Source organism: Rhinolophus sinicus, linkage group LG07 (genome assembly GCF_036562045.2).
Source record: "Rhinolophus sinicus isolate RSC01 linkage group LG07, ASM3656204v1, whole genome shotgun sequence".
Lineage (NCBI taxonomy): Eukaryota > Metazoa > Chordata > Mammalia > Chiroptera > Rhinolophidae > Rhinolophus > Rhinolophus sinicus.
The window spans coordinates 59,974,542-60,046,630 of record NC_133757.1 but is presented as its reverse complement, the minus strand read 5'-3'; the positions used below and the strand labels follow the sequence as shown (position 1 = coordinate 60,046,630).

Sequence of the window (72,089 nt, the reverse complement as noted above, 5' to 3'; positions counted from 1 at the left end):
CAACCATATACTGCCTCCAAAAGAGACATCTCAACTACATGGACAAATATAGACTCAAAGTGAAAGGGTGGAAACTAACACTCCAAGCAAATGGTATTCAGAGAAAAGCAGGTGTATTCATACTGATATCAGATGAAATGGACTGCAGGATAAAAAAGGTAACAAGAGACAAAGATGGATATTTGATAATGATAAAAGGGACTATATAACAAGAAGACACAACAGTCATCAATATTTATGCCCCCAATCAGTAAGCACCGAAATATACCAAGCAACTACTAACAGAACTAAAGGGAGAAATTGACCAACCCACAATTATACTAGGGGACTTAAATACATCATTGACAGCTATGGATAGATCACCCAAACAGAAAATAAAGCAAGAAATATCAGCCTTAAGTGACACATTAGATGAACTGGATATAGCTGACATTTATAGAGCACTTCATCCTAAAACATCAGACTATACATTTTTTTCTAGTGTACATGGAACATTCTGAAGGATAGACCATATATTGGGACATAAAACTAGTCTAAGCAAATTTAAGAAGACTGAAAGCATGCCAAGCATATTCTCTGATCACAAGGCTTTGAAAGTGAATATCAACTGTAAAAAGAAAGCAGGAAAAACCATAAATATGTGGAGATTAAACAACATACTTTTAAAGAACGACTGGGTCAAATAAGAAATAAGAGGAGAGATCAAAATGAGAATGAAAATACATCCTACCAAAATTTGGGGGATGCAGCAAAAGCAGTTTTAAGAGGGAAATTTATATCATTACAGGTCTATCTCAAGAAACAAGAAAAATCCCAGATAAATAACCTCACGTTACACCTTAAAGAACTAGAAAAAGAAGAACAAATGAAACCCAAAGTCAGCGGAAGAAAGAAATAATAAAAATCAGAGCAGAACTAAACTAAATTGCAACAAAAAGAATAAAATACCTAGAAATAAACTTAACCAAAGATGACAAAGACCTATATACTGAAAGCTATATGACATTTTTAAAAGAAATTGAAGAAGACACAAAGAAATGGAAAGACATTCTGTGCTCATGGATTGGAAGAATCAACATAGTTAAAATAACCATGTTACCATTAAAGCAATGTGCAGATTTAATGCAATCCCCATCAAAATCCCAATCGCATATTTTAAAGACATAGAACAAAAAATCATCAGATTTGTATGGAACCACAAAAGACCCTTAATAGCCAAAGCAATCCTAAGTAAAAAGAACATTGCTGGAGGTATCACACTCCCTGACTTTAGCTTGTACTACAGGGCAACAGTAATGAAAACAGCATGGTATTGGCAGAAAAACAGACACACATACCAATAGAATAGAATTAAGAACCCAGAAATAAAACCACATAAATATGGACAGTTAATTTTTGACAAAAAAGCCAAAAACATACAAAGGAGACGAGACATCTCTTCAATAATTGGTGCTGGGAGAATTGGATAGCCACATGCAAAAGAATTAAACTAAACTGCTATCTATAATTGTGTACAAAAACTAACTCGGAATGGATAAAAGACCTAAACATAAGACCTGAAACAATATTGAAGGAAACATAGGTACTAAACTTATGGACCTTGGGTTCAAAGAGCAGTTTACAAATTCGACCCCAAAGGCAAGGGAAGTAAAAGCTAAAATAAATGAATGGGACTATATCAAACAAAAAAGCTTCTGCACAGCAAAAAAGAAACCATCGACAAAATAAAGAGACAACCAACAAAATGGGAGAAGATTTTTGCAAACAACACCTCTGATAAGGGGCTAAAATCCAAAATATATAAGAACTCATACAACTCAACAACAACGAAAAAACAAACAATCCAATTGAAAAATGGGCAGAGTTTTGAATAGACATTTCTCCAAAGAAGCCATACAAATGGGCAACAGACGTGTAAAAAAATGTTCAACGCACCAACCACCTGAGCCACTGAGGAAAAAAAAAAAAAAAAAAAAAAAAAGTTCAACATCACTAATCATCAGAGAAATGCAAATAAAAACCACAATGAGATATCACCTCACCCCAGTTAGAATGGCTATCATCAACAAGACAAATAGTAACAAGTGTTGGAGGGGCTGTGGAGGGGCAGTGTGGAGGTTCCTCAAAAAATTACAAATAGAATTACCATATGACCCAGCAATCCCTCTGCTGGATATCTACCCAAGAAAATCTGAAAACATTTATCCGTAAAGATATACATGCTCCAATGTTCATTGCCACTTTATTTATGATTGCCAAGGCATGGAAACAACCAAAGTGTCCTTCGATAGATGAATCAATAAAGCAGTTGTGGTACATATTCACAATGGAATACTATTATGCCATAAAAAAGATGAAATAGTACCATTTGCAACAACATGGATGGATCTTGAGATTATTATGCTGAGTGAAATAAGTCAGACAGAAAAAGTGGAGAACCATATGATTTCACTGGTATGTAGTATATAAAACTGAAAACAGCAAACAAACAAGACAAACAAATGAAGAAATAAAAACTCCTAGACACAGACAATAGTTTAGTGGTTACCAGAGGATAAGGGGGGAGGGGGTGGTAGTTGAGGGTAAAGGAATCAAATATATGGTGATGGAAGAAGAACTGACTCTGGGTGGTGAACACACAGTGTGATACATAGATGATGTAATATAGAATTGTATACCTGAAATCTATGTAACTTGACTTACAATTGTCACCCCAATAAACTTTAATTAAAAAAAAAAGAGTAGAGCAGCCAAAGGAGGGCAATCAGAAGCTGTGTTTTTTGTTTGTTTGTTTGTTTGTTTGTTTTTTGCAGAAAAATGTGGGAGTGGGAAGCTAAAGTTTCTGATCTCAGGGCCACAAACATTTCACTTCTTGTGGTCAATGATTTAGGGTCTGAAAAACTCAGAGCTGACTCTCAGGATGGCCCCAACCACATTTTCATTGGTTGTGTGTGTGTGCGTGTGTGTGTGTGTCTGTGTGTGTGTGTGTGTGTGTGTGTGTGTGTATCTGTGCTTGAGGAGAGGAAGGTAGGGCAATACACTTCAATGACTGTCAGGTAAAGAGCCAAGGAAAAAGTGAGGTTTTAGCAGTATGTATGTATGTATGTATGTATGTATGTATGTATTTATTTATTTATTTTTATTAGTTTCATGTGCACAAAGACAAAGCAAAACTTAGACGTTTATCATTTATATCCCTCACACTGTGTGAACCCCCCTCACCCCACCCACTATCCCTCTGTACATTCCCCAAATTAATTTTCAAAACCCCATGACCATCTTGTGGTTACCGACTATTTTCTAAACCTCTCACCTTCCCCTTATCCCCAACCCCCCGCCCCTCTAGCAACCCTCAGTTTTTCCTCCATGTTTCCAAAACTGTCTCTGATTAGTTCATTCACTTATTCTTTTCTTAAATTCCGCATATAAGTGAGATCATATGGTATTTGTCTTTCTCTGTCTGACTTATTTCACTTAACATAATGTTCTCTAGGTCCATCCATGTTGTTGCAAATGGTAAGATTTCTTTCTTCTTTATGGCTGCGTAATACTCCATTGTATAAATGTGCCACAGCTTCTTAATCCAGTCATCTACCGATGGGCATTTCGGTTGTTTCCATGTCTTGGCTATTGTGTATAGTGCTGCAATAAACATATGAGTGCATAAAGATTTTTGAATTGGAGCTTTGGATTTCTCCGGATAGATACCTAGGAGTGGGATTGCTGGATCATAAGGTAGTTCCATTTTCAGATTTTTGAGATACCTCCATACTGTTAAGTTTTTTGCTCAGTGTAGGAGGTCTGAGATGGACATTCACACTGTTTGGCACTCTGAGAAAAGATGCTTTGCCTGGAAGCTGATGTCTTGTTGTATTATCCCCATATAGGGAAAATGCTCTGCTATTCATTATCTTTTATGGAATCATTTTTCCACTTTCTCTTTGATTCCAACAGGAATGGCTGTGTAATCTTATTAATTTAGAATGAAAATGCCAAGTTTTATACATTCTAGATAAGCAGGGATGAATTTTTTAAGCCTTATTGGTAAATCACTGCAGCCACTAGGTTCAAATTTTCAAAAATTTCCCAAATTTAATCTAGTACCCACCTGGCACTACATATTGGAAAATTTTCAATAATTTAAGTCTAGTTGCTGCAGTGATTTACCTACACTATTTAATTTGATTTGATTTCCAATTTTTTTAAAGAAAACAATTATTATGATTTTTAAAAATTAACATCTTGATTATGGGAATGACTACTTATTGGTTCTTAATGTCTTTACATCTCCTTTTGACGTTTGAATGTGTATATAAGAGTGCTCAGATGTTTAGAAAGGGCAAGGCTTTAACAAGTTAAGAGTTGATGTTCTGAATGCTTTGAATTTGGTGAGTCACAAAATAAATCACCTTGTTTTGCTGAAGTAATTCAAATTTGGATGCTGTAAACATGGTGCTAATTATTCCTTTCAATTACCTTTAAGGAGAAAAAAAAACATTGCTTTAAAGATTATATAGGATATGGACTGCACTTGGGAAAAATAGCAATTCCTGATGAGCGGATTTTTTTTCTTAAGCAACAAAAAAGTTTCTCTTTCAAACTTGTTAAATTGATCATTTTGTTTCAAATCCATGTAAAGTGGTAAAAATATTTTTTAGTATCATGGGTAACCTCTTGCATGAGGAAAGCAATAGATTGAATGTTGCATTTGTAAAAGAAACTATGTGAGTTTTTATCATGTACTTTTTATTTGATTGGACAAAATATGCTCTCTTAAATATGTAATTTTAAAATTACAAAGGCCATATACTCTACTATAAAATATAACATGCAGTTTATGTTGTCATTGAGAAACTTTAATTATTAAGTGTTATGGACTGAATATTTGTGCCCCCCCCCAATACACATGTTGAAATTCTAGGATGTGATATGATGGTATTAGGATGTGGGGCCTTTGGGAGGTGCATTTTTGTTCTCCACAGAAACAGAACTAATAGATGGTGATGATAGATAGATGACAGATGATAGATAGATAGATAGATAGATAGATAGATAGATAGATGATAAATAGATAGATAGATAGATAGATAGATAGATAGATAGACAGACAGATGATAGATACATAGATACATAGATACATAGATAGATACAAATGGAAATTTATTGTGGGAATTAGCTCATACAATTATGGAGGTTGAAATATGCTATGATATGCCATCTGCAATCTGGAGAAATGAGAAAGCAGGTGGTATAATTCAGGCCAAGTCTGAAGGCTTGAAAACCAGGAGAGCCGATGGTGTAAGTCCCAGTCCCAGGGCTAAGGCCTGAGATGTAGGGAGGAGGGAGGAGGATGCCACTAGTGTAAGTCCTGGAGTCTAAAGGCCTAAAAACAAGGAGCTCCAATGTGTGAAAGCAGGAGCATATGGATGTCTTGGCTCAAGAGGGAGAATGTTCCTTTCCTCCACCATTTTTCTGTTCAGGCCCTCTATGGGTTAGATGATGCAAGCCTATATTGGCGACAGCAGCTCTTCCTTACTCAGTCTGCTGATTCAAATGCCAATATCTTTCAGAGCAGCCTCACAAACACACCCAGAAATAACGTTTTAGCAAATAGCTGGGCATCCCTTAGCACAGTCAAGTTGCCACATACCATTAAACATCACAGGAGGTGACAGATGATGAAGATGAAGTGCTTATACATGGGATTCGTGCCCTTGTAAAAGAGGCCTACAGAGCGCTCTTGCCCCTTCCTCCCCTTGAGAACATAGCAAGAAGTTATTGCCATCTGTGAACCAGGAAGCGGGCCCTCAACAGGCACTAAATCTTTCAATACCTTTATTTTGAACTTCCCAGCCTCCAGAACAAGCCATCCAAGTGGACAAAGACACTAAGTGTTCTTGTTTCTTTGACAAAACTTTATTAGGTGCTTCAGCTATTTTTTTAAGTCTTTTGGCACAAAGACAATCAGAATTTTTTCTTCATGCATGAAATCAGTTTTCATATTCTTTGATGTGTTGACTCTCCTTTGTGATAGTTTGCTAGAAAGAAACTTTTTTTTGATGCTGTGCTCTTGGGAAAGTTATTTATTTCTTCATTTAAAAAGTGGTTCTGGAAATCTTCCCTCCTGCTCCATTATTCCCTCAATAGGAGGGCCTATGATTATACTTGTTGGCTAATATTTAACATCCACTTCCTTAAGCATCATTAGTGCACATGCAAGCTTATTTTAGTACTTGATATTTCCAGTTTATGCTATATTTTTCTCTGTAATTTTAATATTCTGGATTTATGATCCTCGTGAGTTGTACTATGCAAAAATATATCTGATACTCATTTCATACATCAGCTTCACAGAACTCTTCTCAGTATTACTGGTGATTATATATCTGGCAGTCAGACTTTTCATAACTGTATTTTAAAAGGTCTGTTTGAACATCATAGTTAATAGTAAGAAACTTGAAGCTTCCCCACTGAGATCAGGTACAAGGCAAGGATGTCCTCTCTCACCACTCCTTTTTAATATTGCAATGCAAGTTCTGGCAAATTCATTCAGATGAAAAAAGGAAATATAAAATAATTATATATATATATAGATAGATCCAAGTTGAGAAGGAAGAAATAAAACTGTCTGTTCACAGATGAAATAATTGCCTATGTATAAAACCCAAAAGAATCAACAACAACAACCAAAAACAAACAAACAAAAAAAACGAAACCTCCTGGAATTAATAAATGATTATGGCATGGTTGTAGGATAAAAGGTCAATATACAAAAGTCAATTGTTACCTATTTACTAGCAATGAACATGTGGAATTTGAAATTAAAAACACAATACGTTTACATTAACACTCCCCAAAATGAAATATTTAGGTGTAGACCTAACATAATGTATACAAGATCTATAATGAGGAAAATCACAAACCCTGATGAATGAAATCAAAGAACAAAGTGAATTGATAGGAAGATTCAATATTGTCAAGATGTCAAATGTTCCCAACCTGATCTATAGATTCGATGTAATCCCAACCATAATACTAGCAAGTTATGTTGTGGATTTCAATGCAGTGATGCTAAAGTTTATGTGGAGATGAAATGACCCAGAATACCCAATACAATATTGAAGAAGAACAATGTCGGATGACTGACAGTACCTAACTTGAAGACTTACTGTAACATGATAGTGTTTAAGATAATGTGATACTGGCAAAAGAATAGACAAGTAGATCAATGGAATACAGTAAAGAGCTTCGAAATAGTCCCATATAAATACAGTCAACTGATCTTTGACAAAAGAACAAAGGCATTACAATGAAGCAAAGATATTTTTTCAACAAATGGTGTTAGAAAATTGGACATTCACATGTCTAGAAAAAAATAAATCTAGACACAGATCTTATACCTTTAACAAAAACCAATTCAAAATGCATCACAGACCTAAATGTAAACAGCAAAACTGTAAAACACCTAAATGATAACATAGGAGAAAATTTAGATGACCTTGGGTGTGGCAATGGCTTTTTAGATACAACACCAAAGGCACAATTCAGGAAAGATATATTTGATAAACTGGACTTCATTAAAATGAAAAACTTTTGCTCTGTGAAAAACAATGTCAAGAGAATGAGAAGATAAGCCACAAACTGGGAGAAAATATGTTTCCAAAGACAACTCTGATAAAGGTCTGCTATCCAAAATATAGTAAAAACTGTTTAAACTCATCAATAAGGAAACAAAGAATCCAATTTAAAAATGAGCCAAGGACCTTAACAAACGCCTCATCTAATATGATATACAAATGGTAAATAAACATCTAAAAACATGTTCAACATTATATGTCATCAGGTAAATTCAAATTAAAACAACAATGAGAAACCACTATGCACCTGTTAGAATGGTCTGAGTCCAAAACACTGACATGAAATGCTAGTGAGGGTGTGGAGCTACAGGAACTCTCATTCACTACTGGTGGGAATGCAAAATGGTACCCACCACTTTGGAAAATAGTTTGGTAGTTTCTTATAAAACTAAACATACTCTTACTATAATAGGTAGCAATCATGCTCCATGGCATTTATCCAAAGAAGTTGAAAACTTATACCCACACAAAAACCTGCACATGGATGTTTATAGTAGTTTCATTCATAATTACCAAAAATTTAGAAGCAACTAAGAAGTCCTGCAGTAGATGAATGGGTAAATAAACTTTGGCGTATCTACATAATGGAATATTATTCAGTGTGAAAAATAAATAAGCTATCAATCCAGGAAAAAGTATGGATGGATTTTAAATGCATATTGTTAAGTAAAAGAAGTCAAGCTGGAAAGGCCACATGCTGTATGATTCCAACTATATGACATTCTAGAAAATGCAAAACTGTAGAGATAATAAAGAGATCAGTGTTTGCCAGGGGTTGGGTGAGGGAGGGATAACTGTATAGAGCACAGAGATTTTTTAAGACAGTGAAACTTTTCTGTATAATACTATAATGATAGATAAAGATCATTATACTTTTGTCCAAAACCATAAAATATACACCAAGAGTAAGCTGTAATGTAAACTATGGACTGTGGTTGGTAATGATGTGTCATTGTAGGCTCACCAATTGTAATAAGTGAACCACTCTGGTGGGATGGTGATAATGGGGGAGGCTGTGCATACATAGGGGCCGGGGGTACATGTGAAATCTCTGTAGGTCTTTTCCTCAATTTTCCTTTGAACATAAAACTGATCTAAAAATAATGTTATAAAAAAATTCTGTATTCATGTCTTTTGGTATTTTTGGAAGAGAGAATTGCTGTCCTCCCCACATTCCTAAGTATGTTTGCATTCAGTGGATGTACTCAAATGATAGTAGATAGGCAACTTAAATATAAGCTGTTTATCCCCTTAACGCCTCTTATTTCTCTCCTTTGGTCAGATGTACATCGTTCTACCCCCATTTCTCTGCAGAAAACTCAATTTAAAAAAAGAGAAGGGAATCAGTATACTTCAAAGATGATATATTTTCTCCTTAATTCAGTCATATGACAAACTTCTATTGTATATCTACTATGTACCAGGCTCTTTGCTAGGTTTTTAGGAGGATCTTGTATAAAATAAACTGTCATCGCTCTTCTCAAAGAGGGTAAAAAAAGGGAGGTGGATATTAGAAGAGGGAAATTTGGAAATAAAATGTAAAAAACAATAGAGGAGAATTTAAAAGGTCAACGTTTGTTCTTTTAAAAGATTCACAAGATAGAACACAGGCAAAACTGAACAAGAAAAATTAGAAAACATAAATAAATACCAAATGACAGGGGGTGATCATTTAGACACATTGGCGATTTAAACATATTAAATAACAATTAGAGGAGAGGATACCGGATAGCATGTATATAACAAGCTGCTCACACTCATTTGCGATCTGAAAAATGCAAATTAAAATAATGAGATATCTCTTTAAGCCTTATAGATTGGCAAAATTAGAAAGCTGGATGATGACAAGTGTCAACAGGGTTAAGAACTCTGGGGGCAAGAACGCTGATTCTCTGAGAATGAAAGTCGACAAGGTCCTCCAACCAGCAGAGTAAGCTGACAGGACCTGATCAAATTCAGTGTTACACATGCTCCATGATTCAGCGTTTCCACAGCATTGGCGTGATAATATTATTATATGTGTCAACTCGTCTGGGCTATGGGATGCCCAGATATTTGGTCAAACATTCTGGGTGTGTTTGGAAGGGAGTTTTGGGAGGAGATTAACATTTAAATTGATAAACTGAAGAGGGCCAATTGTCCTCCACAATGTGGATGGGCCTCATCCAATTAGTTGAAGGCCTGAATAGAATAAAAAGACTAACCTTTCTCTGAGCAAGAGAAATTTGTTTTTGCCTGACAGCCTTCAAACTGGAATATCAGCCGTTGTCTACCTTTGGACTAGAAGTGAGTGTTCGTTCTTCCTGGGCCTTGAGCCTGCTGCTGTTTCAGTCAGAAGGACACCATCAGCTCTCCTAGGTTTCCAGTTTGTGATTCACCCTGTGGCTCTTGGAACTTACCAGCTTCCATATATCATGTAAACCAGTTCCTATACTAGATTTACACACACACACAGACACACACACACACACACACTCACACACACCCTATTCGTTCTGTTTTTCAGAAGAACCTTGACTAATCCACAGGCCAAAATCTTTATTTACCAGTCCATAAGAGGATATTGATAAGGGTGTTCATTTTATTAATATTTGTGGAGGTAGAGAATGGCTAGGTAAAATATGGTGCAATTCACATCATTGGAGGGCTATACTATAGTTGAAGTAATGGACGAAATATAGCAAAATGGATGGATAGTGAAGAAAGAGTGCTTAATGAAAAAAGTTAGAAACAGAATGAGATATATTACACAATATCATTAGTGTAAATTGAAAATGCATGCGTGTAAAACAATAGTATACATCTTGCAAAATGAATGCCTATTTTGTAAGGATACAGTTTTCATATAAACAGAAAAATATATGTTAAACATATTAGAATTTTGCTTAATGTGGGAGAGGGAAATGGAAACAGATTATGTGGTGATGAGAAGAAATAGATAAATAATTGAATTAAGAAAACAAACAAGAGGAGAGGTTTGCATAAGCCAATGGAAATAATGTACCAAGAGCTAATTAGTATGATTAACTCAACTCTGCACTTTAAGGGGGATAAAGAAAATCTGATATCATCAAATATCTAATTAGATTATTTACACAGGACATCTAAAAAAAAATCAAGTATCCCAGGATGAGAGACTTACAAATTCTTAGAGTTGGAAGGGTCCCTCGAGGCCACTGTGCCTTGTGACACTGAATCACCTCTCAAACCTCTCTAGGAAGTGGCTTTGCAACCTGTGCCAGAGCATTCAGGTTGGGTGGTGAAGACTTCAGAGCCACCTACAGCAGGGACACTTCTGTCTTTGTGTAACTGTGGCTACTAGAAAGAAAGATCTTCAGAATGTGATGGAAAATCTGTCTCCTCAAGGTTCCTGGCTGACTCTAAGCCTTAGGCCTCATAACTTCTTGCTTTTCTTTTTCCTGATTTCCTTTTCCTCATTATAGTCTCAGTGTAATACCATAGATGTAAAAGGTTTTCTTTGCATTTAAATTTTCATTGTCATGATGGAACTCAGTTGGGAATGCTTGGATAAAAGATCTTTCTCAATCTCTCAACCTCACTGTACAGAAAACATATTTCTGTAGCTCACAAAAGCTCTGTGAAGCACAGAATTGCCTTTAATTCCTTCCTAATTAGACTGGAAGTGTAGTTAAGAACCCCATAGATGAAGACAATTGGGGACCTGCTTAGAAATAATTGTTAGATAAAATATAAAAGTTCGATCTTAAATTTGTAATCATGATGTATAAAATATGTTTTATCCTGAAGGGTCATGGTAAGTGGTCAGGAATGAAACATCAGATGAAAATGAAGTTGGATGGATATGTATTCAGAATTAGATCAGCAAATCTGAGATTTAATTCCTCACAGAAATCATTGCATTCTTTATCGGTGGTGTCCATTCTTTTCAAAGTAAGGATAACGTAGCCTTGCTCTTAAAAAAGAGTCAATAGATAAAATATGATGCAGTAATTAAAGAGCAAAATACCAGATAGCTCAAACACCCGTAAAATATGGTTATGCAATGGCAGACTGGGTGTTTCAAATTAATTCTTTTACTAACAACAAATAAAAAGGCTGTAAAAATACAGAAAGATCTGTCTTAATAGCATCAAAAACCAAACAAGGTACTGAAGATTACTGGACCAAGTCCCTGGCTGAAAACAGGAGCACAAAATGTAGTAAAGAATGGACAGCTTCCTAGGAATGAGGAGGTAGGCCACCGGGAGGTGGAGCTCTGCAAGCACGCTGGAGACAGAGTAGTGGAGCCAGGGATGCAACCTGACAAGGATCAAAGAGACACTTCACAAGCAGGCACACAGGCACATTCACACACACACACTCTCTGAAATTCTGAACCCCATCTGTGCATCCCTGACAAGCAGCTTAGAGTTGAAACAGAGCCTTTAGTTGACATTTGGGGCTGACAAGATGGAAGCTCAGATCCACCAAAGACAGAAGCCAAGAGTAACACCCTGTACTTCAGAGGTTCTTAACCTTCTTTTTTCTCAGGGACTCCTTTGACAGTCTTAGAGTAAGATTTATATGCATGTAATAAAATAATCAGGAAGAGAAAAAAAACAGTTAGACTAAAATGAGTTATCAAAGTGTTTTTACAACAAAATTTACTCTTGTTATTGTATTATTGTATATTTCTGATTTTTGATGAATATACGCAGTCTAGTAATCACCACGACAAACAAGATATAAAACAGTTCTAACTCTTCAAAAAATTCTCCATGTCTCTTTGTTGTCAACACCTTCTCCAACCCACAGCCCTGGCAACTATTCATCTATTTTATTCCCCTGTAATTCTGCCTTTTCTATAATGTCATATAAATGGAATCATATAATATGAAGTCTTTTGAGTCAGTCTTTCTTCACTCAGTATCATGCAATTGAGACTAATCTAAATTGTGTGTATATCAATAGTTCACTCTTTTTTTTATTTCTATGTAGTATTCCACTGTTTTGATGTACCCTAATTTGTTTATCCATTCACCCCTTGAAGATCATTTTGTTTTTTCCAGACATTTTGTGATTAGGAGAAAAGATACTATAAACATTTAAGTACTTCTCTAGGGTAAATAAGGATTGCTGTTTCTATTTATTTGTTTATTGAAAAAACCTACATTTTATGGTAATCTTGAAGAAATGCAGAATTATTTCTTTCAAATCCTAAAGAAATGCTCTCTTAAAAAATGGAACTACTTTATTCCTTTCTTTGTGTTTTAGTCAATGGGAGGAGTGGTTTATAAATTAGCAAAGTCACTGATTGCTTATAATGGCTCTATTCATAATAATTTCATTAGCACTTAAAGAAAAATTCTCAGTCTTCATTATGAAGAATAAATGTTTCTCGTGTTCACCTGTTATTTCACCTTGTGAATGTGTTACCATTTGAATAGTGTGATTGTCTTGTGGGTGTTCTAGTTGGTCATCATGCCATGACTAAATTGGGCCTCAAGATCTTATTTAAGCTATTGGGCTGACCACTCTTTCTTGAGAGCATTTCCTTGTATAGTGGCCAAAGTGAAGGCAGCCTAATGTCAAGGGAAGATTCCAGGCTTGCTTTAGAGAACCTGTATGAGATCTAGCTTTGTCACCAACTAGCTTTGTAAACTGACCCACCACTTTGTCTCTGTGGGTGTCAAGTTTCAAAACTCCCACTAAAGTAAGGTGAGTAAGATGCTCAGGGCACAAAAACCTGGGAGGCATTCACTCTCAGGGCAGGCCCTGCATCTGTATGATCCGGAGAGCAAGTGCCCCTCACATTTTGCACCCTATGTGCCTCACTTGCCCAATCCCAGTCCAGATTGTGTATGCTCGTCTGTACAATGAGGAGTTAGACTCTACCACCATTCCTACTGCGATCACTTCATGTCCCTATCTAAACCTTAGGCCAGCACAGAACCAAAGTAAGACATAATTAATCCATTGAGTTTGGTCAATAGCTCAGCTCAATACTTCAGACCAAAATATCATCTTTTTCTGTAACAGGCAGGTAGATTTTGTTTGCTCTCCACTTCAGATAGGCTGTATGGACATTGCTTAAACACCTTATGACTTAAGTATATCCACAGCCTTCAGCCTGCTGACTCCAGTACTTTTCTCTGACGCCCTGCCCCATGATGATACATTCACTTGTGTAGTCTAAACATTCTCAAAATGTGTGTGCACGTATGTGTGTTGGGGAGAGGAATGGACCCTAAGTGGAGCAGTAGCTGCACCTAGAAGAGTGATATTTATTTAATTATGAATTTCAAATAACAAGAAAAAAGGGTATCAAAATATTTTAACAGCTAATCTATGATATGATACTATATCTGTTTCTTTTTCAAATTTAGACAATCAATAATAAGGTAATATGATCAAACAGTGAGTCTTAAAACTAAGAAAATTTTAAAGCAGTGATGAGCATAAATTATATTTCAAGAAATTTGCAATCACTATAATGCGTATCTTCAGGACAGCTCCTAGAGGAAAAATTGCTGGGTCCAAGGGTAAATGTGCATATGTAATTTTCCTAGGTATTGCTAAATTCCCCTCCAAAGAGATGATATTCTTTTGCATTCTCACCAGCAATGTATGAGAGTGCCAGTCTCCAGAAAACATCATCATGTAGAATATTGACAAACTATGTGCTTTTTGTCATCCACATGTAGGAGAAATAGTGTCTCTTTATAATTTTAATTTATATTTCTCATACTGTGTAAACAAACTTCAACACTTTTTCATAAGTTTACAAATCATTTAATTCCTTTTTCTGTGATCTTTATGCTTATTTCCTTAATCTCTTCTTCTATAAAGTTGATTTTTTCTTTCCTATTTTTTAAAGCTCTCTCTAGTTAGCAAAAATGTCTCATTAGTACTTACCTTTTTTCCCCAGTGTGCAATTTTCCCTTTTAATTTGCATACGATATTTAGTCACACAAAGTTTCTAATATAATCAGAATTGTCTATCTTTATTACTTAGTTGTTGCTTCGGGATTTTTTTTTTGAACTTAAAAAGCTTTATTTAAAAAAAAATATTATATTTATTGGGATGACATTGGTTAGTAAAATTACATAGGTTTCAAGTGTACAGTTGAAATATACATCAATCTGTATATTGCATCTATATATTGCATTGTGTGTTCACCATCCAGAGTCAGTTCTCCTTTCATCACCATATGTATTCTGGATTTTGAGTAATAAATTTAAAAGACTTCCCAACTTGCAGATTATAGAAGGATTTACCCATATTTTCTTAAGGTAACTGTATGATTTTATTTAAATGTTATAATCCATTTGAAAACCTGGTGCACATTACAGGGATGATCCAATTTTATCATTTTCCAACTATCCCAAAACCACTCATTTTAATTTTCATCCTTTCTATTGATCTGATGTTTTTCTAGTATCATATACTAAATTTTTATATTCAACTAAGTCTACTTATAGATTTTCTATTAAATTCCAATGGTATATCTGTCAATATCTCACTATTGTAATCATAGAAATTTTAGAGTATGTTTAAATATCTGATAAGGCTGGAACTCACTCATTGCTCCCTTTGGAAAGGAATAAAGTGGGAAGATTCAGGCTACCTGATTTTAATATTTACTACATATCTATAGTAAACAAAACAGTATGGTATTGACAGAGGGATAGTTACATAGATAAATGAAACAGAATAGAGAGCCAAGAAGTAGCCCTACACAAGCATGTCTAACTGTTTTTTGGCAAAGAAACAACATGTTAATGGAAAAGAAAAATATCCTTTCAACAAATGGTATTAAAAAAATAGGACATCCCAGGCAAAAAAACAAACCTCAACATAGATTCATGCCTTACACACAAATTAACTCGAAGTAGATGGCATATAACTCAAAATGAATCACACATTTCAGTATAAAATGTACAAAAAAATCCTTTAGAATAAAATGTAGGAGAAAATCTTTAGGACACGTGACTAGATAAAGATTCTTAGATACAATGTTCAAAGCAAGATCTAAGAGAAAATCTTGATACAATGGGCTTCGTCAAAATTAAAGCATTTTCTCTGTGGAAGACTGTGTTAAAAGAATGAAAAACAAGCTGCAGACTGGGAGCAAATATTTGCAAGTTGTATAACTTACAAAGTACTCATATATAAACAATTCACAAAACTGAACAGAAAAAAGAAAACAATCCAATTAGAAAATAACAGAAAACATAGAAACATTTCACTGAGGAAGATATATGATTGGTAACTAAACACGTGAAAAGATGTTCAACTTCATCAGCTATTAAGGAAATGCAAATTAAAATCATGATGAGATATTACTAAACACACGTATTAGAACAGCTGGGAAAAAACAGTGGCAATATAAAATGATGAGGAGGATTTATAGAAACTGGATCTATCATACATTGCTGGTAGGAATATAAAATAGCATAGCCACTCGGGAAAAGTGTTTGACACCTTCTTTTTAGGCAGAATAATGGTCCCCAAAGATGTGCACACAGAGATCCGTGAAACCTGTGAATATGTGGCATTACTTAGTAAGAGGGACTTTGCAGATGTGATTAAGGTTCAGGACCTTGAGAAGGGGAGATTATTCTGGGGAATCTGGATGTGCCCAATCTAACCAATAGGGTCGGTAAAAGCAGAGAACCTTTCCCAGCTATGTTCAGAGAGAGAGAAAGAGAGAGACTGAGGGCAGAAGACGAGTTGGAGAGATGTGGCATTATTCTTTGAAGACTGAGGAACACAGCCACAAGCCAAGAAATGCAGGAAGCCTCTAGAAGCTGGAAAAAATAAGGAGGCGGATTTCCCTCCGGAGTCTCCAGAAAGCAAGACAGCCGTGACAACACCTTTATGTTAGTACAGTGAGAATAGCGTAAATGAACCTCTAACCTCCAGAACTGTAAGATACGAAATTAGTGATGTTTAAGCCTCTAAGTTTGTGGCAATTTGTTGCAGCAGTAACAGAAAAATTAATGCAGTTTATTTTTAAAAAGTAAACAAATTTACTATATGACGCAGCAATAACATTGCTAGGCATTTATATCACAGAGGAAAATAAGCTTATGTCTGTTCAACAAACTGTACATGAAAGTGCATAGCAGGTTTATTTGTTATTTGTAATAGCTAAATATTGGTAACAACTCAAATGCTCTTCAATGGGTAAACACTTTAACAGTTTTACATCCAAACCATGGAATACCACTCAGCTATGAAAACAGGGACAAACTATTGATATATACAACAACCTATATAAATCTCAAGGGTAATATGCTGAATGAAAATGCCAATCTCAAAAGGTCGCACTCTGAAGGATTCTATTTATGTAACATTCTTGAATGACAATAGTATAGAGATAAAGAATGGATTTGTGGTTATCAGCAGTTAGGGACAAGGTGTGGGGCAAGTGGGTGAGTATGACTATAAAAGGGACAGAATGCATGGGATATTTGAGGTGATGAAACAATTCTGTGTTCTGGCTGTTTTGGTGGTCAACAAATCTACACGTGTGATAAAATTGCATAGAATCACACACACACAAATGAATGTATGTAAACCTGATGAAATGTAAATACGATGTGGACTGTACTGATGTTAATTTCATTATTTGGACATTGTACTATAATTATATAAGATGTTGCCACTGGGTGAAACTGAATGAAGGGCACAGAGGACCTCTTTGTATTAAGTTTACAATTTTCTGTGGACCTGTAATTGTTTCAAAATAACAGATGAAAATATAATAGAAGAATATTTGGGAGATTCCCTAGTCATCTGGAACTGTGTACAACTTTTCTAACTATTACTCAAAATCTAGAGATCATAAGTGAAATGATAGATGAATGCAGTACCACACCACAAAAATAACACATGGTTACAAAAAAAGAAAGTCAAGTTAAGTAAAAATAAATTTGACAATTTGGGAAAGTATTTTCAACTTATACCACAAAGGCACAATATTTGTGATATATAAAGGGCGTATAAAAAATAGAGAAAAAATTGAGGACATCTCTAAAAAATGGACTAACAGTATGAACATAAAGTTCATAGGAAAGAAAATTCAACCATTTGAAAATAGCTCAAATGTGCTCACAATTAGAGATGAAGTTAAAATTGTAAAAATATACCATTTCTCACCTAGTATTAATAGATTGGCAACATAAGAAATGCTTGACAACATGGTCTGCTGTCAAAGCTGTGGGAGAAATTTGATGTTCTTGCATATCCATGGTGGGAATGCAGATTAATAAACCCCTCTATAGGCATAGATGGTAACTTCTAGGAAAATTACATACTCATTGACCAAGCGATTCCACTTTGAGGAATTAATGCCAAAAATGAACAGACAAAAATATGAAAAGTCCTACGTGCTAGGTATTCTTTGCAGGGACATTTGAAATATAACTAGAATTGAAACAACCCAGATGACCAATAGTCTCCAGATAGGAGACTGGATGAATAAACTGTGGTACTCCACAGTGGAGTAACAAGCAGTCATGAAAGGTACTGAGGAATATCTCTCTATCTAAATTTCTACAGTTCTCTGAATATCGTATTATTTTTAAATTAAATTTTATTGGCGTGACTATGGTTAGTAAAGTTACATAGGTTTCAGGTGTACAATTCTGTGTATACCAAAAAAAATCTGAAGACATTTATCTGTAATGATTTATGTGCTCCAATGTTCATTGCAGCTTTATTTATGGTGGCCAAGACATGGAAACAACCAAAGTCTCCTTTGGTAGATGAGGGTAAATGGGATCTAAATATCTTATTGTCTGAAAATAAAGGGAAAAGAAATAATATCACATTGTGTGTGAGTGTGAACTTCACTGTAGTTGGGGAATGAAATAGGAATATGATAGGAGGGACAGAGTTAGAAACTAAACATTTTTGAACATACTTCATTTCATAAAGTTGATTTTGAAATCAGATCCTTGAAACATTGAAAAGTAATATGGAATAAGTGAAACTTGTGTATTTGGTAGCTAATTATTTAGCGTGGAATTGACTCTAAATCCCCAGTCATTTAACTGTACATATCCTCGTGGGATATACTCTCTGAGGGAAAAACTGCCACAAAAATCTCAAACTTTCTATAGCAAACATATTGTTAGTGCTGTTATTTGTTTGTTTTTGAGACTATTGGGTACGTGTACAAAGATTCATCGAAAGGGTAAGTATATAATATTCTAATTATATCATTCCTGTGTTTTTGAGTACTAGATTCTATCTATAATTTGATGATAGATGATAGTTAGATAGATGATAGATAGATAGATAGATAGATAGATAGATAGATAGATAGATAGATAGATAGATGATAGATAGGTAGATATACAGAGATAGATAGATGTAGAAAGACATACATACATACATACATACATACATACATACATACGTGTGTGTGTTTTCTAGTTCTTTTCCCTAAAAATTCCTTGAAAACATAAAATAATAAGCCAGTAAGAAGGAGCCCCCAAACTCACAGGTTGTAGTCTTGAAATGCCATTTCTCACCAAAAGGGACCAAAATTTCTTTTTTTTTTTTTTTTAATTTATTGGGGTGCCTTTTTTTTTTTTTTTTAAGTGAATGGACTGGGCTTTATTTACAGTTTTGTTTCCAGAAAAATCAAAGACTGCATCTCAGTTAAGACTGCTTTTAGTATTGTGTTCATTTTTCAGAGAAAGAATGCTGGCATTATGGAACAGATTGGATTTATAACAACTAAAACGATGAAGAAAAGGGAACAAATATTGTGAGACTGAGACAAAAGAACTTGGGATATTTAGTCAAGAAAAGACTTGAGGAGAAAGATGGCTATTTCAAATATTTGAAAGGCTGTCATGTGGGTGATGTGGTAGACTTCATTTGTTGTCACTCTGTCCAGTGGGCAGAACAATAAGTGCGTTGGAAAGTTCCAAGGAAATAGGTTTCCATTCAATGTTAGGAAAGGTTCTGTAAGATTCCCAGCTCTTTAAAGTAGACATGGACTGCTTTGTAAGATAGGAGGCATGTTCAAATGGAAGGTGTAGTCAATCGTTGAGGTTTGATGGTGGACAGAAATCCCGTATTACATGAGATAGATTAAGTATGATGACATCCTGTGTCCTTTGCTTCTATGTTTGGTTTCGACTAGAGGGTCACTTAGGACTTGTTCAATAACAACAGTATGTAACTTTGTAACGTTTAAACAGTGCAGTTCATTCAGGGCATTTCTTTTTCATATGTTATAAATAGTGGCAGAATTTAGAGGAAAAGCTAAAATACAATGTCTTTCAGTATTGTAGATGTTATCCTATAAAAACTATTGATTATGTACCAACGTCATTGGTACAGATGGCATAGCCCCGTGTTAGACCAGTAAGTGTTGTCAAGGTGAGGCTGCCAATCCAAAAATTGCAAACAGGTGGCAAAAGTTCCCTAGGGCACTTGGCATCTGTAAGTAATCAGTTACTGTAAAAGCCCTGGTCAGACTCAAATTAGCTTCATTGCTGATGACATTTTTAATAGTTGAAGGACCTCACAGCTTTATTTAATTAAAATTGTCATATACTATATACATGTAGCTGATCATCTCACAAGTGTTTGGTTCTCTTCTACTTTGTTAGCCTAAGTTGCAATATACCAGACATGTTTCTATAATGCAAAGGGGTCATAAACACGTGATGGAAGACGCACTGTCTATACTGCTCCAGTGTTTCTCTGTTGCTCTTTCTCTGGTTCTCCCATTCATCCATAACCAACCGTTAAAGAGAAATCAAATACATCTGTACTTGGTTTCTGCTCAGTGGAAATTAAATCCCACAAAACCCAAAACGTGGTTTGAACTGAAAATGCTCATTTTTAAAGTATGTTACTAGCCTTTCTTTTTTTTTCCTTCTTTTTTTTTTCTTTTTTATTAAATTTATTGGGGTGACAATTGTTAGTAAAATTACATAGATTTCAGGTGTACAATTCTGTATTACATCATCTATAAATCCCATTGTGTGTTCATCACCCAGAGTCAGTTCTTCTTCCATCACCATATATTTGATCCCCCTTACCTTCATCTCCCACCCCTCTTACCCTCTGGTAACCACTAAACTATTGTCTGTGTCTATGAGTTTCTCTTTCTCATTTGTTTGTCTTGTTCTTTTGTTGTTTTTGGTTTATATACCACATATCAGTGAAATCACATGGTTCTCCGCTTTTTCTGTCTGACTTATTTCACTCAGCATTACACTCTCAAGATCCATCCATGTCGTCACAAATGTTCCTATATCATCTTTTCTTACCGCCGAATAGTATTCCATTATGTATATATAGCACAACTTCTTTATCCATTCATCTATCGAAGAACATTTCAGTTGTTTCCATGTCTTGGCCACCATAAACAAAGCTGCAATGAACATTGGAGCACAAGTGTCTTTATCTATAAATGTTTTCAGATTTTTTTGGGTAGATACCCAGGAGAGGGATTGCTGGGTCATATGGCAATTCTATTCGTAATTTTTTGAGGAACCTCCACACTGCCTTCCATAACGGCTGCAGCAGTCTGCATTCCCACCAACAGTGTATGAGGGTTCCTTTTTCTCCACAGCCTCTCCAACACTTGTTACTATTTGTCTTGTTGATGATAGCCATTCTGACTGGGGTGAGGTGATATCTCATTGTGGTTTTGATTTGCATTTCTCTGATGATTAGTGATGTTGAGCATTTTTTCATATGTCTATTTGCCATTTGTATGTCTTCTTTGAAGAAATATCTCTTCAAGTCCTCTGCCCATTTTTCAATTGGGTTGTTTGTTTTTTTGTTGTTGAGTTGCATGAGTTCCTTGTATATTCTGGATATTAGCCCCTTATTGGAGGCACTGTTTGCAAAAATCTTCTCCCATTCAGTTGGTGGCCTCTTTATTTTGTCGATGGTTTCTTTTGCTGTGCAGAAGCTTTTAAGTTTCATATAGTCCCATTCGTTTATTTTAGTTTTTACTTCCATTGCCTTTGGAGTCAAATTCATAAAATGCTCTTTGAACCCAAGGTCCATAAGTTTAGTACCTATGATTTCTTCTATACAGCTTATTGTGTCAGGTCTTATGCTTAAGTCTTTGATCCATTTTGAATTAACTTTGGTACATGGTGACAAATAGTAGTCCAGTTTCATTCTTTTGCATGTGGCTATCCAATTCTCCCAGCACCATTTATTGAAGAGGCTGTCTTTCCTCCATTGTATGTTTTTTGCTTCTTTGTCAAAAATTATCTGCCCATATTTATGTGGTTTTATTTCTGAGTTCTCAATTCTATTCCATTGGTCTATGTGTCTGTTTTTCTGCGAATACCATGCTGTTTTGATTATTGTAGCCCTGTAGTACAAGCCAAAATCAGGAAGTGTGATACCTCCATTATTGTTCTTTTTTCTTAAGATTGCTTTGGCTATTCGGGGTCTTTTGTGGTTCCAAACAAATCTGATGATTTTTTGTTCTATTTCTTTGAAATATGCCGTTGGGATTTTGATAGGGATTGCATTGAATCTGTATATTGCTTTGGGTAATATGGCCATTTTAACTATGTTGATTCTTCCACTCCATGAGCACGGAATGTCTTTCCATTTCTTTGTGTCTTCTTCAATTTCTTTCAAAAATGTCTTATAGTTTTCAGCATATAAGTCTTTCACATCCTTCGTTAAGTTTATTCATAGGTATTTTATTCTTTTTGCTGCAATTGCGAAAGGAATTGTTTTTTGTATTTCTTTTTCTGAGATTTCATTGTTAGTACATAGGAAAGCAATGGACTTTTGTACATTGATTATGTATATTTTGATCTCTCCTCTAACTTCTTCTTTGACCCAGTCGTTCTTTAAAAGTATGTTGTTTAATCTCCATGTATTTGTGTTTTTTCCTGCTTTCTTTTTGCAGTTAATATCCAATTTCAAAGCCTTGTGATCAGAGAATATGCTTGGTATGATTTCAATCTTCTTAAATTTGCTGAGACTGATTTTATGTCCCAATATATGGTCTATCCTTGAGAATGTTCCATGTACACTAGAAAAGAATGTATAGTCTGATGTTTTAGGATGAAGTGCTCTATAAATGTCAATTATGTCCATTTCATCTAATGTGTCATTTAGGGCTGCTATTTCGTTATTTATTTTCTGTTTGGATGATCTATCCATAGCTGTCAATGATGTATTTAAGTCCCCTAGTATAATTGTGTTTTGGTCAATTTCTCCCTTTAGTTCTGTTAGTAGTTGCTTGGTATATTTCGGTGCTCAGGGGGCATAAATATTGATGACTGTTATGTCTTCTTGTTGTACAGTCCCCTTCACCATTATGAAATGTCCATCTTTGTCTCTTGTTATCTTTTTCACCTTGAAGTCTGTTTCATCTGATATCATTATGGCTACACCTGATTTTCTCTGGGTACCATTTGCTTGGAGTGTCAATTTCCACCCTTTCACTTTGAGTCTATGCTTGTCCTTGTAGCTGAGATGTGTCTCTTGGAGACAGCATATGGTTAGGTTTAGTTTTTTGATCCAATCTGCTACTCTGTGCCTTTTTATTGGTGAGTTCAGTCCATTTACATTTAGGGTGATTATTGATATGTGAGGATTTCCTGTCATTCTATCTTTAGTTTTCTGGTAAGGCTGTGTCTCCATTGTTTCTTTGCCTTTTTGTTGTTGTCTATTATTTCTGTGTGGTGGTATTCTATGATGTTTCCCTCTGTTTCTTCTTTTATTTCAGTATATATTTCAGTTCTGGATTTATTTTGAGTGGTTACCCTTAAGTTTATGTAAAAGAAAGTTTGATATTTAGAGTATTCCATTTTCTTCAGCACGCTTACTTTCTCCATTCCCATATTCTGGTTCAGGCCTTTACTCTCCCCCTTTTTGAGTTTTGGTTGCCACAAATTGTCCCTGTTGATGGTGGTCGAATAGCCTCCTTTAGTATTTCTTGTAGTGCAGGTTGTGTATTAGAAAATTCCCTCAGCTTCTGTATGTCTGGAAAGGTCTTTATTCCTCCTTCATATCTAAAGGATATCTTTGCTGGATATATTATTCTTGGCTCATGATTTCTCTCTTTCAATAGTTTGAATATTTGGTTCCACTCCCTCCTGGCTTGTAGAGTTTCTGCTGAAAAATCTGATGATAATCTAATGGGCTTTCCTTTGTAAGTTACCGTCTTCTTTTCCCTGGCTGCCTTGAGGATTCTTTCTTTGTCGTTGATTTTAGACAGCTTCAATACAATGTGCCTTGGAGAAGGCCTGTTGGGATTGAGGTAATTAGGTGTTCTATTTGCTTCTTGGATTCGAGGGTCCAGTTCTGTCCACAAGTTTGGGAAGTTCTCATCAACAATTTGTTTGAATATATTCTCTGTTCCCTTCTCTCTTTCTTCTCCTTCTGGTATGCCCATTATTCTTATATTGCTCTTTCTGATGGAGTCAGAAAGTTCTTGTAGAGTCTTTCATTTCTTTTAAGTCTCAAGTCTCTTTCTTCTTCCATCTGTGTAATTTCCAGGTTTCTATCTTCGATGTCACTGATTCTTTCCTCCATCTGGTCAACTCTACTACCTAAGCTGGTTATTTCATTCTTAATTTCTTCTATTGAGTTCTTAATCTCCAGAAATTCTATTTGGTTCTTTTTTAAAATTTCAATCTCTTTCGTAAAATGCTCATGCTGTTCTTTGATTGTGTTTCTGAGTTCATTTAACTGCCTATCTGTGTTTTCTTGCATCTCGTTGAGTTTTTTCAGAACTGCAATCTTGAATTCTCTGTCATTTAAGTCACATATTTCTGTATCTTTAAGTGCCTTTTCTGGAGATTTTTCACTTTCTTTCTGAGCTATCTTGTTGCCTTGGTTATTCATGGCAATTACTGGTTTACTATTTCTCTTCCTAGACATCTACAGGAGTGGCTTCTGCAACAGGTCGATAGGAAGTGGTCTTTCTTTTGTTTTTCAGTACTTTTTGGTAGAATGTTTTATTTGTTCTATGACTGCAGCTTATTTTTCTTCTTCCACACAGTAGTGCTATGTTTTCTCTGCACTATTCCAGCTTCTCACACAATGGGGGGATTCCCTGGGAGATGGGCTTCTCCTCTGTTAATAGTTCGTGTAGGTCACAGGGCGCAGTGTCTCGGTGGGTATGCGGAGAGCTTTTGATGTTCCAAAGCTCTTCCAGCTCTAGATTCAGAACCCGTATGTTTCAGCAGTTCTGTTTACTCCTGCAGGAATCCACCCAGATAGGTGGGGCCAGGGGCAGGGTGAGCTGTGAGAGGTGCCCCAGAGCAATGGCGGCGACCACCACCACAGCCGGTCCTGCTTCCACAGCTCCCTCCCCTTTGCCGTAACTCTAGTTGGGCCGCGAATCTGTGTCTGTGGTCCACAGTTCTCAGAACAACAAATATTCTGCTCTTTTGATCTGACACTGCTACTGTTCTATTTCTAGCACCGGGCAGGTGGGGGGGTGTCGAGCTCTGGGAGGGTAAGGAGGGAGCGGCTAGTCTCAGTGCCTAAGGCTCCATTCTCTGCTCGGCAGTGAGGGCTTAAACCACCGTTTTCAGCCTTCTTCCCTCAGTCTTTTCTCTGAGGTCCCTGCCATGAGCGTTGGGTTCAGCAGTGTTATATGCTGCCCCCTCCGCCCTGTGGGCCACAAGCGGAGCCCTAGCAGTCCAAGTTCTTCCCTCTCCTGCAGCTGCGGTAGTTCCTGGAAGCAGCGAGCTCGGAGCACTGAGCTAGGTCTGCGTCCTGCGTCCGGGTGGCTCCATCTCCGCACTTCTCCCTTCCCCCCTCCCCCACTCATGCGAATCTCCCACCTGTAGGTGATTTCAGTCGGTAGTGGGCATCTTCGTCTTGCCTGTCTGCTGTGCAGGGAGTCCTTTATGGAGTTACTGTTGTTCGATTAGTTGTAAATTTCAGGGGAGCTTTACAGAGGCTCACCTCACGCAGCCATTTTTCCTCCCAAAATTTCTTTCAAAATGATTGATTCCAAGTCTGGGGCAGGAAATGTCCAAGGTGTCCTTGAAATATCTTCTTACAGTGGATAATAAGAACTCTATCAAAGACTAGTAGGGTTATGTCTAAACAAATATGAAGTCAACCCAAGTTAAGTTTTATTGGCCCAAAGTGGTACAACTTGATCACTAAAACTAATTTCTGCTATGAATTTAAACATATCAAATATGTGTAAAACTTTAGATTCCAGTATGATACTAAAAGACAAAAACAAACAAACAAAGAAACCTTGGTCACCACTGGAAACTTGAAAATAAAAGGGAAGAATTCAGCATTTTATTACATCTTCCCATATTACTAGGTCATCAGGAAGTAGATGAGGCAAACTTTCTCTTTATAGAAATATTCTAGCTAATGAATAAAAAAAAAATGAAAGAATTAGAACATCATTATTGTGCAACACATACTGAATTCATTTATCTAAGAACTCCTCATTCGCTACTTCTAATATTACAAAAAGTGTCAAGCAAGCATTACATTCATCCTGGTGGAATGTACAAATCTATATGTAAACTAGTCTTGTCCTCACCCAAATCAATCCTGAATCTGCCAAGCCTCCAGATTCAATTTAGCAAAAATATAGATGACAGAACAGTATGTCAAACAACATACTATGTGTTAAACAACAGATGTTAAACAACCATAGTGCTATAATCAGCAAAATTCAGCTTGTGGGAAGCTGTACAGGACAAAATGATCCAGTTTCTTCAACAAACACATTGCAAGGTGGATGGAGAAAGATGGAAAAGAACTTTAAGTCTAAAAAGAGTCAAGAGACATAATGGCAAATTTTAATGTATAGAACTTATTTGAATACTGATTTAAAGAAACTTAATGACATTTATAAGAAAATTGGAATTTTAAACATTGCTTATTATTTTTTGACTTGTGATAGTCATTATTAGACTCTACATTTGTCAATATTCATAGAACTATACACCAAGTAGAGTGAATTTTCCTATATGTAAATTTTAAACTGTTCTAAACAAATGGTAGCAAACCAAATCTAGAAATATAGTGGAGGGAAAATACATCATGCCCAAATAAGTTTATACTATGAATACAAGGCTTTAAACATTAGAAAAATCAACAGTTTAATGTAGAGATTAATAAATGGAGAAAAAAACATGAACACTTCAAGAATATTTCACGGAATTTAACATTCCTGTCAAATTTTTTTTCCAAAATATGAATAGGACTTCCATAGTCTGATAAGGAAATCTATGAAACTCATATAACATACATCACATGTAGTGGTGAAATGTTGAAAGCTCTTTGAGCTCTAGAGCAAGACGAGGATACCCACTTTCACAGATAGAGTCCTCCTGAAAGCAGACACTGAGATAAAATCATAAGGAAAAACATGAAATAGAATAAAATGGAAGTAATAAGACTTTAGATACTTAATGAGGTTAAAAAATATTTCATGAAACTTATGTTTCAATTCTATGTGTGCCTACTATATTATGATGTAAAACCCATTTCTTGTTGCAGTTCACATCATAAAAGTATAAGGACCACCACAGAATATAGAGTCCAAACACCTTTGTAAGTTACAGAAGGCTCTCTTTAACCCTCACTCTACCTACCCCCACCCCCACAATACCCGTTTCACACCTCTTTCTTGCATTATTTAACTACTTGCAGTTTTAAGAATGCACAGTATAATTTCAGGTCCCGTGTGTTTGCAAATGAGAATCCTTCCCTCACTGATCCGCCTAGTGCATTTCTACAAGTGGTTTAATGCCCAGCTCTAGTGCATTCCCTGCAAAGTTGATTCACTTCCACTTCACTGTCCCCAACTCCACTATAATACTTAGCTCAATATGTTTCAGTGATTTGCTACAAGCTTCTTTATCTCTGCCCAGGGTGCTTTTTGAGGGCAGTTGTTGTCCCTCAACCATTGTTTTAACAGGGATAATAGATATTTGAAGAAATCAGGGGAGAAAGGAAGGGAGGGAAGAAGGAACTGAGCCCAGAGTCGCAGAAGAACATTTCCAGCAATGTTCTACTTAGGCTTGAGCAGTATGTGGGTTAGAAGGAGCCTTTGAATGGGGAATTGTCCCAACATTTCCTGTAACTCACTCACTGCCTGCCAAACCCAGTAGCAAACACACTGAGCTGTACTTTCCCACATGGACCCCTGTCACCCCTGTGCTACATACCTCATAGTGACATGCCCCCACAGGGCTACTTTCTTCCATAATGAAAAATGGGCCATAGAAGTATTTTGGCTAACAGGTAGCACTGAACTATCAAATTATCCTCTGCTCTTGGGTAGCAGGAGAAGTCCAGCTTCTGTTGTCATTTGCTTCTCACACCTCTGTTAGCTTTTTAAACTTCATGATGCTACAAAGACCATGATGATGAAAATCCACAGAGACCTGAACTTGAACTCTAGCACTTCCCCACCAAAGGCCCAAAGGGGCTTTGAATGAATTGGAGAAAGAACCTCTTTTTAGGGGATCATAGAAACCACCCTTTCTCTAATAATTGTGAAAACGTTTTCTGAGGACATGTGAGCCCAGAACTTTTCATGTGAGGATACACTGACAAATGAAACACATATCTTATCCTCAAGGAGACTAATGTTCTGGGGATCCATGCTGACCAGTAAAGAAAGAAACATAATAGTGTAAGTATAAAAATAGAGGTCTGATTGTGTGCATCCCACAGTTTAGTGTGCACACAAATTCTCTGGGATACTTTATAAAATGAAGGGTCTGACTCAGTAGGTCTGCAATGGGTCCTGAGATTCTGTGTTTGTAACACGCGCTTGCCTCATGCTGATGCTGCTAGCCCCAGGCACCATCCTTTGAATAACTAGGAGATAGAAACACAGAGAAGTAGAAGTTTATCTCCTCTGATGGTGTGTGAATAAAACAGTCTTCCCAAAGGATCCAAGGCTTGAGCTAAATTTCAACAGCTAAGTCACTGTTTCAGTGATGATCTAAGTGTTACAGGCATTTAGGTAGAGATGCCAGCATGCCAAATTCATTATGTTTAGGTAATTACAGTGGAGTTATGTGGCTGGAGCAGACCCATGGATGAATCAATGGCAGATGATACCAGGGAAGGAAGAGACCAGATGTTAAAGGGCATACTGAGAAGCATAAACTGTCTCTTGTACACATTGAGGAATCATAGAAAATTAAAATATATGAAAATATCTGTGTCTTTTTTATGCTGGGGAAAATGAGTGTTCAGTGTCTCCTGCTGTACCTGTAAAGGAATTTTTGAATAAAATGAAGGAAATGGTAGATTTTGTGTGTGTGTGTGTGTGTGTGTGTGTGTGTGTGTGCTAACCTATATGAGGTGTGATAAAAAATATGGTTAATGTTTAAATTAAAAAAAAAATAGTACAGTAAAAGACACATTGCCATGAAGATCCCTCAAAATATTCCCCCTTGCTTTAAACACACTTATCCCATCATTCTTGCCACTTTCTGAAGCACTTCTGGAAGTTCTCTTTTGTGAATGTCTTAAGTTGCGCTGTTGTGGCTGCCTAGATGCCCTGAATCATTTCAACTTTGGGGAAGAGCCAGAAATCGCAGTGCCAGATCCAGTGAATAAGGTAGATGAGGACACACCATAATGTTTCTATTTGACAGAAATTGCTGCACCAGAAGTGATGTGAGACATGGAGCCTTTCCATTGTGATCAAGAAATATGTTGAATACTACTGCCCAGTGCCATCCAACACAAAGGCAGGCACTGGGAAGTAGTGTGTCAAATCTTAATAGCAGTGTGTGACAAGTTTCAACTTGCTTGGTGCAGTCAGTTGAATGTGAGCTATGGTTGAGAGAAGGTATGTTTTAAAGTGTGCTGTAAATCATTCTCCATCATGACAATGCTCCATGTCCTCCATTGCTTCTGGTACGGCAATTTCTGTCAAATAGAAATATTACAGTGTGTCCTCATCCATCTTAGTCACTGGATCTGGCACCATGCAACTTCTGGCTCTCTCCCAAAGTCAAAATGATTCAGAACATCGAGGTAGTGCAACTAAAGACACCCATGAAAGACGATTTCCAGAACTGCTTCAGAAAGTTGCAAGAATGATGGGATAAGTGTATTGAAGCAAGGGGCAGTATTTTGAGGGTATTAATGGCAATGTGTCTTTTACTGTACTAATTTTCTTTTTAATTTAAACATTTACTGTATTGTTTGACCATGCCTAGTGTACATATGTATGTATATATTTAAATGTTTATATATAATCATGTGTGCAGAATATTTTATGCTTTTCAAAATACTTTAGCCAAAATGGTTACAGAAATAAATAAATTTGGGACTAAAAGTGTCTATGAAGTATGACATGTAAGTTTGCGAACTCATCCTAGAAAAAGTGCTACATACCTCATTGCTGAATATCACTACAGTCACCTTCGAAGTACTCCCCTTAGAAGCTATACACCAATGCCAGCACCTAGTCCACACTTCAAAGCAATTTTGGAACCCTTTTTCTGGAATGGCAATCAGAGCTGTCGTCATATTACACTTGATGTCCTAAATGTCATCAAAATGGCTTCCTTTAATATTTCCTTTATCTTTGGGTAAAGAAAGAAATCAGTGGGGGCCAGATCAGGTGAGTAGGGAGGGTGTTCCAAAATAGTTATCTGTTTACTGGTTTAAAACTCCCTCACAGACAGTGCCCTGTGAGCTGGTGCATGGCCGTGATGCAGGAGCCATGAATTGTTGGTGAAAAGTTTGGATCGTCTAACTTTTTCATGCAGCCTTTTTAGCACTTCCAAATAGTAAACTTGGTTAACTATTTGGCCAATTGGTACAAATTCATAATGAATAATCCCTCTGATATTAAAAAAGGTTAGCAACTTCTTTTTTTTTTTTTAGTTTCAGGTGCACAAAACAATGTAATAGTTAGACATTTATCATTTATTTCCTTCACACTGTGTCAACCCCCTTCCCCCCATCCACTATCCCTCTGACATCGCACAGAGCCATTACATTTCCACTGTCTCTATTCCTAATGCTGTACTCTGCTTCTTGTAAGTATATGCATATATATATATATATATATATATATATATATATATATATATATATATATATAAACTTGTAGTCGACATTCATTATTGTTCAGCTTCATCTTCAGGTGTACAGTGTAGTGATCAGGCATCTACATCTTCCTAATGGGCATTTCGGTTGTTTCCATGTCTTGGCTATTGTGTATAGTGCTGCAATAAACATACGGGTAGCAACATTGTTTTGACTCTTGATTTGGACTAATGGAACATTTTTGTTCATGGAGAATTGGCTGACTTCCATCATGCACTTTAATGCTTTGCTCCAGGGTTGTATTGGTACATCCATGTTTCATCACCAGTGATAACTTGGCCCAAAACATCGTCTTGCCTCTCCAAAAGGTCTTGGCAAACTTCCACTTTCCTTTGGTTTTGCTCGTCAGTGAGCTCCTTCAGGACCATTGTTGCACACACCTTTCTCATGCCAAGATTTTCAGTTAAGATTTTCCTGTTTCTCTATTGGCATTTACTTGGTCTGCAATGCTTCTTGCAGTCAGCCGATGATTTTGACGTGCAATTCGACAAAATTTTGCAATGTTTTCACCAGTTCTGCTCATTACTAGCCGCCCTGACCTCTCTTCATCAGTGTTGTGTTCACTCTCCTCAGAAAAACATTTAATCCATTTGTACACTGCCATTTTCTTCATGGCATTAGCCCCATAAACTTGGACTAACATATCCCTGATTTCACTTCCATTCTTGCCAAGTTTAACAAGAAATGTAATGTTTGTTCCTGCTCTAATTCAAGCTCAGACATTCTTATGATGGCACACAAAAACATACAACAACGATAATGAATGCCACTCAGCAAGATACTGCCACAGGTCAACATGAACACAGCTGTGAGACACTGATATATTGAGGTTATGAAACCTTACCGAGCTCTTTGTATAGTGCTACCAATGTAAGCACACGTTCACGAACATAATTGTCAGATCTTGTATGCGGATTGAAGAAAAGGGTGATACTATTGTTGTCTTTTTTAAGTAAAATAAAGTTCATATAACATAAATGTCACCATTTTAATGTGCACTGAAAATTCAGTGGTATTTAGTACATTCACAATGGTTGTGCAACCACCACGTCTATCTAGTTCCAGAACATTATCATTCCAAAAGGAATTCCACACCCATTAATCAGTCATGCCTCATTCCCCCCTCCTCCCAGCTCCTGCCAATCACTAATCTCTTTCTTTCTCTATAGATTTACCTATTTGGGATATTTCATATAAATAGAATCATACAATATGTGACGTTTGTGATTGGCTTCTTTTGCTTACATAATTTGCACTCCATCCATGTTTTAGCATGAATCACTCATTTTTATAATCCGTTGTATATAATAGTTATAAAAAATCCATCCATCGGTTGATGGACATTTGTGTTGTTTCCACATTTTGGCTGCTACTAATCGTGCTACTATGAATATTCACATACCAGTTTTTCTTTGAATGTCTGTTTTTAATTCTTTTAGATATACATCTAGGATGAGAATCGCTGGGTCATATTGTAACTCTGTGTTTAACTTTTTGCACTTCCAGTAGAATGTACAAAAGTTCCAATTTGTCCTCATTCTTGTCAACACTTATTTTCCACTTAAAAAATTGTAGTCATCCTAGTGACACGAAATGGTGTCTCATTATAGTTTTGATTTTATTCCATGAAGAACATTGATGTTGAACATCTTTTCATGTACTTGCAGGACTTTTGTATAACTTTGGAGAAATGTCTATTCAAGACCTTTCCCATTTTTTAACTGGGTTGTTTGGTTTTGGGTTGTTAAGTTGTGTTGTATATTTGTATTTTTCTTTTTTTACATATTCTAGACACTGTACCCTTATCAGATATATAATTTGCGAATATTTTCCCTCATTCTGTAGATTGTCTTTTTACTTACTTGATAATGTCTTTTGAGGAGCAAAAGTTTTAAATTCTAATGAAGTCTAATTTATCTACTTTTTATTTTGTTGTCTGTGCTTTTGATGTCATATATAGGAATTCATTGTTAAATCCAAGATCATGAAGATTTACCGTCTGTTTTATTTTTTTTAATTTTGTTTTTAGTTTTTGCTCTTCTAGTTAGGACTTTTAAACATTTGGAGTTAAATTTGTATATTGTGTAAGATAAGGGTCCACCTTCATTCTTTTGCCAGTTGTCATCTAGCTGTCCCAGCATAATTTATTGAAGAGACTAGTCTTTCCTCTATTGGATAGTCTTGGTAACCTTGTTAAAAATCAGTTGACCATCAATACATGGTTTTATTTCTAAACATTCAGTCTATTCCATTGATCTATATGTCTATCCTAATTCCAATAACACATTGTGTGGATTACTGTAAAATTATAATAAGTTTTGAAACTGGAAAGTATGAGCCTTCCAACTTTGTTGTTCTTTTTCAAGATCAGGACCAACTTTTCCACTTCTGCAAAAAAAAAAATAAATAAATAATAATAACAACAATAATAATAGCATTAGGGTATTGTTAGAAATTGCATTGAAACCGTAGATTGCTTTGGAAACTGTTGCTGTTTTAATGAGATAAAATACTATATGATCTCAGTTTGTATGAAGATATTTTGTATGATTTCAATATTTTAAAATTTATTAAAACTTGGTTTGTGGCCTAGCATATGGCATATACTGAAGAATGTTCTATGTGCACTGAAAATGTAAGCATTCTGTTGTTGTTTGGTTAATTTTTCTAGATATATCAGTTATATCTAGTTGATTTATAGTGTTGTTAAAGTTCTTGGTGTCTTAATTGATTTTCAGTCTACATGGTCTATCCCTTATTGAAAGTGTAGTATAGAAGTCAGTGACTATTATTGTGGAACTGTCTAATTCTCCCTTTAATTCTGTCACTTTGGTTTCATATATTTTAAGGTTATGTTATTAGAGGCATATATATATATATATATATATATATATATATACAATTGTTACCTCTTTTTGATAGCTTGACCCTTTTATCAATATATAATGTCCATGTCCTTCTTTATTTCTTGAAACATTTTTGAAGTCTGATTTGTCTGATGTTAGTATAGTCATTCCAGCTCTCCTTTGTTTACTATTGGCATACACTATCTTTTCCATCCTTTCACTTTTTTAAAAAAGCAAGTGTCTTGTAGACCAAATATAGTTAGATGACTTTTTTTTTTTAATCCATTCTGCTGATCTATGATTTTTAATTGGAGAGTTTAAGCCATTTGCATAGACTGTAATTACTAATAAAAGACTTATTCTGTCATTTTGATATTTGTTTCATTGTGTAATGTCTTTTTTCATTCCTATATTCCTCCATTACTGCATTTCTCAATGCTTTATTGAATTTTCTAGTATTTCATTTTAATTCATTTTTCTTGTTCTGTACAATTTTTTAGTTTTTTGTTAGTGGTTAACATGGGATTACAATTAACATCTAACTTTGAAACAATAAAGTTTGAATTTATATCCAAAATTAGTTTCAGTAGTACACAAAAACTTCATTTATAGCTTTGTTCCTCCTCCCTTTATGCTGTTATTATCCTAGTTAACATCTATATACATTGTATGTCCATACATAGATTTATAATTATTTTTATGCTTTTGTCTTTAAATTATATAGAAGAGGAAAAAAAAGAGGAGATACAAACCAAAAATTCAAAAATACAAGCTTTTAGTTTTACCTTTGCGCTACTAGCTATATTTACCAAAGTCGTTTGTTCAATTGGCTTTGCATTACTGTCTAAAAATGGACATTTCTTGTTGGCATTTCTTATTGGACAGCTTTACTAGTAAGAAATTCCATTTTTTAATTAATCAAGGAATATCTTATTTCTCCTGCATTTATGAAATACTTTTTTCTGGATATAAAATTTTTCATTGAAGTATTTTTTCTTTAAGTACTTTAAATATATCATCCCCTGTCTCCTGGACTGTATGGTTTCTGAAGAGAAATTAACTGTTAACCTTATTAAAATCCCTTACACATAACAAGGTTTTTCTCTTTTGTAGCTTTCAAGACTCTATCTTTGGCTATTGAAAACTTGACTATAATTTATATCATGGTGAAGAGCTTTGAGTTTATCTTATTTGCAGTTCCTTGACCTTCTTGAATATGTACATTCGTGTATTTCATCACATTTTCAGCCAATATTTCTTAAAAGATTCTTTCTGACATTTTTCTCTTTCTATTTTTCTCTGGGACTCTCATTATGCATTTGTTCATATGCTTAATGCTGTCGCATGATCCTGTTAGATTACATTCATTTTTTTTCTCATTCTATTCTTTGCTCCTCCTACTAGATTATCTAAATTGACCTATCATTAAGTTTCTGATTCTATGTTCTTCACAGTCAAATTTGATATGAACCATTTTAGTGAATTTTCAGCTCCAGAATTTTAATTCCTTTTTACAATTTCTACCCAATTATTAATATATTCTACTTGGTGAGACATCATTTACTTGGTTTCCTTTAGTTCTTTACCCATGGTTTTCTTTAGTTCTTTGAACATATTTAATACAATCTTTGTCTAGTAAGTCCAATGTCTGTGCTTTCTCAGGGACCATTTTTATTTATTTTTTTTCCCTGTGACTAGAACATATACTCTCTTTGCATGCTTTATTGTTTCTGTTTAAAACTGGATTTCCTGAATATTGTCCTCTAGAAACTGTAGAAATCATATTTCTTTTCTCTCCTTGAGCTTGTGTTCTTCTTTTGGGTGTTATTGTTTGTTTATGACTGTACTAAACTATTTTTCAAAAGTCTATATTATCTGTCATAAGTGGCCTCTGACAGCTCTGCTAGCTCAGTAGTCAACTAGTGTTTTCTCAGAGTTTCCTTAAATACCTGGAGCCAGAAAGAGAGAAAGAGAGAGACAGCGAGAGAGAGAGAGAGAGGGAAGGAAGGAAGGAAGGAAGGAAGGAAGGAAGGAAGGAAGGAAGGAAGGAAGGAAGGAAGGAAGGAAGGAAGGAAGGAAGGAAGGAAGGAAGGAAGGAAGGAAGGAAGGAAGGAAGGAAGGAAGAAAGAAAGAAAGAAAGAAAGAAAGAAAGAAAGAAAGAAAGAAAGAAAGAAAGAAAGAAAGGGAAAGAAAGAATATCTGTCAGTCTTTGTAGATTGGCTCTGTGTTAGGCCAATTCTTCAATGCCAGGCCATTTACAACTCTGCCTTAGCCTTTGCTTCCTGCTTTTCTGGAAGCTGAAGACCAGCCAGAGGTGAAAGCTTAGTCATTTCAGGTCTTTACTGAGAATACATCCATCCATGGGAATGAGTTTGGCCTTATTGCTTCTCCAGTGTATTCAGGAGATTTTTAAAGCTGTTATTCTCTAAACATATTTTGTTTCCCAACCTCTAAACATAATTCTTTCCAAGGAATTTTGGTCTGTCTGTTGCTTGTCCTGACTGTTTGTTCTTGCCCCAGGCTGCTGCTGTCAATACTTTTGCCTTTAAGTGCTTTCGCTAAAAGCTGCCTGGGAAGCCATCCAATCCTGGGAATGCTCCAAGTCATGCAAAACAAATGCCAGCCCTTGTTCCAGTCTTTGAGGGAGCTGTCAGACAGGTCGAAGCTGAAAACCACAATTTTTAATAATAAGGTCTTTATTGCTCCCTATGGTACTTGCAACCTGCACCACGTGTTCAGGCTGCCATTTTCATAGCTTTTGACATTCTGGAATGTGAGAGATGATAGGCAGGTGATTTAAAATGCCATAGCACTCTCTAACCATAGTGCAGCAACTTCTTTCTTCATTAAACTTTCCCCTGATTATTGTGAGCCCTTTACTAGTCTCCAGGATTCTATAAAAGTTAATTCTGACAGTTATTGCACCTTATTATTTATTTTTCTAAGTGGACAGAGTCCTGGAGTTCCCTATTCTACCATATTTATTGAATTCACCATGATATTGCTTTGCAGCCTATGCTTTAATTCATGTGTCTGCCTAATTTGAGCAGAGGAGGAAGTAATGTTGAGTATTAATAATTAAGGAGTATTATGCTACTTCCAGAGTAATCCCTTTTACTTCTGTATCCAAAAGAATTTCTGATCTTCCATCTACTTTGATTATATCTCATCCCGCTGACCTCACAGGAACTCAACAGCTCTGATCCCAGGAGAAAGAAGTCAACTATTGAGTGAGATAAAAGTTACTCTTATATTGGTCTTGGCTGCATACATCTGTTGCCTCACCTTTGCCTCCCTCTCTTCCTCTCATATAGGATTTGTTAAAATGTGACTTTTAACATTCTAGATATCTCTGAGAGACCATTTTGGAGGTGGGTCTAGGGTATGCACATCATGTTTTATACCATTCATTCAATATTTAAAACAACTTCACACATAATCTATTTCAGGACAAAGCCAGGAACTGGAGAAACATGGAGGAATAATGTGTGGCCATATCCTCACTTAGCTCATAGGCAGCAGTCATTGGGTTCTAGATCAAAATATTGTATCACTATGTAATTGTGGAAAAGTGATGGACTATAAATCTATAGCTATGACTTCTGTTAAGAAGATAATTTTAGAAATTTCAGCAATATACATTTCTTTTTTTCTTTTTTTTTAATTTTATTAAATTTATTGGGGTGACAATTGTTAGTAAAATTACATAGATTTCAGGTGTACAATTCTGTATTACATAATCTATAAATCCCATTGTGTGTTCATCACCCAGAGTCAGTTCTCCTTCCATCACCATATATTCAATCCCTCTTACCCTCATCTCCCACCCCCCACCCCCCACCCCCCTTACCCTCTGGGTCTTTCTGTCTTCACTCAATAAGCTCATGGAACAATTTTCTAATCTGTGCCCTTAGTAAGTAAAAGCAGGCAACTCTGAAACCCAAATGGATATCTGAAAATCAAAGCAGATCTGTCACTGTATGTGATCAGACCCTCTTCATCCAATGTTTACATGAAAATTAATCACAACACATTATGTTTCTTCTTTTGGAAAAGAGTCGGAACTGTAATAATCCAAGTTCTAGTGATTATGAAATCTTATTTGTAATTAGGAAATGGAAGAAAATAATTAACAATTATTATTTTGTTAGTAAAATTGTTCATGAAATCCATTTGGGGAGATGAGGCTAAAAGGCAAAAGAGTGTATTTAACAAGATTGAGTAAATACCAGATTTACTCTCCTTCTGTAAATAAGTATAAAGTTAAGCAAAATACATATATGAAAAAACCTTCATGTGGTAAGGACAGGACTGTGATCTCTGGTGAAGAGAAACAAGTGAGGTGAGCCCTGCAATCATCACCCCAGATTTCTGAGCCACTTTCCAAAAAAAATAGCTTTCTAGTGAGAATGAAGGAGAGCTCAACCAGAACTGTGGTCTCACTGAGTTGAGGGAAGAGATCAGAATTTATGGAAGAGGCTGATGCAGCTAGAATTTCCAGGGCAGATAGCACAGAGGAAGAAGGCACAGAGAGATAAAGCAACAGGAATTTTCATAAGTTTCCCTTTAAATATTTGTGCATGTATAGGTTGATTCCCCAACAAGGCCAGGCAAAGAATGAACATGGACCTGTAAACTGAGCAATTGTCATAGCTCACACAAGGATAAGAAGCTTTCTAGTTTCAAGCAGCCAGAGTGGAGAGGCCTGATTGAACATAGGGCACGTTCAGTGAATAATCTAGTAGGGAATCTTACTAGTCAGTCTAAACTATTTAAATTCAAACCTGGAAAGATAATATTCAACATTTTTAAACAGTTTATAGAGATATAATTCACATACCACATATTTCACCTATTTTGATTGTGCAATTGGCTGTTCCTCGAAGTGCTAAACATAAGGTTACCATATTCCCAACAATTCCACTCCTATGTATATATCCAAAAGAAAAGAAAACACAAGTCCACAATAACTTGGACACAGGTGTTCATAGAAAATTATTCATAAATACTTAAAAATGGAAACAATCCATAGGCTGATGAATGAATAAACAAAATGTGTTGCATCCATATAATGAAATATTATTTGGCAATAAAAAGGAATGAAGTACTGACACATGCTGCAATATGGGCAACTCTTGAAAGCATGCTAAGTGAAAGAAACCAATCACATAAGACTACATATTGTGTGATTTTGTATATATGAAATGTCAAGAACAGGCAAATATACAAGGATAAAAATTAGTCTCAAGTTGTGGAGGAGCAGGTGGGGAATAGGGAGAGAATGCTAATTTGGGGTGTTATGAAATGTTCTAAAATTAGATTGTTATGTTGGTTGCACAATTCTATGCATATAATAAAAAACAGTGAACTGTTCAATCTAAATGGGTGAATTATATGTTATGTGACTTAAAACTCTATAAAGATGAGGTTTTTCTCTTGAGTTTTAATGGGAATAAAAATTGGATATAATACTTGGTGCTGCATGGATGTACAATAAATGAATTATTAAAGATGGTTAGAGAAATTTGAATATGAAATGGACATTATTGAAACAAAGAATATCAAATCTTGACATAGAAACATGGAAAGGTAGAGATTGCCCTTCCAAAATAATAAAATAAACATAGTAACAACATGGAAAAAACACAGGTTTTTAAAAAAATGTATGCTTTTATCTAATTTTGTTAAATAAAAGACAAATAAAATACAAATTGTGTGTGTATGTGTGTTTGGGTTTTCAATACATATATAAAGATTTGGAAGGACATACAATACAAGAATATAAATTCAATTGTGGTAAACTCAGGGTAGCTGGAATATGATGTTTTCATTGTTTCTTTTCTTTTTTCTTCAAAATTTTTATAGTATACCCCTTTCTTTTTCAATTTTAATTATTTCAATTAAAGTTGGGATTCAACATTATATTAGATTCAAGTGTACACCATCATGGTTAGACATTTATACAACTTATGAAGTGATTCCCCCGACAAGTCCAGCACCCGCTTGGCACCACACATAGCCATCACAATGTTATTGATTCTATTCCCCATGCTGCACTCTACATCCCCTTGACTATTCTGTAACTGCCAACTTGTTCTTCCCTAACGCTTCACCCTCTTCACCCAGCCCTCCAAACACCCTCCCGTCTGGCAACCATCAGTTTGTTCTCTATTCAATGAGTCTGTCTCTGTTCTGTTTGTTTATTTATTTTGTTTTCTAGACCCCACATATAGAGTAATCACATGGTATTTGACTTTTTCTGTCTGAGGTGTCACCCAACACAATACCCTCTAGGTCCATCCTTGTTGTTGCAAATAGCAAGATTTCATTCTTCTTTATGGTTGAGCAATATTCCATTGTATATATACACCAATCCTTTCCATCCAATTGTAGCTTGCTTCCACATCTTGGCTATTGCAAATAATGCTGCAATGAACCTAGGGATGCATATATCTTTTAAAATTAGTGTTTTGGATTTCCTCAGAAAAATGCACAAAAGTGGAATTGTTGGGTCATAAGGTAGTTCTGTTTTTAATTTTTTGAGAAACCTCCATACTGTTTCCCATAGTGGCTGTACCTATTTGCAATCCCACCAATAGTGCATGAGGGTCCGCTTTTTTCCACATCCTCACCAAAACTTGTTGATTGTTGATTTATTGATGATAGCCATCTTGACACATGTGAGGTGATATCTCATTGTGTTTTTAATGTGCATTTCCCTGTTTATTAGTGATGTTGAGCATTTTTCATATGTTTATTGGCCATCTGTATGTTTTCTTTGAGAAAGAATCGTTTTTTAAAAATTGGATTGTTTGGGATTTTTGTTGTTAATTTGTATGAATTCTTTATAAATTTTGGATATTTTCAATTATCAGATATAACATTGGAAAAGATCTTCTCCCAATCGGTAGGTTATCTTTTCATTTTGTTGTTTTCTTTGCTGTACAAAACCTTTTAGTAAGATGTTGTCCCATTTGTTCATTTTTTTTCTTTGCTTTGGGAGATATAGCAAATACATATCAAATATATAATATAATATAATATAATATAATATAATATAATATAATATAATATAATATAATAAATGTATATGTGTGTATATATATATATATATATGTATATATATATATATATATATATATATATATATATATATATATCTCATATATACAGAGGGTGCCAAATGTATACACATTTTATGAAAGGAAAACTGTATTAAAATTGTAATACTTAATATATACTGATAACAAAAGATGAATACACGTCATGTTTGACTTCAGCAATTACAAGACGTGCTCAAAGTGATTACCATCAGTGTCCAGACACTTCTGAGTATGGCATGAACTATTGCTTGAGCAACACTGACCAAAGTGTCCAGTTGAATACATTTTTTTGGCACCCCCGGTATATATATTACTAAGGGCAATGTCAGAGAGTTTGCTGCTTATGTTTTCTTCCAGGAGTGTTATGGTTTGAGGTCTCATATTTAAGTCTTTAATCCATTTTGAGCTTATTCTCATACTGGATACTTTCTGTTATAAGAAAGTGATCCAGTTTTATTTATTTATTTATTTATTTATTTATTTATTTATTTATTTATGTGCATGTATCTTTCCAATTGTCCCAACAACATTTATTGAAGAGACTGTTTTTACCCCATTGTATATTTTTGCTTACTTTGTCATAGATTAATTGACCGTATAGGTGTGGATTTATTTCTGAGCTCTCTTTTGGTTCCATTGATCTATGTGTCTGTTTTTATGCCAGTACCAAGCCATTTCTATTACTATAGCCTTGTAGTATAATTTGATATCCGGTGGCATGATACCTCCAACATTATTCTTTATTCTCATGATTGCTGTGGCTACTTAAGGTCTTTTGTAGTTTCATGTCAGTTTTAGAAGTATTTGCTCTAATTCTGTGAAAATACCATTGGTATTTTGATAGAGGTTGAATTGAATCTATAGATTCCTTTGGGTAGTATGGACATTTTAATGATGTTAATTCTTCCTATTCATGAGCATGGTGTATGCTCCCATTTATTTGCATTTTCTTCAATTTATTTCTTTAATGTCTTAAAATTTTCCAAGTACAGATCTTTTACCTCCTTGTTTAAATTTATTTCTAGTGTTTTTCTTTTACTGATACAATAGTAAATGGGATTGTTTTCTTAATTTCACGTTCTGATAGTTCTTTATTGGTGTATAAAAATGCAACCAGTTTCTGAACATTAATTTTGTATTCTGCTTTTTAAATTAAATGTATAGACCAGTTATATTAATATTTTTTTGGAATTTTTAGTTTTTTTTTATAGTATGATATCATCTGCAAATAATGACAGTTTTGCTTCTTTCTTTCCAATCTGAATGCCTTTTCTTTCTTTCTTTTTTTTTTTTTTTTTTTTTGTTTGAATGTGATGGGAAGACCTCAAATATTGTGTTGGATAAAAGTAGTGAAAATGTTCAAACTTGCTTGTTAGTGATCTTAGGCAAAACAATTTTAACTTTTCTCCATTCAGTATGATGTTAGTTGTGGGTTTGTCACGTATGTCCTGTATTATGTTATGTTCCCTCTATTTCCACTTTGCTGAGAGTTTCTATCATAAATGGATCCTGGATTATGTCAAATTATTTTTCTACATCACTGACATGATCGTATGATTTTTATTCTTCATTTTGTTTATGTGGTGTATCATGTTAACTGATTTGTAAATATTGTACCAACACAGCATCCCAGGAATAAATTCCACTTGATCATGGTGTATGATCATTTTTTAAAGAGTTTTATTAAAATATAGCTAACATACAATATTATATTAGTGTCAAGTGTTCACAATATTTATTCAACATTTATATACCTAAAGAAGTGGTCACCCTGATTAGACTAGCAACCATCTGACATCATACTATGCTATCACAATATTATTGACAATATTTCCCAGGCTGTACATTATATCTCCATAACTTACTGGTTTTATACCTGGGAATCTGAACCTCTTATTCCCCTTCACATTTCCCTTCCCTTTAAAAACGTTTCAATTACATTTTTCCTTCAATATTATTTTATATTAATTTCAGGTGTATACCATAGTGGTTAGACATTTATATAATTTAAGAAGTGGTCCCCTTAAATAGTCTAGTACTTACCTGGCACCATATATATATATATATATATATATATATATATATATATATATATATATATATAGTTACTAACATATTATTGGCTATATTCACTATCCTTTATTTTGTATCCACATGACTATTCTGTAAGTACTTAATCCTTTCACAATTTGCACCTTGCCACCCAAACTCCCTCCCATCTATCACCCAAATAAATCAAGTGCCCATCTGACACCATTCATAACTATTATAATATTCTTGACTATATTCCTCATGCTATACCTTACATACCCATAACTACTATGCAACAACCAATTTGTACCGCTTAACCCCTCCCCCCTTTTCACCCACCCCCAACACCCTCTCCATCTGGCAATCATCAAAATGTTCTCTGTATCTATGAGTTTGTTTCTGTTTTTTGTGTTTATTTTGTTCTTTAGATTCCACATATAAGTGAAATCACATTGCATTTGTCTTTCTCTGTCTGACACTCCACTCAACACAATACCCTCCAGGTCCATCCATGCTGCCGCAGTTTGCAAGAACCCATTCCCGTCCATGGCTGAGCAATATTCCATTGTATATATGTACCACCTCCTCTTTATCCATTCATCCATCAATGGAAATCCAGGTTGCCTTCACATCTTGCTATTGTAAACAATGCTGCAATGAACATATGAATGCACATGTCCACTCAAAGTAGCATTTTGGATTTTTGGATAGATACCTAGAAGTAGGATTATTGGGTCCTTCTTTGCCTCTTGTTATAGCCTTTGTTTTAAAGCCCATTTTGTCTGGTATAAGTACTGTTATACCACCTGCTTTTTTCTTTTTCATTTGCATGAAATGTATTTTTCTTGTCCTTTTACTTCCAGTCTGTGTATGTCTATTTATCTGATGTGAGTCTCTGAAGGCAGTATATGTAATGGTTTTCTTCTCTATTCAGCCACCCTATGTCTTTTGATTAGAGCATTTAATCCATTTACATTTAAAGTAATTGTTGCTAGATATGTAGTTATTGCCATTTTATTCATATTTTGGATCTCTCTCTCTCTCTCTCTCTGTCTCTCTGTCTCTCTGTCTCTCTCTCTCTCTCTCTCTCTCTCTCTCCATCTTAAAGAAAGCTCTCTAAGATTCCTTGTAATTCTGGTTTGGTGTTGATGATCTCCTTAATCTTTTTCTAGTCTGGAAAGCTCTTTATCTGTCCTTCAATTCTAAATGATAGCTTTGCTAGGTAGAGTAATCTTGGTTGTAGCTCCATGGTTTTCATCATTTTGAATATTTCTTGCCAGCCCCACTGGCCTGCAAACTTTCTGTTGAGAAATCAGCTCACAGTTTTATGGGAGCTCCCTTGTATGTAACTAACTGCTTTTCTATTGTTGCTTTTAAGATTCTCTCTTTGATTTTAACTTTTGGCATTTTAATTATGATGTGGCTTGATGTGGGCCTCTTTGAGTTCAATTTGTTTGGGACTTTCCATGCTTCTTGGGCTTGTATGTCTATTTCCTTCACCAAGTTAAGGAAGTTTTCCATTATTATTTCTTCAAATATATTTTCAATTCCTTGCTTTCTCTTCACCTTCTGTTATTCCTATGATGTGAATGTTGGTATGCATGATGTTGTCCCAGAGGCTCCTTAAACTACCCTCCATTTTTTAAAATTCTTTTTTCTTTTTGCTGTTCCAGTTGGGCATTTTCTACTACCTTATCTTCTAAATCATTAATTCAGTCCTCTGCTTCATCTAATCTACTGTTGATACCCTCTAATGTATTCTTCATTTCAGTTACTGTATTCATTTCTGACTGGTTCTTTTTTATGGTCTTTATCTTCATTTTTTTGGTTTCATATCTCTTTGTTGAGTTCTCTCTGAGATCACTGAGCATCCTTATAACCAGTGTTTTGAACTCTGCATCTGGTAGATTACTTGTCTCCATTTTGTTTTGTTCTTTTTCTGGAGCTGTGTTCTGTTCTTTTATTTGGGACACGTTTCTTTGTCTCCCCAATTTAGCTGCCTCCCTGTGTTTGTTTCTATGTATTAGGTAGGGATGCTATGTCTCCTGGTCTTAATAGAAAGGCCTTATTTAGTAGATATCTTGTGGGGTCCAGTGGCATAGTCTCCCTGATCACCTGAGCTGGGTGTTCCAGGTGTGTCCCTTGTGTGGGTTGTGTGTGCTCTCCTGTTTTAGTTGAGCTTCAGTTGCTGTTTGCACATCAACCTGGATTGACATTCAACCTGATTGGTTGTGAGTACTGGCTGTGACTACAATGGAGGATCTCTTGTGCAGGGGCCTGACTCTATGAGGCAGGATTTGCTTTAGCATATCTGTTGAGCCTTCCAAGTTTACCCTTTGTGTGTGTGGTTCTTGCATGTGGCCAAGTGATGCTCCATCTCAGTCCAGAGCCACCAGGTCAGCCAACCCTAGGGCCTTCTAGGAGGGGCCCAGTCACAAGCCAAGTTGAGCTGCAGCCTGTGCCCTGCCCAGGGCCATCTGTCATGAGCCACAAAGCAATCTGCAGATTGCCTCCACCAGCACTGAGCTTCGAGGTGCCTTAAGAGGCCAAGCTGCAAATTCAGGCCAGCTCTCTTTCATGCCAGATTTAGGGCTGATCAGTCAGTGGTACGGGACATGCCAAAGCCATATGCTGCTTGTTTGGGTTTTATGAACCTTTAAGAGATTTCAGGAAAGTCCACAACATGAGCAAAGAGAGGCCATTTTTATGGAAAAGATGCTGGAAATGGCTAGGGTTGGTCTGCAAGTTGGATGGGACAGGTTCTCAGGGAATCACCAGGACATGGTAAACAAATGGTATTATCCAGGTAATGGAGACTCAAATACAACAGCCACCTATTTCTGCCTGTGAGGAGTGGGGAGGGCTCAACACCAAAAAAAATGTCTTCTGCCAGCTCCTCCATTTGGAAGAAGGCTGCGCCTGCAGCCCTTGCCCTGAAGTCTGACAACTCAGTCCTCCCCGTATATACCTGGTGCCTTTTAAAAAAATTAATTTAATTTTATTATTAGTTTCAGGCGTACAAAACTACATAATGATTAGACATTTATACCCTTTACAAAGTTATAACCCCAACAAGTCTACTACCCCTCTGACATGATATGGTGTCTGACAATTAAGTTCACAAACTCACCCTACAAAAAGTACTACATACCTCATTGCTGAATATCGGTATGGTCACCTTCAAAGTACTCCCCTTGGGAAGCTATGCACCAATTCCGGTGCCTAGTCCATGCTTCAAAGCAATTTTGGAACTCCTTTTCTGGAATGGCCATCAGAGCTCTTGTCATGTTACCCTTGATGTCCTGAATGTCATAAAAATGTCTTCCTTTCAATATTTCCTTTATCTTCAAGTAAATAAAGAAATCATTGGGGGCCAGATCAATGTGTAGGGAAGGTGTTCCAATACAGTTATTTGTTTACTAGCTAAAATCTCCCTCACAGACTGTGCCTTGTGAGCTGGTGCATTGTCGTGATGCAAGAGCCTTGAATTGTTGGCAAAAAGTTCAGGTTACCTAACATTTTTGCACATCCTTTTCAGCACTTCCAAATAGTAAACTTGGTTAACTGTTTGTCCAGTTGGTACAAATTCATAATGAATAATCCCTCTGATGTTAATAAAGATTAGCAACATTGTTGGAATAAGTTCATGAACTTAATTGTCAGACCATTTAAGGCCATTGTTTTCTTGTTGATTTTCTATCTGAATGATCTAGTCACTAATGTCAACAAGGTGTTAAAATCCCCTCCTATGACTACATTCCTGTCAATCTGTCCCTTTAGGTCTACCAATATTTGCTTTAGAAATTTAGGTGTGTTATGTTGGGTGCATAAATGTTTACAAGGGTTATAGCCTGTAGTTGGATTGACCCTTTTATCATTATATAATGTTCTTCTTTGATTCTTGTTATGGCCCTTGTTTTAAAGTTTATTTTGTCTGATATGAGTATTGCTACCCCAGCCTTTAAATTTTTTTCATTTGCATGAAATATCGTTTTCCATCCCTTTAATTTTGGTGTGTGTGTGTCTTTCAATCTGAAGTGGGTCTATTGTAGACAGAGTATGTATGGGTCTTGTTTTTTCTTATCATTCAGTACCCTATTCTTATGTATTTTGATTGGAACATTTAATTCATTTATATTTAAAGTGATTATTGATAGGTACGTAGTTATTGCCATTTTATTATTTACATTTATGGTGTTTTGTTTTGTTTTGTTTTGTTTTGTTTTGTTTTTTTCTTCTTACGAAAATCCCTTTACGATTTCTTGCAGTACTGGTTTGGTAGTGATGAACTCCTTTAGCTTTTTCTTGTTTCTAGCTCTTTATCTGTCCTTCCATTTAAAATAATAACCATGTTCGGTTGAGTAGTCTTGATTGTATGTCCTTGCTTTTCATCACTTTGAATATTTTGTGCCAGTCCCGTCTGGTCTGCAAAGTTTCCGTTGAGAAATCAGCTGACAGTCATATTGTAGCTTCTTGTGGTTAACTGACTCCCTTTCTCTTGCTGCTTTTAATATTCTCCCTTTGTCTTTAATTTTTGGCAATTTAATGATGATGTATCTTGGTGTGGGCCTCTTTTGATTCATCTTGTTTGGGCTTTCTGGATTTGTATATCTATTTCCTTCACCAGGTTAGGGAAATTTTCAGTCATTATTTCTTCAAATAGGTTCTCAGCCCCTTGTTCTCTTTTTTCTTCTTCTGGTAGTCCTATGATACAAATGCTGTTATGCTCAATGTTGACCCAGAAGATCTTTAAGTTACCCTTATTTTTAAAAATTATTTTTCCTTTTTACTGTTTTTATTGGGTATGTTCTGCTGCCTTATCTTCTAAATCACTGATTGATTCTCTGCTTCATCTAATGTGTTACTGAATACTTCTGGTGTATTTTTCATTTTAGTTATTGTATTCTTCATTTCTGACCGGTTCTCATGGTTTCTATGTCCTTTTTTAATGCTTATATCTCTTTGTTGATGTTCTCACTGAGTTCATCTATTCTTTCCCTAAGTTTACTGAACGTCCTTATAACCATTGTTTTGAACTCTGTATTTGGTAGGTTGTTTGCCTCCATATCATTTGTGCCTTTTTCTGGTTTTCTCCTGTTGTTTTATTTGGGTCATGTTTCTTTTTCTCCTCATTTTGGCTACCTCTCTGTGTTTGTTCCAATGTATTAAGTAGATCCGCTTTGTCTCCTAGTGTTGGCAGGGTGGCCTTATATAATAGGTGTCCTGTGGGACCCAGTGGTGCAGTCTCCCTGATAACCTGCACTGGGTGCTCCAGGAGTGTCCCTTATGTGGGTTGTGTGTGCCTTCTTGTTTTAGTTAAGCCTTGACTGATGTTGGCAAGTCACTGGGTGGGGTTAACCCTGAGGCTGACTGGTTATGAGAATTGGTCATGACAACAGTATATGAACTGCTGTGCAAGGGTTGATCCCACAGAGTAGGATTCACCCCAGCATGGCTCTGGTGCCTGCTAAGACCACCCTTTGGGTGTGTTACTTCTGGAGCTAATCACATGGTGCTCTGTTGTGGTCTGAAGCTGGCCAATGGGTTTGTTGGTTTTTAGGAGGGACTCTGGTGTAGGCCAAGATCAGCTGCTATCTCTAACTGACCCAGGACCACATGGTTAGAGCTACATAGAAATCTGCTTTGGGTAGAACCCTGTGTTCAGACTTGAGTAATGTGGGAGAGGGCACTCTGTCACAGGTACCAGTCCTGGAGCCATTCAGCAAAAGGCACAGGGCATCTGGAGGCCAACCACCACCTGCCAGCTGTCTGTAAAGCACACCCAGCTGCTGAAAAATCCTTGGGCAGTAAGTGAGTTGGTTTGGGTGGGGTCTCAGGTAGTCACCAATGTGGAACAAGTGGTGTTTACTAGGTTAATGCATTTTCAGGTTTGGCACCAGTGCCAAGCCTGAGGCTCCACAGCAAGAGGCAAAGGGAACACCAAATCCAGCCTCTGCCTGCCCGGGGCCTGTGGATCCTTGAGAGTTTTTAAGAAAGACTGTATTGTGGATGGAGGCAGGCTGCCTGCCACTGTAAGAGCCTCTGCTGGAGAGTGAATTTGGTGGGACATGCTCTGAAGGAGTCATCAGGGTGGGGGCAATTGGTGTTAACCAGGTTAATGCAGATTTGGATTTGGCACCTGCTTGTGCCTGAAGGACCTGCGGGGGGAGGGTGCAACACAGGAAAGATGGCACCTGCCTGCCTGCTGTATTGGAAGAAGGCTCAACACAGAAACAATGGTGGCTCTCCTTCCAGCTCTCACCCTGCGGCCACACAATTCAAATTTTTTTTATTTTTCCTGTATGACCCAGGTATCTTTAAAGCTGCTGTCCTTTTACCGGAGCCCAGGGTGAGTGTTTGTGAGCAAATGAGTCTCTGCACTGACACTTTAAGAGGACAACTGGGTTTCAGTAGCCTTCCATTGTACCCAGATGGACATAATCACCACTAATTTTCACAGCCAAATGTTGTGGAGGCTCCTCTTCTGGGCACTGGTGCTCTGGACTGGGGAGCCCATTATGGGACTGGGTCCTCTCTCCTTAGAGGGGACCTCTGTATCTGAGATATCCCTCCAGATTCTCAACCACCACACGTGGGTGTGGGACCAACCCATTTCTCATCTCTGCCCCTCCTATCAGTCTTGACGTGGCTTCTTCTTTATATCCTTAGTTATAGGAATTTTGTTCAGTTGCTCTTCATATGGTTCTCCAGGTTGACTGTTTTATAATTTAGTTGTAATTTTGATGTGCTCATGGGAGGTGTCAGCACAGCATTTACCTATTCTGCCATTTTGACTGGAAGCCAGTGTATACACCTTCTTATTTTAAGTTTTATTTTTATTTTTGTGTATTTTGTATATGTGAAACATAAGCAAAGCATAGAGAATAGAGTAAGAAACTTTGATGCACCCATCCTGCTTTTTCAACAATTATCAGCACAGTATATTCTGTTTTTTTTTGTTTTGTTTTGTTTTGTTTTGTTTTGTTTTGTTTTGTTTTGTTTTTTCTGAATCCTAACAACTGTCTTCTCCCATATGGTCTGTATTATATTTTTTAATTCAAAGATTATTATCAACTTGATACTTAATTAACTTTATATGCATAGAAGGTCTATTAGGATACATACCAAACTGACTGAGAATGGAATAAGAGTATGGTGAAGTGGGTGGATCTTTTATGATGAGAATGTATTTATGTAGAATTTTTTTAAATCATAAAACATAGAAAGATAATTGAAAAAAAAGAAACGTTCCTCCAAATATACTAGAGGCATAAGGTTTTCATCAAATTAGAAAAGGTCCACGTAAAGTAATTGAAGGAGCACTGAATTAGAAATCAAGACATGAGAGATTTACTTCTATTTCTGTCACTATAACCATAATATCTCTGAGTCATTGCTTATAATTGCTTGTAAAGAACAAGCATATCATTCAGTCATCCTAATAATATCTTTGAGCATCTACTCTATGCCCTGTATTGTCCTCATTGCTGGAGACACAGAATGAGTTCACTTCCACATTAGTCAGAACACTTTTGGTTATAAGTAATCACAACTCCAACTCAGACGAGCTAAACCAAAGAGAAGATGCAATGGCTTACACAACCACGGAATGCAGGGATGGACCTGACTTCATATGCACCTGGATTCAGAGGTTAATAGAATTTCTTCAGGACCTAGTCTTCCTATGTCTCCATCGTAGCTCCTCATCACTGCTTTCCTCTGTACGGACTTCCCTTTCATGTAGGGTCTCCCAATATAGTAATCTCTGACAGCTCACTGATTATACCCTCATTGCATCAAGTTCAAGTGTTCTGGGTAATGCCTTTCCTCCTCTAGATCCAGTGTGACCACATATCAGTATTCCGTTGTGTAAAATCCAATCAATGTATACCAAACACAATGTCTGGCAGATTAGTTCTATGTAAATATTTTATCTCCACCTTCTATCTACAAGGTTATATTCCTTATGCTTTCATTTTACTATTTTTTATTTTTAGAATTTTTTTTTATGTTTTTATTTTTATCTATGATTTATTTTTCTGAGGCCACAGTTTGGAAAAGATTCATGGCCCATTTACTCACGAAAATATTCTGGGTTGATTTCCAATTAATCATCATTGAATGCTTCCCCACTGAACCATCAGAGATTCTGCATGAGGTTGCTTTGCCAGTATAACACACATTATTCATACTTACCACTGATGAGAGAAGCTGTGCTTATGTTTTCACTTGAGAAAAACAAAATGCACATGATTCCTACCTCTCTTTTCCAGAATTACTTATAGTTTCCCAATGTGAAGTTGAAACAATACCACAATTCTGTTTTCTAGAGCCAATGTAAATATCTTTCCTCTGTATTTTCTTTCTCCTTACAGTCAATGAGGTCATCCCGAAAGAGCAGAACTTAAGAGTCAGATCCCTCTTGTTATCTGCTTGTTGGGGATTCTTGGAAAGTCACTTGGTCCTTCTAACTCAGTTCTTACAACTATTAAATGGGAATAGCAATAGACCTACCTTGTAATGTAGTTGAGAGGATTATGGGAAATAAAATTTGTAAGATTCTAACATAGTTTCTGAGACAGAGTAGCCATTCAGTAAACACAAGTCACCTTTCCTCCTCCAATGGCATGGCATTTTAATATTTCTTTCTCTAGGTCTCACTTTACTTCCTGTATAACCATTATTTTTCTTATATCCCCTACTCATTCATTATCCCTTGAGCTTATGAATTATGCTTTGTTTCTTTTTATTGCTCATGGAGCTGACACAATGTCTTTTCATGGAGAGGAGCTCTAAAAATGATTCATAGCTATATAAAATATAACTTTGATTGATACTCCTATCCCAAAACTATAGGTAAAAATATGTTGGTGATACAAGCATCTAATTATCCTACTACGGGTCAGACACATTATATGATTTCCATTTATTTTCTCATTTAATCTAACCTTGTGAACATAGGTTTGACTCCTTTCTTATTTTACAAATGAGGACACTGAGGTTTGTAAATGCTAAGAATTTGCTGTAAAATCATTCATCTAATGTGTGTTGGGCTTCATCCTTAAGCCCAGGTTTGGTCCCTATGGACACCCAGTCCCTCTGACCCAATGGGACTGCTGCACATCTTGTACCTTCCAGATAGATAAGTGCCTGGGAAGTTGGCATCTTTCTATTTAGTGCAGTCCTGGCATAATGGAAAGACCAGGCTATGTCTTGAAGAGACTTTAAGAACTCATATCATGATACATGTGGACACCACTGTGGGAGTGGAGACATGAATACTCACAAAGGCAATCTTAGGAGAACCCGGGCTACAAGAATTCCTCTTCAGCCTTAGGCAGTTATGCATAAATAACCTGTTGTCCCCAGGCTCAGGCGTGGTACCCATTCCCAGTTCTGTCTCCTCCTTTAAGAATCCTTTCTATGTCACGGTCCCAGGCTTCACTAGGATTCTCCACAGATACTTTCTTTTGGGCCTCAACTCTGTGCTCCACAAGGACACCTCCTCCTCTACCTCCCAGTTACATTCTAAGGTCTCTGCCCTCTTCTCAGCTTCCACCTTGCCAGATGAACCTGTCAAAGTCTAAGTTGAGGGAACCTGGTTTCCCACCTCTCTTCTGAAAGGTAACATCAGACCTCATTCTTGAGATCTAAGATTTAATAGCATGCAAATTTGTACAACAGGAAGATACCTTAGCTCCCCGTCCACTGGCTTTTTGCTACTTTAAACCTTCAAGCTTTCTCATCTCAGTATCAAATTTGGTAAGCTCAGTGTCATATGGGAGATCCTGCTCGCTGCACCATGTGTTGTGCGGGGCGGCCTGTGGGGTCTCAGCTCCCGCTCCCCACATAAGAATGCAGGATGTGGCTAGGCCAAAAAGGAACACCCACGGAGCTATAGGTAGGGGAGTCATACCACTATAGTCTCACTGGAGGCTGGATTCACACGTGCGACCTGCTGTCTGCTTTTCTGCCTGCCAACTGACAGACTCCCCTTGCTAGCTGCAGTCTACCCTGCTAACTGCAATCCGCACTTGCTAGCTCCGCTACCATCTTCTTGCTAGCCCCCAATTTTCTGCTAGCATAGCCACGGCAGTTAAATTAGTGGCCAATGGCTCACTGGTTACAGCTGACGGCCAACTAGCCACAGCTGATGGCCATCCAATCACAGTTGATGGCCATTTACTACCTGAGCCTGCACCTCTCCACATGAGGCCGAGAGCCTGGAAACTGCACTCCTGGCTCTGTCCCCACACTCAGCCTGGGTACAGATGGGTAGAGCTTGATGTAGGGTTGCAAAACAAGAGTGGACCCCAAAGTGCTGAGTGGAGATGCTAGAACTACCAGGCATTTGTTTATTTGATCCAAATTCAAAAGGAAGCAGGAAAAGTTCTCCTGGAGCCAGCCACCAGGAAATGGTTGTGGAAGGAAATGAAACAGGACACTGAATCTAGATAATCAGGAGAATCAGGTAACAGCATCCTGACTCTGGGAGGCAGTGATGGAGAAAACCTACAGATGTAGGTAAATGGGGTTAGACAAGAAAAGGTCTAGGGTGACATTTAATACTAATGAAAATATTTGCTCTCACCTTATAAATGTCACTTCTATTTCTTTTCCCAAATAGGTCTTTGGTATACATTCTTCTACCCATTTTGAAGATGGGAGATTTGCGATTCAAGGTTAGATAATTTGTCCCACAACCTAGAGCTAATGAGTTGTCTAGATTTGAATACAAATTTATCTGATTCCAGAACTCATGCTGATGTTTTAGGAGACTGCACTCAATATTAATCCTGGAAATCAATATGGTCACCAAACCCAATGAACTGATGTACAGCTCAGTTAGACGTTTTTTGCAATGATATTACTCAAGTGACTTAGGTCCCATATAGCCAAGGCTGGAGTCAATGAGAACCCATGTATGAATAAAAGGGTAGCACTAGTGGTCTTGTCCTGGGCTGAGATGTTCTACTCAGGAAGTCTTACAGCTGACACATAGCTTCACCCTCCTCATTCCCTGCTCATTGACATTTTACTCCACTTGCAGGCTTTCTCTCTCAAGTCCCCATAATATGTCTGCAGTAATTTGAGAAGTCTCATGTGCTTTTCCTTGTCCCTCTAAGCATGCAATTCCACAGGGCATGTTCTAAAAATAAAATAAAGTTATTCTAAAGTAGGAATGTTCATTTATTCGGAGCTAAACTTCTGGGGAGCTCCAGGCAGTCACTGACACATTTGCAGAAACCTACCCCATCTCTTATCAGCACTGAGATCTACTTCCTTAACATGGAAACATTGCAGCCTGGTTTTGTAACTGTGTATGACTGGTGTTGGTTGAGAGAACCAACAGCGTTCATTTCATTAAAGATAAAATATAGATTTAGTGAGGATCAAAGCAGATAATGCTTTGAATAATTTGGGGTGGGGTTGTAGGCTAAATGAGCTGGTAGCACCAGAAATCATGGGCAGAAGTTACAAAGAAGTATATTGTGGTCATATGAGGACATTGTAATAGCCAGAATTGTTGGAAGATAAAATAGACCACTTTGGAAGGTGAATTTCTCATCACTGAGAGTGGAGCTGGAGTAGCACTTAAGATTGTTGGGGAAGGACTCACCCCTGAAAATGTGCCGCCCAAACAGGCTAAGATTTTCATGCAGCACTGCAGCATCAAGAGAGTAGCCAGGCCCAATGGGGACAGGACTCCGGGAAATAGCTAGTTCTGGTGCCTGACTATAAAGAAAACGAGCCATTAGCTCAACAGCATCATCTCCAGGGGGCCATCTCAATCTGGACTGGTGTGGGAGGAGGGTGGTAGTTTCTAGTATCAGGTATCTAGGTAGTGATAGCAATCCACTTTAGCAGGGAACAGATAAATGAGTGAAGCAAAGGAGAAGATTTGCCAAAATCTGAAGGAGTGGGGCCAGCTTGGCATTCTGAAAGGAGTACTAGATCAGGTCATAAACCCAGCCAAAGGGGCTCTAAGGTCCAGGTAGCAATCCGGAACACTGGGAAACCAGGATGACGTTCCTTGGACACAAATGGTGTGGAAGAGGTTAGGAGGAAGTATTGAAGAGCAGGGATAACTTCATTGCTCAGTGTGCCTGCCAGTGGGCATTAGATTGTTATAGAAGGAAGATCAGCATGGCACTGCACAGGAAAAGGCTTGCCTGTGCCAAGTGAGGCAGGGCAAACAGGAGCTGATTCTTCCAGCAGGGTCTGGGTGATTGCTCCTTACACTGCCTTCAACTCTGAGACCGCATGACCTGAGGGAACCTGGGATTCAGCCAGAGTTGTGTTAAATTTGCTCAGTGGTATCAGTCATTGATCTAAAGCTGTGATTCTCAAAGTTTGGCTTATGGTAGAATCACCTGGAGGGCTTTTAAAGCCCCAGGTGGCTGGCCCCACTTCCAGGAGATTTTGATTCAATGAGTTTGGATGGGGCCAAGAATCTGCATTTCTAACAAGTTCCCAGGGATGGTCTAGGGACTACCCTTTGAATAGCTCTGGTCTAAAGTAATGCTAAGTCAAAGAGCACTCAGCAAAATGATGCTCAGCTTTCCTCCATACCTTATTCAAAAACGTAGCACCTTCTTGATTTCAGTTACCATGCCAAGTACTAGAGATATTCCAGTAAACAAGATAGAATCCCTGATGTCAAGTGGCTCACAGTCTAAAGACACAGAAATGAGCAGTTACAAGACAGGGCAAGTGTCAAGACAGGAGTAATTACTCGTGATGACAATTTGTGCATATGTGTACTGAGAAATACTCTTGAGGACACTAGAGGACGTTTCTGGACCATGTGACCTTGAAATTAGAATCTGACTTTAAGGTCAGGATATCCTGAATCAACTCTTGGCTCTGCCACTTGATAACTGGTTGATCTTAGGCAAGTTAATTAAGTTCTTTGAGCCTTAGATTCCTTGTCAGCCAAATGGTCCTGGGTCACTTAATACCATGACCATGGACATGTCCTAGGCACAGGGCCACAGGGTGAATAAGCCTGCTATTCTGTCAGTCTTGTTCCCAAGAAGCTCACACTCTGCTAGTGGCAGTAGGATTGGAGATAGGACATTTCCACGCAGAGGCAGAAATAAAATGAGCTGAAACAAAATAAAAATACAGTGACAAGGAAAGCAGGAGATAGAGTTGGGCAGATGATTTTAGAGAGGATTGTCAGGGAAGGCCTCCTTGAGGAGGTAATATTTGAACTGAGATCTGGGTGAGGAGAAGGAGGCAGTATTTTCTACACAGGGTGAAGATTTGAGTAGATATGTGAGTTAAATAACCGTGATGGTCAATTATCAACTATCAACAAAATAAGCTTATCATCCTCCTTATTGTACTTATTACTATTATTATAATTATTACAATTATTGTAATACCAGGAAGACAAGTTCATGAGCAAAGTCCAGAGGGGCATGGCCTCCTGGCACATTTGGAAAGGTCATAGGTGAGCAGAACTGAAACACAGAGCCTTTAGGGGTATGGAAATGGCAACACTTGAAAGCCTAGCAACAGATCAGGCTGCGCCCTGGACATTGTCCTCAGGAACCACTAGAGAAATCTGGGGAGCGATGTGATGTGCTAACATTTTTGTTTGAGGAAAAACATGTCATTTCCTTCTTTTCTGCATGCAGCCCGAGGAGTGGGTGGAGGGGAGAAAGACTGAGGGCAAGGGGGAGATGTGGCAGTCTTCACCTGGAGAGAATGATGGGCAGGCGGTGATAAAGATATTTAGGAGGAGCCATGAAGAGAATGCAGCTGTCGATTACATTGGAGGGTGATGGGGCTGGGCAATGGAGGCAGCCCGCCGTGGGGACGGAACGTGCATCACCCCCACTTCCCTTTGAGCTACAACCCCAGGAAGACAGACCATAGGGGCAGAACTTTGGCAAACTTGCTGTAGGATTAGGGGCCGGGGACTTTGCCATACAGTGCTTCTTTCTCTTTCAAATAAGATATTTTTCTGTTTTACGGAGAAGGGTGCTGTGAAGACTGAGTCAGATGACAGGTATGAAAAGCACTTGGCAATTGTAAAACAGTTTCCAAATGTGAGGTGCTATTTTTATTACCCTTGGTTTCCTTGTACAGAATGTGACCCAGTAACTGGACGAAGGTGTCTGGCTGCTCTGGAAAAAGCAACAAAGTTGGAGATGGCAGACCGGCAGCCTCATCTGCCTGGGTCTCCGGACAAGGCCTGAGTTAGTCCCCTGGGCCCATCCTTTCCGCAATGCCCTTCATGTGTCTCTCATTTAGAATGATCTGCTAGGCTAAGCTGTGGGCATCACGGAGAAAAAAAGGCAGCCTTGGATGATTCAGTGGCTGCGAGGAAGTAATCCCCATCCATGGACTTGAATGGGAGCTAAGACAGCAATGATGAGTGGCCACGCATCCAAAGCTGTGCAGGGCAGCTGGCTGCTGATGGAGGCTCTCCCAGCAGGGGCGTTCCCGGTGCAAAGCATTAACAAGAACCTAGATAAATTCCTCTTCACTGGGCTTTGGAAATGGAAACCTGTTTAGGACAACACTTGGCACACTGCGCCGTAAAAGTCATTTTCTTGTAGCTGGTTTCCTCCTTTCTTTTCCTCTTTTTATTTCTTTCTGCCACTTCTATTTCCTTTCCTCCTCCTGTGACATCAGAAAAGAAACCCTGTGGCATCAGCCCTGATGCATTTGGAGCCCAGCCATTGACCAAGGGGCACGTCCACGGGACCGCTGAACTCCTCCCTGTAGGGGTTCACTATGTGGGTGACGTGAGTGAGAATCATGGGAAGTTGCTTCCGACTTTTGGAATGTGATTGCACAGGTGGACATGTGGCTACTCCTGCCCTTTATGTGTGTCCAACCAGTTATCAAGCATGGCCTCCTGTCCCTTCACCCCAGCCAGGCATCTTGCAGACTTGCTCAGAGCACAGTGACTACTTGCGCTGTGAGTCTCCCGGGGTTCCAAAGGAATCTGCAAACACTGGCAAACGCACTTGCTGTGAAGGGTGTTATATCAAGATTCCTACAAGGGCCAGAGCAAAATAGTTCAATCCCATATTGCGGAAGTACTTGTGGGTCTGTTCAGTGCTCTCTTCTTCTCTCTCCCAGGATGAGCAGTCCTGTCTGTCCAAGCCCAGCTCCTCAAAGCTCTGCTCCCACATTCTCTCAGACTGAAACCTTCAACCTTCTAGGAAGCGATGGATCTCTGTGGGATCAGACCCTGGGCTGGCTCCCCCTTTCTCAGAACTGCTTTGCCCTTCTCCCAGAGCATTGGTTGGAACAGGTTATCACCTCCTCCAGAACATCCATTAAGACAGCAGCCATTTAAGGCTGCACTGATTTGTGCAATAGGGGTCAGTGTTCTTATTTGAGCCTTAGTACACAGCTGACATTTACATTAGTTCAATAAATGTTTACTGATTAGTGTTACTGGGGATACAAATGAAAATAACACATAGCTCTTGCCTGTAAGAAACAGTTTGCGAGAGAGAGAGAGAGAGAGAGAGAGGTAAACAAATAAGCACAGTAGATTATTTCAAGTGTCCTTTGTAATTTGGAGATGTTTGCATTTATTGATATTTGTTCATCTTTGGAGAAACCAGGGTGGAATAGAGCATCTGACTCATAATTCCTGGGGATCTCATGTTGTTACTAAGATTGGCAGTAATATTACAGCCTTGCCATGATCTCATAGTGTCAATAAGCACTGGCTCCATTATACAGCTGAGGGAACAGAGGCATAAAGCAGTAGGATGACTTGTCCAAGACCGGATATTAGGAAGTGGCAGGGCTATAAACCTACTTGATTCCAAATGTCTCACTCTTTACCCTGCCCTAGGCTCCCTTCCTCTGACGCCCTCCTTTTTGGATCGGGGCTTGCTGCCAGCCTGCAAAATGGTGAAGAGTGATCATTATCCAGCAAAACCATTTTGACATCTGAAACCAGGTCCACATCAGAACATGTGACGAAACAAAGGAACATTTTTCCCCATTCAGAGGATCATTAAAGAAAATGAAAGTTGGTGGATCGTTGTTATGCACGAGGAAATAACATAAATGAGAAAATCTGTAAACAACACATCTGAAAGTCTCTGGAAATTTGCAGCGGAAACGAATGGACCAGAGTGTGAATGAATAATGCCTCACCAATGGGAACCTGGGAACCATGGGGCCAAGCTCAAAGCAAAATGATCCATTCTGTTCAGCATGAAATGAATTCTCTGGCAAAATGGAGGACCAAAATTAAGCACCTGCTCCTCGACTGCAAGATTTATGGATCTTGGTTTTGACTTCTGGAAGATGAAGAAATGCTTAAGCATATTTCTCTGTATTTATAGGCAGATGCTTGGTGGGTTCTTTTGTAGGTGAAGCCCTTTGGCCAGTGCTTAGGGATCAGGGATTGTTCCATATTCCCCAGGTTCTTTCTAAGGTGAGAACTGGGAGCTAAGGCCACCCCAGGGAGTTGGAAATGGCGTCCAGCACAATGCTTCTTAGAGCAAGCCCCTGTCCTTTCCGACAAAGGGACAGTTCCTAGTTGAGTGGGAGGATGTTGATCATCAGGCCCAAGTTTCTATTTTGTCCCTACTTGGGCATATTCTGAATTTCCCCCAAGTCCCCGTCTACTTTGGAATTCCATTCTATTTTTCCTCAGAAAAGTGTCTTCCTCATGAAGAATTGATTGATCCATTAGTGGCCCCTTCTCCTCACAGTCCTTATGCGTCTACTGGCAAGTGTGAAATGTATGCAAAGCACAGTGGAATCTGTTTTTTCCTGCCCAGCACCCATGCTCACTTTGTATAATACCACTGAGCACTTCCAAGAGGAATCTTCTGGACAGATTTATGTTCTCTTCTTAACATTCAGTAAATTTACAGAAGAGAGGCTTTGGAAAACTTCCATGAAATACTATGATTCCATCTCTTTTTAAAAATAAGAATAACGATAATTTAAGCTTTCTTGAATATTTAAGTGCACATACAGTAGTAAGCACTTTTCATATATTATCTCATTTAAATCTCACACATACATCTATGAAGGAAACCATTTTATAGATGCAGAGGCTGAGCATCTAGAACCAGGTATTTGTACCCAGGTGCCTCTGACTTCAAAGTCTATACCCTTGGCCACTATACTCTGTGATGCCTCATACCTTCTTTTTTCAGATTTACAATAAAAATTGGAGGGTTGAATGTTCTGAGATGTACTTGGTAAAGAACCCTATATAGTGTTGTTTAACATTAAACAATACGAAGAGATATGTGAAGCTCTGCAGGTATCATTGCCACAGTTAGCGGGTATATCCCTTCCTGACCTATATGCTCAATAAAGGTCAATTGTGTAGAAGTTGGAAAAGTAATATTGGTGGTGATGGTGGTGATGATGAAGATAGAGATCATGATGATGGTGATCATGATGGTGGTGGTGGTGGTGATAATGACAGCATTTACTGACAGACTATTATGTGCTAGGTGCTCTCCATGTATTATCTCATCTAATCCTTATAATTTTGCTAAAGAGTGAGTGCTATTATTTTCCCTATTCATAAGAGATGAGAGCACTGGAATACTGAGAGCGATCTTGCCAAAAGCCACACTACTAGAAATGGTAGAACAGGGAATTGAATCCAGACCTGCTTGAATTCTCAGCCTCCTAGCATTTGCAACCTATCTTCCCTCATTGGAGGACCAGCTTTCAACCTAGCAGAGCCCCACCCATCCTGATAGCTTAAACTCTAAAAGATCTTGATGATTTTCTTTCAAGCACACCAGAAAGGGCAGGGTCCCTTGTCTATCTGTCCTTTTGCTTTCTAGATTGCAAGACGTTGGAGCCTGTTGAGGCTCTGCTCTCAGCCCGAGAGCTTTCCTGCAGGAGCCTGGCAAGGGTAAGGCAGTCCCACAAGCCTCCTTGTAGCAGCATGGGCATCACGTTATAGGGAACCCTATAGATTAGGAGTAGAGTAGGCTCCAAATGCACGAATTTCAAAATTGAAGCAATAAAGCATATTTTTTTCTCAGCTTGCAATTGCTCCTTAATTGGACCATGAATAGCAATTATACTATAAAACCTAACAGGGATTTGTGAGTAATTAGAGAATATCTTGGGGCTTTGGGTTTTAATGGAAGAACCAGGCTAATCATTGAGTTACTTTCACCTTCTACCAATTGATAAAATCATTATGAAATGCCTATCAATCACTCAGAGAAATTGCAAATGTAATTGTAATTCCTGCTAGTGTAATACTAAGAAGCCTGGAAAATCACCCTACACCTAAGGCTTTGTCTGTATTCTTAAATAGATGGAAGAAGCAGAAGCAAAGGTGTTCCCATCATCTGGAAATTGACAATGTCCTGTCTGTAGCTCCTTTGAATACATTGCTTATTTCAACATTTAGCACAGCTTTGTGGGGAGTATATCTTTACGCCCATTGCACAGATAAAGGCATTGAGGATCAGAGTAATTTATCCAAACTCATATAGCTAGTAAGTGACAGATGCAGAGTTTAAATCCAGATTTTTAATACGGGTCAAGCTCAAAGTTCATGACCTTTCAACTCTATAATTGCTGAACATTAATTGAGCACAACTATGCACATCAGCTTTCCATGCATCATGCAATTTAATACTTTCAACAGCTATGCAAGGCAAGTATTTTTATCACATTTACAAATGAAAAAGTAGAAATCTGACAGCAGTGGCAAGTCTCATCTTGGACTATCACCTTCTCTCACCCTTCTCATCACACACACACACACACACACACACACACACACCACACTTCTTCAGTCCCTTCATCTCTAAAGCCACACATTTGGGGAGTTCCTTCAAAATTAGGCCATGAGACAATAATGTGAAAGATAAACTAAGAAGCACCACTAGGGGGATGGAGAAATGGCACAAGAAAGTGAAGACAGCCAAAAAAGGATAAGTTAGCAAAGCACCTACCTATGTCAGAGGTGGGGTTTGGCCTCAGAAGGGTGCTGGGAAACAGTATATGCAGCACACACCTTGCCTCACCAAAGAGCAGCAGAGTGGATATTCATCTACCAACTTCATTAGTCTTGACTGGGCAGTCATGGAGGTGGGAGAGTTAATTCTTCCGTACTTCCAGCTTATAGTGAGGACAGCTAAGTGGGTTCCAGAGCAAGAGAAGACCCTCAGTGAAAGAATCCAGGCAGTTACAGGTGGTAAGAATAGGAACAGGGCACCAGTCCAACAGCATAGGAACAAACTGGTCTTCAGTGAACCATGTAGCAAAGGAGAGGCAACAGAAAGCGTGGCTTTGGAACCAGACAGACCTGGCTAGCTATGCTTGCTATGTCATCCCCTGGAATGACTGCCTTGGGCTAATGTGCTTGCCATTTTTTATTCAGTCCAGGTCAACTCACTTGTGAGCCAGGGGGACTGATGTCCACTTCACAGAGTGGGTTGGAAGACTCTAGGGCATAAGACCTGTCAGATCCTGACACTGCATTTACCTGACATACAGTTGCTGTTCAAGATACTAACTCACTTGAACCTGAAAACTGCCTTAAAACCAAACAATAAGAGGCAGTTTCTAGTGTAGCCAAAATATCAAATCATTATATATACAGGTCCTCTAAGGAAGTAAGTTGAATTTGTGACTTCTATCATGAATTCCTTTGAAGCTCTATTAAAATTTCAGCTCCTGTCCCAGAAATACACAGAAGACACACACAAAAAACAGTCTTGCAGAAAACAGAAGAGATACATCCACAATTATCTGGGGGAATCAATATGTAAGCACAGGTATATTTAGTGAATTTGTTGGAGTTTTTTTGCCCAGTGTGAGCATTCCCAAGTCCTAATCCTGGTGGTGATGTAACCAGTGTGGACTCTTAAAAGAAAAGCATTCTGAGTGGTGTCTATGAGTGTCATAAGACCCTTATTTTGTAACCTGGTTCCCAAAAGCATCAGGGCCACATGCTTCAGTAGGGACAAAAGCATTTTGTGATTCATTTGCTCCATTCAGCTTTGGCCCATGGATTTCCCTTCATGTTAGCGTCTTTCTAGAAAATGATTTAGGTCAAGCTCAAGGGTAAATGCTGACCGGTTTACTCTGAGTCCTCAAGTATAAGAAAAGGAGTGGTGGAAAATAGAAGCCAAGAGTGGATGGAGTTACTTAACCTGGCTAAGGGACATCAATCTTTCATTGAGAAAAAGATACCAATCTGCTAACATCTTGGCTCTATCTTGGCTTGCTCCTTTTAGGAAAGGAAACCTCCACATGGGGATGATATGTTTCACTGCATTTTTATAATTAAATGCCTAATTTTTTCTAGCCAAGACTCCTCTACCCTATCAAGCAGCATAGGTCAGAACTCCGCAGCACCAGCCCCCATAGCTTACTTGACATTGTGCACTGTGTCCTCACTTTCTTCTCTTCTTCTCTCCCGCAATATTCCAAGACAGAGAGACCTGTTATGAAACTTCAGAAGAGGAGTCCTACTATTTCTAGTTTGTGCAAAGCGTTCTCCTATGTAAAAATAGACTCTCTTCCACTTGGACGCTGAGTGACCAGAGGGATCACTTAACAGCAAGTTTAATGCAGAGCAATCCCCACGCGAGGCTCCCTTTCCATGGAAGACAATCTGCTACCATTTTTATGTGACAAGACCAAATGGCTAGGGGACTGTTTGAGTCACTGGATAAGTATTTATTCCTCCTTCTAGAATAAAACAGAGGTATATTTTATGTCTTTCCCACATCTTTGCTCTTTCTTTCTTACCTTTATTTGTCCTCCATAAAGTATATAGTTATTAACAGGCCTCTCAAATGTCAGGCAACAAGGGAAAACACTGGCATCACAAAAGTGTCAGAAAAACAGCAAGAGCTTACTCCCTCCTCACACTCCGCAAGCTCCTCATGTGCCTCACTAGAGAGCAGCGTGCTGGAGCTACGGGCATATGTGCTTGGGAGCCAGGGAGCATCGGTCAGAGAGATGAGCCTCAACCTACCTGCTGTGTGACTCTGGGCAAATCCTCTGCGTGTCCATTTCCTCACAGCAAAATGGTGACACTCGCATCTGTTGGGGTTGTGGAGAGAATTGCATGAAATCAGGTATGTGAAATATTAGATGAATTGTAAGTGACCAGTAGATATGAGGGATATTCCTCTTGCTCTGGGTTCCCAGAAGTCTGTATCGCCTTTTCTATGCTACATGTTAAATAAAACCACATTACTACATCTGACAAAAGTAGGAAAATAGACACAATTTTTAAAAGAATGAATACCATAGGAAACATGCCTAGCTTCCCTATACCTTACTGAAACTTATAATAGAGTTGTCAGGTAAAGTACAGAGCATCCAGTTAAGTATGTTTCTAGTTTAATATGTCCAAACATTAAATTGGATATGCTTATACTAAAACAGTATTCATTGTTTACCTGAACTTCAAATTTAACTGGATGTCTTGTATGTTTAGTCACTAATTTCGGCCACCTACTTGTGCATGTATCTCACAAATCTAAGTTGCCTTACTGGGTTGAGGAATGGAAGCGCTCAAGAGCACCAAGTCAAATGTTGTTGCCCTAATCTGGATCCCAAGTCATGATGAGTCTCCTGCACAATCTTGATCATGTGTTAGGCAACTTTGGAAAGACATTAACAAGCTTCAGGCAAGCAGACACACATATATTTTTATGATGTGTAGATTTGCTAAAAGCAATACAATAGCATAATGAAAGCAGAGCAGCTAGAACCAGATAAACCATGTTAACTCCTCATTCAGAGGCATCAGTCCACAAAAAAAAAAATTAAAATTTTTGTTGTAAGAGTGTGGAGATATACTTTTATATTATGTAGAAGATTTGCCAAGAGCAACATAAAAGCAAAATGAAAACGGAGTGGCTAAAGCCCATAGCATGGCCCCAACCATCTCCTTTATCAAACTCTCACACAACAAGCCAATATTCCCTCTGCCCTAAATCAACCCAGGGAGAGATACTGGACAACTAGGGACTACTCATGTAGCTTAGAGCCCACAAATCATTATTCAAATTGTCTAACCCTAGACTTACTCACCATAGCTACCCTGCCTCGTACGGTCCTTCCTATGAAAACCCCAATAAAGGTTTTGGGTCATTCTCTCCCTTCTCACCCCCTCTCTGACTCTTGACCCCTGACCCTTCCCCATATGGTCCCGCATGCCATGGCGTGTTTCCTGCTTTTAGGGATCTGCGAATATAAACATCTTCTTTCGTGAGAGGCATTTCTGTGTTACCATACAGGATTAAAACAAATCCTGCATACATTATAATACGTCTCCCTTTACATAAGAAATGATCTATATTTGTAGTGAGTAGCATTCTCAGGCTGCTTTCTACCTAAAGAAGATCGGGGGTATAGAGGACTCCTCATTTCCTATTAGTTAGGGTTCAATCACGAAGAAGATCCACTGTAAGTACAGTGGAATAAGGGGCTTTTTACAGTACTTAAGCATTCCACAGTTGTGGGAGGAGGTGGGTAAGTCAAGGTCTAGAAGGGAAAGGTGTATGAGCATAGTAAAGTCACAAACTGGGTGTCCTGGAGACATGAAGAAGGTGGATAATTTGAAACTTGCTGAGAATGTATGTAAACCAGGAAGATGACCTAAAAGAGCCATCTATGGAAAGTTGTTGCTTTTGAGTGGCGGCTGCCTGTGGTGAGACTGCAAACAAGTGTCTGATGATGGCTGAAGACTTGGGACTATTGGTTTGCAGAACTAACATCTGGAAGAAGATCTGGACACAGAACAAATGAACGCAAAGATTGGCTGGAAGCCGCTGGGCACTTCTGTGTCTAACATTCATTTGCCTTCCCTTCAGACATTCAGCTTTCTTTTCTCCTTTGCTAAGGACAGGGATTCTCACAACCTATAACTGGAGACTTAATTTCTCCTTTCCCTGACTCTATGGGCAGAGTTGATTTGTAGAGTCTGAATCACTTACTGTCCCAGCATTATCCAAACCCCACCTTTGCCCTGTGGTCCAAGAGAAAAAACCTAACTGAAGGGACTGTCATAGAGTTTAAACCCTGACCTTGCTTGAGCTCATTCTTCCCTTTATCCTTCCTTCTTCCCTCCTTTTCTTCTTGCCATCCTGCCTTTTACCCTTTCCTTTTGCAAGTCCTATGCATTGAGTTCCTATGATGTACCTAATGCTGTATTAAATGGGGCAGATCACAAATGAATAATTGAGTAAAGGTGAGTCTTTATTTACCTGTGCATGCCTACCTTATTCATTCACCTGAGAGTTATAATTTGAGTTAGTATTTGCAGGATTTTGTGCTGGGGTGAGTGAGGCACTTATCTCATTCCCTAGAAGAGGACAGAAGACACAGACACTAATAGGAGGCAAAGTAGTTCCTGAAAATACACAGGGGAGTTAAGACAAACTGCTGAAAGGCATTGAGGTTGAAAAGATACATTAAAGTCAGATTATGGGAGCCTTTCAATGCTCATCTAAGGACTTGGGCGTTTTTCTGAGCTTAATGGAAAGTCATTAAAGATTTTGAACTGGAGAAGGCCAGGGAAGCTTAATGGGAGACGCCGTGGAAAGACTAGAAGGTGGGGAAGACTGGAGTTAGGCACATCAGTTGGGGGCCGAGGAAGGAAGAGCTGTCATTGAGTCATTTATTAAATGAACCTTCCTGGTGCTGGGCCTCCTTGGTTGTGTGCATCGTGCTGGGATGACCACAGACATCTTTGTGCTTTCACAGCTGTGGGTGTTGGGAGGTACTGGAGCACGGTTCTGCCATCCTGGTGGTGGCAGTGGGGTATCAAGATTGTAGAACCAGGATTTAAGGCCCGCAGGAAGGCAGGGTATATGCAGGATTAAGGAGACCAGGATTTAAGGCCTGCAGGAAGGCAGGGTATATGCAGGATTAAGGAGACCAGGATTTAAGGCCTGCAGGAAGGCAGGGTATATGCAGGATTCTGAAGACAAATTCACTTGGTCACACAAAGGTAGTAAACTGTTCTCTTGGCCACGGCCCCTCTGACAAATGAAACTTCTCTTGCTACCAGATCAATAGTCGCTGGGGTAAAGAATTATTGGAGATAATTTTTAACTCAGTGGAGCCTATTTCCTATTAATCATATTTGTTTTCACATCCATTTATTCACTAATATTGGCTAAGCATGTGCTCTGACACCAGGATGTTTAATCCATTGATGGCGATGAAGGTGGGGGCATGTCTGTCCTTTCTCTTATGAACTGATGGTGATGGTACATGGTGATATTTTTCTTTTCTTTCTTTCCTTTTTTAAATAAATAAATAATGTCCTTACTTGTCATGGAAAATACAAGAAACCCAGTTGGTCTCACTACCAGAAAAAATAAAATCCCCCAAATATTAGTGTTGACCCCAAATAGGATACATTGTTGCTTTGTCTGCTTCCTCCTTCAATTTATTGCACCTTTGATGACCAGAGTTGGTCTGGGAGCTCTTGGTAAATCCCCAGTTCTGCAGCCAGTGCGGTGCCTGGCTCCTATTGGGGGAACGGGTGTATGTTGAATTGAATTAAATGGACTCACTACTTCAGTGTTGATTTGTGTCCGGTATGGCAGTTTCTCATAAAATTCTTTTGGGGCCTACTCAGCATAGTTAATCTACAAGTAAGGACTGCCCAGCACACTAAAATCTAAAGATATAAAGATAGGATATTTTATGAAACTATCCCTTCTGCTATTGTTTGACAATAATTGAGGCTCAACAGAGCTGGGCAGAAACAGCAGGGAGCAAGAACCATAGGCTGCTTGTGCAGGTCAGGAAAGGTTTCTCAGAAAAGGCTGTATTTTTGCTGAATTTGCTAGGTGGGCAAGGGCGAAAGGGTTGAGGCAGGATAGAGTGGAGAGCATGGATGGAGCCAAACTGAAAGTGTCAGGGACAAGATGGTTTGAGGAAGCTAAAGATGTGACTCAATATGATGTAAGCACAGCTTATGAGAGAAAGGTGGAACTGACAAGAGACAAAGCTACACAAACAGTTGAGGGATCATGATGGTCTTATAGGGCAGCCTAAGGGGTTATTGACATCCTGCGGTTAGCTGGGCTTCTCAGGGTGGTCTAGTCTGTGGACTATGGAGCCATCTGATGATGTTATTTTCCCATCTTTAACCCACATCTACTTAGATAATCTTTAAGGTATGATGTATCTAAAGAAGCTGCCAAAAAATGACTGATTTCTGGTGTGTTTTCTGCCGTCATTGAGAGGGAGCATCAGTTATCATGTTAAAAAAAATCTTTATTTTCCCTTTTGAAATAAACATTTTCTCTGCTCTCTTTTCCTCTGCCTGTTTCTCTCATTTTGTTAGCAATAAGAATCACAGATTTGACAAATGAGCAGGTGAGCTGCCTTCAGCCTAACAGCAGAGGCAGTTTTAAAAAATTATTATTTTATATTTTAAAATGAGCTTGGCTTCTGCGAGTTTTCCTGTTTTATAAACCTATGAAATTTCAGGTGGGCCTGCATTGTGAAGAGTAAACACTCCAAATTACCCCTTCTCCTAGTAGGAGAAGCGAGACTTAAAGCTGAGACTATGTGTACGTGAGCACCATGTTTTGATAAATACATTTTTTAAAGCAAAGTTCCCTTTGCCTCACATGCATCAGCAGGTATTAAAGCTTCACTGAAAATTGACATCAGACAGTAGGAAGATTGTCCTGAGGCCACCAATATAAAAGGCTTAAGGAACCTGAATGGTTTTAAGAAGATAATTAGAAGCCAAGGCCTGAGTTGAGGATTAGATTTCTTTCTCTTGTCTTTTTCAGTAGAAAACACAATAGAAATAATGATTCTTAAAGCCAGCAGAGCAGAAAAGGATTTTCCAGAAGGGATGAAGGTTTGTGTGGATGTGTGCTGAGTCTGGGGGTGGGGGCTGGGGGGAGGGATGCCAAGCAGAAAATGTATGACTATTTGAATGATAAACACCCCCAGGCTCCTGGCCCACTACACATGCTAAAGGGGAGGGCTGGCTGGTCAGACGGGAGATGGTTTGACATCTTGATGAAGCAGAAATGGAGGTGGAGTCCCTCAGCCAGGTCAGTCTCCAACCATGCTTAAGCCCTGCCAGGCACCAGGCGTATAACACTTTTCGTAAGAAAATGACCCTGCACATAAAATAAGACTGCGTCCTCTCCTTTACATCACCACTGTCCCAGTTCTGGGAGTTCATCACCTCGCTCTCGGGGCCCTACCCTCCTAGGAAGGTTCCCAGCAGCCTCCTGGGCTAACGTGATTGCACACATGGCAATGGGGTCCCACCAGCATTTTCAAGCATCCTCTACCAGCTTTGCTGTGTTGTCTCCTGTTCCTTTCCTTCCCTTCCCACCTCTCCTTTCCAATGGTGACTCTAAACAATTCCAAATAAATGTGATCCTGAGAGCAAATTGCTGTTGACAGTGAAATGACTATGGTGACAAGTACTAGTTATTCAGCAGCCAGTACTACTCCTAGGACTTACCCACGCACAATAAGCAGGCTACTAAATGCTGCAAAACAGGGTCTCCTTTTACCCTCATAAGAAACCTGGGACAAAGCAAGTTCTGATACCCAATATAGCCGCAGCTGAGGAAGCAGAAAGTCCAGGTAACGTGTGAAGTCCCACGGCTAGTGAGTGGTAGAGCTGGGTTTTGGAGCCCCACACGATTGTCACTCTTGAATACTGACAGTGAACGGGTTACAATCCACCCTCCCCACTGATCACTAACCCGCATGAACATAAAACCCAGGTGCCTCTTTGCTGTCCTCTCACCTTAACAGTTCTGACAAGTATGATTTTCTGAATTTAGTTTCTGTGCCTCTTGATGAAAAGCCCCCAGGTGCCCCAAGGCCTTATGGAAACCAGTGAGGATCCCCAGGACTCAAGCACCAGTGAACATGAAATTTGGAAAAATACGGGGGATTTTGCCCGCCTCCCAGAAAAGCTGCTCTTGGGCTGGGTACACGCTCTGAGCGTCCTTACGGAAATAATATCTTCCTCATGGAGCTATGGTGGGGGCTAAATGAAATCTTGTACATAAAAGATTGAGTACAAAACCTTTCACAAAGGATGTACGTAGTGTCCCTGCCCTCGGTCCCTCTCCTCTGTACCTTGTAGGATCCTGCCAGGCAGGGCATAGACAGCAGCAGCCCCACGGCACACGTGAAATGTTTCCCAGCAGGCGGTTTCCAGAGAGACAGGTTGAATATCCCCTTCCTAGAACCTGCACTGATGGCAACAGGGTGAGTCTGGGTGATCATGAAGTTGGGGTGTGAAACAGGCTGGGGGCGACCTAGGTTAAGTCACTTACTTGTTTTCAGTTTGTTCATAGGGTCACCTTTAAGACCCTACCTCCGTGGGTGTTTCAAGAGTTATATACCATAATATCTGAGGAGTATTTGGGATGACGCCCGATGGAGAGGAAATGGCTAATGTGTGTAGGTTCTCTCCTCTTTCCTTTATTTCCTTTCACTTTCATATTCAGGCCACTGCAAAGGGTTGAGCTCTGGCCTGAAGGATTTGGAAGGTTAACAAAACCAGCTCTGACTGTAGTCGGACCCAGACTCTGTCCGGGTGAAAGATGTGCATTACCCTGAGATGAGTGCAGCCCTCCTGCGGGGAGGAAGCCTTGTGAAGGATGGGCCTTCTCCCTTTTCAGCACCTGGACTGGGAGACAGGGAATCACGCTCACCTGGAACCAGTCTTCATTTCCTACAATGGAACTTGAAAAGATCATCTTCAGTCAGAGTCATTCCCAGGAAGAGAGGAGCCACTTTGTGTGTTCACTGATTTCTCACAAAAAGAAAACCTTCATTAGGCCATCTGTGGGGGCAGAGCCCCAGAAAGTAGTTTCCAGGCTCTTGGCCTCACATAGACAGGTGCCTGGCTCAGGTAGTAAATGGCCATCAACTGTGATTGCATGGCTGTCAGCTGTGGCTAGTTGGCCGTCAGCTGTAACCAGTGAGCCATTGGCCACTAATATAACTGCTGTGGCTATGCTAGCAGAAAATGGGGGCTGGCAAGCAGATGGCGGCTGGGCTGGCAAGCGCGGATGGCGGTTTGCGGACAGTGTGGATCCAGCCTCCAGTGAGAGTATAGTGCCGCCAGAGAGAATATAGTGGTATGACTCCCCTGCCTATGGCTCCATGGGTGTTCCTTTTTGGCCTCACCATATCCTGCGTTCTTGTGCGGGGAGTGAGAGCAGAGACCCAGCAGTGTCTCCTGCACGACAAATGGCGCAGCGAGCAGGGTATGGTGCCGGCCAAAGCTCTCCAAAAGACGGTGGAGCAGTTTGTGTATATGAACAACCAGTCTGAGGAAGACCAGGAGGAGCAGCTGCCGGAGAGCTGGACCCCCGTGGAGGGGTGGGAGGACGTGGACGGTTCTCCCACCAGCACAGGAAAAGCCATGCAGCTGCTGGAGAGATGGAGCCCCGTGGAGAGGTGGAAAGATGTGGACGGTTCCCCAACCAGCACAGGCCGGAGAAAGCGAAGGTCGTTGCAGCCCTGTGGGCCGGGAAGTTCCTGCTCAGGCAGCCCGGATGCGGGACTTGTCCCAGGAGGAAAGGCTTGCTGAGTCCTCCATGGGAGATACGGGTGAGGTCAAGGTTGTCCCTCACCCCCAAGACAGCCCTGGCAAATGACTATGGACTATGGGGAATTGCCTTCCATTCCTAATTTAATGGACAGCTTGACTGTTTGTTTGGGAACATACCACCATGTAGTGGAACTGGGGGATATTTGCTTTTGTGTCTTGACTGGCCGTCATTGAGAATATGTAAGCATCTTGATTGTGAGTCGCTGTTGTTCCAGCAGGGTACCCTGAGAGGCCCAGAGAGAGTGGCAGTGCCCTGAGAGCCCTGGCCGAGCCCAGGAAGTGTGGCTGTGCCCACAGAGAGTGGCAGTGCCCTGAGAGCCCTGGCTGAGTCCAGGAAGTCTGGCTGTGCCCTGAAGATGCCCTGGCTGTGCCCAGGAAGTCGGGTTGTTCCCAGAGAGAGTGGCAGTGCCCTGAGAAATCCTAGCTGTGCCCAGTGAAACTAGTGGTACCCTAAGAAGTCCAGGAAGTCTGGCCGTGCCAGAAGTACTGGTGGTGCCCTGAGAAATCCTAGCTGTGCCCGGGGAAACTAGTGGTACCCTAAGAAGTCCAGGAAGTCTGGCCGTGCCCAGAAGTACTGGTGGTGCCCTGAGAAACCCTGGCTGTGTCCGGGAAGACTAGTGGTACCCTAAGAAGCCCAGTAAATCTGGCTGTGCCCAGAAGCACTGGTGGTACCCTGAGAAACCCTGGCTGTGCCCAGAGAGCCTGGCTGTGTCCAGGATATTGCATTCACCTCCAGGGTCCTTGCACAGGGCCCCTCGCGGAAGATGTTTGTCGCGTAGATTGTGAGGCGAGAGCCTGTAGGGGTGGAGTGTGGGGGCAGAGCCCCAGAAAGTAGTTTCCAGGCTCTCGGCC

The 72,089-nt window shown here is 38.5% G+C and overlaps 1 long non-coding RNA gene across 1 annotated transcript; it reads right to left on the bottom strand.

The window, feature by feature from the left end:
- Positions 1-30,696: 30,696 nt before the first annotated feature.
- LOC109461069 (uncharacterized) lies at positions 30,697-63,262 on the bottom strand. The gene is made up of 3 exons (XR_002139617.2): positions 63,028-63,262; positions 61,603-61,784; positions 30,697-33,075 (listed from the first exon to the last, which is right to left on the bottom strand). It is a non-coding gene; the product is annotated as an uncharacterized LOC109461069 (long non-coding RNA).
- Positions 63,263-72,089: the final 8,827 nt, after the last annotated feature.